This window comes from Chenopodium quinoa, unplaced genomic scaffold (assembly GCF_001683475.1).
Source record: "Chenopodium quinoa cultivar QQ74 unplaced genomic scaffold, ASM168347v1, whole genome shotgun sequence".
Lineage (NCBI taxonomy): Eukaryota > Viridiplantae > Streptophyta > Magnoliopsida > Caryophyllales > Amaranthaceae > Chenopodium > Chenopodium quinoa.
Window position 1 is genome coordinate 890,425 of NW_018745068.1, and position 72,089 is coordinate 962,513.

Below are 72,089 nucleotides of genomic sequence, written 5' to 3' on the forward strand. Positions count from 1 at the left end.
ACATCCGGCTGTTCAGCGGATTTTAGATGGGTATGATTTGGGGTTATGGCAGTTAGCCCCCAACTCTTGGGTAAACGTACTCGGCTATGTGGCCGGGTGCGAAATGTACGGGGTGGAGCCAAGTTTTGAGGCTTTCGCCCACATGAACTATCTCAGCCGGACCCCTAAGTCGGGAGGTACCGGCTGGTATCAATTAACGAGCCATAGGGGTTACCTCATGACGAGAGGTAAAGCGAACAAATGGAAGGATTGGCGGAACACCTTCCTTATCATAGAGGGTTCAGACACGGAGCTGAACCAACGTTTTAACAAGTGGAATAGGGATCCGCCTCTCCTCGCAGGCGGCCGCAGCATGCCGCCTGTTCCCCCAAAGGCTAAAAGAGAGATCCTAGACAAAGGACTCTTCAAAGTAGAGACTAGGGTGAACTCTACTTCAGGGGTACGAGAGCAAGTACCCCTAAACTGCGTCCCGAGCTTCAAGTGGCTCTATGACGAGTACTTTTTGGCCGCCTGTGGCCTCAGCAGTCGGTGCTCTAGAGGTAGCCGGCCTGACAATTACTCTGTTTTTTCACGCCTTGTTTACTTGGGATTTTTACTAACTTTGCTGTTTATTTCTTGCAGCTGACGCCATGAGTAAAATAACAGCATCCAAGACAGCGGCGGCCATGTTGCGGGCCTCGCTCATGAAACAGTCTTATGCCGACTCCCCCAACAAGGGGGCACCCTTGGTAAGCTTCGAAAACTCTTCCTCTTTTAGTTGTGTTATGCATATACTAACTCTTTTTGTTTTCAGTCTGGCACTCCAAGGGCTTCTTCCTCGCAACAGCCGGACCCCAAGGCCCGGAGGACGACTGTTGCAAGCTCTCCTGGGTCTTCCAGGAAAACGGTGGCGGCTGAGAAGCAGCCGGCCACTTCTTCAAAAACCCCGGCGGGGCCGCCTAGTAGTATGGACCCTCACTTGTAAACACTCACTCTTGCTTCCTTCTTGACTAGGTCTAAATTGTTTTTCCTTTCGCTTAATGCAGCCGGCCCTCAGGGGCTTGACTTGGTTGAGGTAGCCAAGTCCATGGTTAAAGTAGTTCCTCCATCTGACAGGGAGGCGGTCAGGGGTGCCGGCACCCTTGACCTTGATGGGATTTCAGGGATCCTTGCTGAGGTATACTTAGCATATTTTTGAGTTTTTGAGTTCCAGGACGCCTGTTATCTTTTTGTTTGGAAGCTGACGCCTGTTTTTCTTTGTACTTAGGCCCTGCTCCGAGTCAACAGCCTTCGCAAGCCGATTGATCGGAAAAACAAAGAGGTAAAGGCCGCAAAAGCTATGGCCGCCTCCAGCTGTGATAAGGCAATGTTTCAAATTGCCCAAAATGAAGTACTGACCATTGATCTTCTTTATTATCAGGCGCAGGCTACCGCCGCTGTTCGGGCTCAGTTAGAGGCGGCCCAAAAGAAGGTTGACGAGCTGGAGGCGACCGTCACAAACCTTAAGGCCGAGCTGAAGCCTCTTCGCCAAAAAATGCACTCTTACGAAGCCATGGAGAAATCTTTGGCCAACGTAAAAGAACGCCTGGTGAACCAAGAGAAGAGTCTTACCCAAGAGCTCTCGGAAAAGGCCGAGCAAGAGAAGAAAGAGCTCGTCCGAGAGATGGTGGAAGACTCCGCTCAAATCCAGCGCATGACCTGGGAACGACTGTTCCCTAGTGCCGACTTTGCCTCCTGGGAAAGAACGTACCGCCAGTGTTCAGAAACATATAATCAACAGATCCTGGCGGCTGCTGAAGACGAGGCATTGGAAGGTGCGTTGGAGGAGGAAGAGCCGGTTGTGGCGCTTGTGCCACTTGGGGGTAAGGCATCAAAAGAGGGTGCAGCTAAAGCCGAGTCCAGCAAGAAGAGTGCTGACCAGGCGGCAGCTGCTGATACTGAACTGCCCCCTTCTTAAGCTTTAAGTATTTTTTCCACGGCCTGCGTGCCGTTTGCTTTGTAATTACCCGGCCAGGGGGCCGGGGTTTTGAATATTCTGCTGGTCCTTAATGACCGGCTCATTTTTAATCAAATTTTTGTTTTGGTTCAAATTTGTCTAAGTATTCCATATCTAATATCCCTTTGTTCACAAGACCGACTGTTGTGTATGGCCGAACGTTAAGACAGGTACAAATAGTAAGTACGCCGCCTATGCCCCTGGACGACTGGTTGTCTGTTTCCAGGATAGACGATCAGTCGGCCACTTAATCAATCGGTATTCGAACTATTTATTCAATTGGTCTGACCAAGTAAATAGTATTACCTAGTCGTCAATGAATTAAGTAGGATAACAAGCGGCGGGCGCCGGTTGTTTCCCTTTATAGCCAATGTTGGCTTTTAACTCGTAATTTGTTAACCTAGCAAGAGTAGTGGTTGAGTGCCCCTGATTGTTAAAAGCAGGCGGACGACTCATACCTTTTAGGCTCCATACTAAGTTTGAGTGACTATTAATTTAACATAAGAGTTACTTAGTCTTCGTCACAATCTAGATTGAGTAGTAGAGGTACCAGGCGACGGGGGCCGGCTGATCCTCTTGATTTGCCAATGTTTGTTGGCTATTAACTCAATAGGTTACCTAGTAGGAATGGGGTTTGAGTGCCCTTGTTTGTTTAAAACAGGCGGACGACTCAAACTATTTAGGTTCCATACCAAGTTTGAAGGAGTGACTATGAGTTAACGTTGGAGTTACTCAGTCGCCGCCACTTATGTTTGAGAAGTAGAGGTACCAGGCAGCGTAGGCCGGCTAGTCCCCTTGATTCGCCAATGTTTGTTGGCTATTAACTCAATAGGTACCCCCTGCATTTATCCCAAGTAATACAGGCGGTTATCTGACTCAGATGTCAACTGCTACCACTGGTTTGGTTAGTGATAGAGTTATCCTTGTCTCAAAAACGGCTACGTGGTTGCCCTTGGGGACAGTCGTATAGGTGCCGTGTAGTTAGTTTATAGAACAATGTTCCACCCAAAAGGGAGCTGCTCTCTGCGACGAATTTCATCCGGAGGGATGCCGTCGGACGCCTGCTATGATGTTGGGACAGGTCGTATAAGATTTGTAAATTGATCAGGTGGCTTGGCGCCTGGTCTGATCATTCGGCCGGTGGCCTTGGTAAGTTCTTGGTGAACGTAGGTGCTAAGTAAAAGAAGGGTAGCCGCCTGTTAGGCACAGGGTCGGCCAGGCCCTAATTTTTTTTTTTTAGCTAAATATTGTGAGTAAAACTCAATGGAGAGTAGCCGACTGTAAAGGAACAGACGGCATGCCCCTCTGAAGATAGAGTGAAAAAACTCAATGGAGAGTAGCCGACTGTAAAGGTACAGACGGCATGCCCCTCTGAAGATAGAGTGAAAAAACTCAATGGAGAGTAGCCGACTGTAAAGGTACAGACGGCATGCCCCTCGTAATACAAAATTGAATAGTAAGTGCTAACTTTATTAAGTAGCTCTTTACTTTACATCCTTCAGAAGAAATATTTTTTGAGGTTATCTACATTCCAAGTTCGAGGCAACGGTTGTCCGTCTGGTGTTTCCAGACGGTAGGTACCGTCCCTGACTTCCTCATAGATTCGGTAGGGTCCTTCCCAGTTGGGAGTTAGTTTGCCAGACTCATTAGCCCTACCAACTGCTTCCATTTTTCTAAGTACAAAGTCCCCTACTTTGAGTGGACGCCTGTGTACTTTTTTGTTGTATGATCTAGTCATTCTCAGGCGATAGATCTCATGGCGCAAAACAGCATTGCCCCTCTTTTCAGGAAGTGAGTCTAATGCCAGGCGCATGGCTTCCCAGTTTGCCTCTTCGTCATATAACATTACTCGAAGAGTCGGCTCGTAGTGTTCTATTGGAAGAACAGCTTCCGCACCATAAGTTAGGAGGAATGGAGTTTCTCCAGTCGCCCCTTTATCAGTCGTCCTAATGGCCCAGAGAACATGTGGTAATTCATCCGCCCATAGGCCGCCTGCTCGTTCAATCTTTTTCTTGAGACCGTCTGAGATGATTTTATTAAAGGCTTCTACCTGGCCGTTTGCTTGCGGACGGCCGACAGATGCAAAGTAGTTTGCAATTCCTTGGTCACCCAACCAGGTTTTGAGAACAGGCGTCTCAAATTGGGGACCATTATCAAAAACCATAGACATGGGAACCCCGAACCGAGTGATGATGTTTTTCCAAATGAATGAAATTACATCTTTCGTCTTGATTCCCTTTACAGCCTCCGCCTCTACCCATTTAGTGAAGTAGTCAACGGCAACAAGTATATACCTTCTGCCGCCTGTAGCAGGCGTATATGGACCCAGAATGTCCATGCCCCACTTAGCAAACGGTAGTGGGCTGTGAATGGTAGTGAGGTCAGTAGCCGGACGGTGAATTAATTTGCCAAACCTTTGGCACTTGTCACATTTTTTCACCATCTCCATTGCATCTGCTTCCAAAGTAGGCCAAAAGTAGCCCTGCCGCCTTGCCCGTTGAGCAAGCGTCCTTCCACCTATATGTGAAGCACAGTAACCAGAGTGGAGATCGTCTAGTATCTCTCGCCCCTTTTCAGGAGTAACACACTTTAAGAAGGGTTGTAGGTACCCCCTTTTGTGAAGTTCTCCCTTTATAATTTCAAAATTGGTGGCTCGTCTTTTCAGTGCTGCCGCCTGTTGAGGATCATCCGGCACTGTACCGTTTGTCAGATATGCCCTGATTGAATCCATCCAGGTTGAGCTTCTGTCTAGGACTCCAATAGGGTTTTCCTCGATGCTTCTCTTCTCCATTACTTCCCAAAAAACAGTTCGAGGAGTATCGGAGGAGGCGGATGATGCTAATTTTGACAGTGCATCCGCCTGGTTGTTTTCTGATCTCGGCACTTGGATCAGATTGAAATCCTCAAGGGAGCCGACTGCTTGTCGGACCGCCTGTAAATACTTGATCATGGCCGGATGGGTTGCTTCGTATTCGCCATTGTACTGACTCACTATCAATTGTGAATCTGAACAGGCGTCTATTTTTCTTGCCCCTGCCGCCTTGCACATGCGGATCCCGGCTAATAAAGCTTCATATTCTGCCTCATTGTTTGAAGCCTGAAAACTGAAGCGTAGAGCATACTCAAACCTGTCGCCCTCTGGAGATTGACATACGACGCCTGCTCCACAACCATTTGAAGTAGAGCTTCCGTCCACATATACCTTCCAGACTTGGTCTGGAACTTGAGAGTCAGGAGGACGAGTCATCTCTACAATAAAGTCAGCAAAGGCTTGCCCCTTCACTGCTTTTCTAGGCTCGAAAGTAACTTCGAGGCTCTGAATTTCTATGGCCCATTTGATCATTCGTCCTGACGACTCCATGACGGTTAGGGGCCGCTTGATAGGTTGGTCTGTATACACGACGACTGTATGTGCCAAAAAGTAGGGCTTCAATTTCGTAACAGCCATGAAGAGTGCAAGACCAAATTTCTCCACTAGGGGATACCTCAACTCGGCATTTTTCAGTACGTGACTGACAAAGTAGACCGGGAGCTGACAGCCGTCTCTTTCAGCAAGGAGCACAGCGCTTAACGCATGATCAGAGACGGCCAAATACATGTAAAGTACTTCTTTGGGCAAAGGGCTGACCAGCCTCGGCAAGGAATGCAAATGAACTTTTAATTTCTGGAAGGCGGCCTCAGCATCCGGCCCCCATTCAAACCTTGCCTTTTTCTTAATTGCCTGGAAAAAGTATAGGCATTTGTCGCCTGATCGGCTTAGGAATCTCCCCAAGGCCGCCAGACAACCTGTTAATTTCTGAACCTCTCGGACGGTACGGGGCGACTGCATGTCGATGACCGCCTGCACCTTCTCAGGGTTCGCCTCTATCCCTCTCTGATTGATAAGGAATCCGAGAAATTTCCCAGACTCAACTCCAAAAACACATTTCTTGGGATTGAGCATGACATGGTGCCGCCTGAGTGTGGCGAAAGTTTCTCGGAGGTCCGACAGATGATCTGTCTGAAGTTTAGACTTGACAATCATATCATCGATATATGCCTCGACATTTCTCCCAAGTTGATCAAAGAACACAGTGTTTATCATACGTTGGAAGGTGGCCGGGGCATTCTTAAGACCAAACGGCATGACCGTGTAACAGTATAACCCCTGATCAGTGACGAAGGCCGTCTTCTCCTGATCTTTCTTCCACAAAGGAATTTGATGGAAACCAGAGTAGGCGTCCATAAAGCTCATCAAGGCATGGCCGGCTGTTGAGTCGACCAGGCTATCAATTTTAGGCAGAGGGTAACTGTCTTTGGGGCACGCCTTATTCAAGTCTGTGTAGTCTACACACATTCGCCAGGTACCATTCGGCTTTTTAACAAGAACCACATTTGCAACCCAGTCTGGGAAGTAACATTGCCGAATGAACCCTGCATCAAGTAATTTTTTAACTTCGGCGGCTGCCGCCTGACTTCTTTCTTCGCCATGGTTCCGCTTCTTTTGCCGTACCGGCTTCTTTTTCGGATCCACAGCGAGTTTATGTACTGCCAGATCAGGACTAATGCCTGGCATTTCATGGACTTCAAATGCAAAGATGTCCTTGTATTCTTTTAACAGGTTGTGAAGGTCGTCACCAAGGTTTCTCAGAGCAGTCGTCCCAACTTTGACTGTTCGGTCAGGACGTGTGTCGTCTAATATCAGGTCCGCATTCTCACCAGCCGGCTGAGGGCGGAACTCGTCCGGCCGCTCCTCTGCCAATGATTGCTATTTTCTTGCTTTTCTTGCGGACTCTATCTGGGACACCTTTCTCTTTTTGTCGCCTGTTTCTTGAACAGGCGCACTCTCCTTGACATTGTCAAGGTCTGTTTTTCCTCCACTTGACCCAGTGGCCATAACAGTGGGCTTGACATCCGAGAGATAACACTCTCGGGCCATCCTCTGATCTCCCCTTAGGGAGCCGACTGTCCCATTATCCCTCTCAAACTTAAGCAGCATAAGAGACGGGATTATAACAGCCTTGGAATTATTCAGGGTTGGTCGACCCAGAATCATGTTGTAGGCCGAGAGTTCCTCTACTACTAGGAACCGGACTACCATGTGTCGTCCTTCCCCTTTTTCGCCCAGGCGAATGGGTAAATCTACTCGTCCCAGTGGGTGGACGACTCCTCCTCCAAACCCTATTAAAGGGTGAGAGGCCGGATGTATGCAGTCCGTCTGATATTTCAGTTTTGACAGACATTTGCTGCTGATGAGATCTGAGGAGCTCCCAGTATCTATGAGGATTCGGCCAACTCTCTGGTTGGCCACTTTACATTCAATAACGAGAGGGTCGTCATGCGGCCCCCTTACCCCTCCTAGATCCTCTTCAGTGATGACAATCTCAGGAAATGTATATTTGGACGGCCGTTCTTGGTGAACGGAATTTACATCTAACCGCCTTATATTATCTTTGTTGCCCCTAATAGTGGGGCCGCCTCCTGAGAAGCCGCCTGCAATGGTGTAGACGACTGCATCATCTGTATCAGAGCTGTCGGTATGTTGATTCTTTTTGGCCGACTGCTTTTTGGAGGAAGTGTTCCCCGTAGATTTCTTGACATAAGTGTCAAGATCACCTTGCTCAGCCAAGCGGTCTAGGTACCGCATGAGACTGATGCAGTCATTGGTGTGATGGCCAACGTCATCATGATAAGCACAAATTTTGTCTTGGTTCCGGTTGCTTGCAGAACCCTTCATGGGGAGCGGCTTCTCAATTGAGAACCGTCCCTTTATTTCTTTTAGGATAAACTGGTTATCCTTGTTAAACACATACTTTGGGGAGTATGGTTTGAATTCTTTTTTGTTTTTCCGAGCCGGCTGTTTAGAGGAATCAGCCGCCCAGACCTCTTTTCTTTTCTCCTCTTTGTTAGACGACTGTTTCTGTCGTCCTTCTCTTTTGTCGAACCTTTTCCCGTCCGACTGTTTTATCGTACACAGATCAGTCGCCTGTATATAGGCTTCTGCTTCAATCAAGGCCTCTTGAAGAGTCGCCACCCTTTTTCGAACTAAGTCAAATTTGAAGGTAGACCCGTCTTTGAGACCTCTAAAAAAGTCAGTATAAGCTACCTCATCCGGTAACCCTTGAATCTGTATTCTCATCAGGTTGAACCGCCTGATGTAAGAACGAAGCCCCTCCTTTTTGCCCTGCTGAATTGTTCCCAAATCAAGGGTCGTTTTCTTCGCAGGGATGTTCATGGCGAAGTTGGAGGCAAACAAGTAAGCAAGCGTCCTGAAGCTGTTTACACAACCAGTCGGCAGGTTGCCGAACCATTGCTGTGCGATTCCCTTAAGAGTCGCTGGGAAACACTTGCACCAAGTGGGATCATCCAACCCTTGAAGGTACATCAGGTTGGTGAATGCCATCAGATGGTCTTCTGGGTTAGTAGTGCCGTCATAGGCGCCTACTAGAACATTTTTTACTTTGGCCGGTTGAGCGGCTTCAGTAATTTCCTTGGAGAAGGCCGACGGCTGTTCACCAAGTCTAAGCAACCGTAGCTGCCAGTCCATAGGTTGGACGTTTTTTGCTGCAGGTCCACCAAATGGAGGTGGCTGCATAAAATACTGTTGTTGCGGCACAAATGGTAAGTTTGGTACCGCCTGGGCACTATGAAAGCCGGACTGACGGGAGGTACCGCCTAACTGACTCTCATGGTACGACTGAGTATGCCTCATCGAGGTATTTTGTAAACTTTCTTGGAAATTTGAAGTAGAGGCCGACTCTGACAGTCGGTCACTCTTCTTCTGTTCTAACAACAGACGAGCGTCTGTGTATGTTTTCTTCGACCCATCCGCCTGAATGTGACGAACAGGTTTCCTATTTCCCATCGGATGACGGAATTTTGTGAAATCAAGAGCAAGCGGCTCCCGCTTCTTGGATTTAGGATGAGGGGTCGCCTCTCGCCCTTGAACTGGCTTCCTCTTCAGTGAAGTGGAAGATTTTTTGGCCGACTGCTCTTTGACTGCAGCAGGCGGCTTTTTGTTGATCAATTCTTGAATCTCTCCCTTGAAGCCCCTCATGAAGGTCATGAGTTCGTTCCTTGTGATGGGAGCAGACCCATCAGTCGGCTGTTGCCGAGCAGGCTGGGCGCCTGCTGGCTCGCTTCCTGTTTGAAGATGCTCCCGTTCCCTCCTTTCGGTATGACGGGTACGTCGGGCCCTTAGGGTCCCGTCTGGAGCTGTATGAGTTTCCACTTCAAATTCACTTTCGGTGTCATGGTCCGACTGAACTTGAGGGTCGTTTAGGGGACGCCTTTCTTCAGGAGTCGGTACAGACTTGGATGCCATCTCAGAAGTACTCTCCCCACAGACGGCGCCAAATGTTTCGGGGTTTCCTGATGTCCTGCGGGAGAGTTACAATTCCGAGACTGGAACCGGACGCCTGTACCTGCAAAATAACGGAGACTCCTGAGAGCTCCGCCTCCAACGGTCAAGTTAGTACCTGATTAAGGAGTAATTAATACGGAAATTAAAGTGATTAGGTCTCTCTAGGTGAGAGTGCTTAGTGCTGGTAATCTGCTTTGTTAGCGAGATCAGCCGGTTATTACTGTGTGTAATCAATGTATTTTTTGTAATCTTCTCTCTCTTTCTGTCTTGTCTCTGCCTCTTAATGAGGATTAAGAGGAGTATTTATAGTCTTGAGAAGCGTGCCACTCTCTAGGTTTAGGGTAAACCTAGGGCTGACCGGGCTTCTAAACAGGATTGGGCCTTGGTGGCCGGTTTTCCCATTTGGCATGGGTGGACACATGGCGTGTCTCAATTGGTCCGCAGAGGACGTATCTGTGATTGACACGTGGCAGGCTCCTATTGGCCTACGTGAAGGACACGTGGCGGAACCTGGTTGGTCCACTTGTCAGACGGTGATTGGAGGATAAAAATCCCCTAATCATGTGCCAGTCTAGGTTTACGGAAAACCTAGGCTGACTAGGCTTCCTTGGAGTATGGGCCTCGGAAGGCTGCTTGTCCAAGTTGGCAATCTGTCTACCACGTGTCATGCCCTGATTGGTCCACTTTGGACTCTTCACTGAGTGACACGTGGAGGACTCTAGTTGGTCCACGTGGATGACACGTGGAGGGTCATGACTGGTCCATATGGAAGACACGTGGCGGAACCGGATTGGTCCATGTGGCGAGGTAAAAATCCCCTAATCAAGAGTGGTAACAGACTTCATCCCTCCCTCATCCATGAGCTTCAGCCTGTCGATGGTACATTTGTCACTAGTTCCTACTCATGGGGCTCTGCTACTTTAGCGTTTTTGTACCGTCAGCTGGGGCAAGCTTCGCGGGCAGATTGTGATTCCATCTCTGGTTGTCTCACGCTTCTTCAAGCATGGATTTATGAGTATTTTCCATGCTTTCGCCCTCAGCAGGGCATGCACTCTGACCAGGGAGCCTGGACGTGTGCGTCCATTGCTATGGGATGTTGGTTTGCCACCGAAGACCTCGGGTCAACTTTTTGCTTTCCGTGCTCGACTTGACGTGTTGACTGACATTGAGGTAAATATGAAATTCATTAATTTATTGTGTTTTGTATCGTCTTACTCTTATGTGACTAATATATTGTTTGATTATTCAGGTTAACTGGCTGCCTTACGGACCTGACCCAACCAGTGTTGTCCCTATGACTTTGTTCTCGAGATTTATACGGTACCGCAGCATCATCGAGCCGTACATGCCCGATCGAGTTGTCAGACAACTTGGGTTCGTACAGGGTATACCTAGGTACCCCATTAGGCCTAAAAAGGCCAAGAGACCGAAGAAGGTCAAGATGTATAGTGTTGAGTTCCCGACTGAGACGTCCGTACACATGTGGGAGAGCTTTATTCCATTTGCTGCGTATTGTCTACCAGTTGCTCGCTACACTAGACTCAGTCGCGACATTCCTACATACACGAACGATTACATTACATGGTTGGTGAGATACTCTCACCCTCGTGTATCACACCCTGATGTACCTCAGGTCAGCGGTCTCCCCGAGAGGACCAACACTGATTATGTAAGTATATTTTCCTTTAGTTTTGTATTTATTTTTTGGAAATTTTATTGATTTTTTAACATTCTATAATGTTTGCAGTGGGTTGGTCGCTTCATTGAGTTCACATAGCGTGCACTTGCCGAGTCGCATGAGCCCATGTCCCGTGAAACTAAGGCCATGGCTGCACAGGCCCTTCATGATTGGGATGCTATGTGAGGGTTATGATTTGTGTTTAGCTAGACACCTTTATTCTTAGTTGAACACTTTAATTATTGGCTGGACACTTTTATTATTTTGTTTTTCTAATTGTAATTGGACACTTTTATTATTCGTATGGACATGAGCACTTTGATTTTATATGGCATTTTTAATAATAATAATAATAATAATAATAATAATAATAATAATAATAAAACAAAGTTCAAACATCATTATTTAAGTTTTGAACAACGCATTACATCTATCATGACGCAACTAATCTTTCCCACAAACTAATTCTACCTCGGTATCGTTGCTCCCATCCAATAACGCTAGGTTTACGAGCCCGGTACCAAACATCTGTAATCGGGGGAATCGGATGATCTTGATCAAGCTGCAAAAGAATAAAATGCGACCCACGCACAGTACCTATAACAAACTCTCAAGCTGGTCCAGTAACATTGTCGGGGGCCCGCAACGGTAACACAGTAATGTAAGGATAGTAGCTCGTCGGTGTCAAACCAATGCCATAACAAATCACAGTTGCATTGTACAAGGTAGCAATTACATACAAATCCTAAAAGGTTACCATCCAATTTCCTTCCCCACATGGGCCACCGCTCTAACGAATATGTTGTATCTCAAAATCCAAACCACCTGGCTCGTAATAAATCCTCATGTATAAGTGTGGATAACCGGTGATCTCTAGCCATGAATTGTCGAGCTAATCTCCATTGCGCTTGATCACCCATGGAGAAGGCGGCAACACAACGAAAGCTGCAATTACCATCACCAATGACATCATTCCACCCGGTTATGTAAGGCAATATAGGTCTGAGGAGCAAGTGAGCGTACCTACATTGTTCGATGTTAAATCCATTTCCTCCTAAAAAAATACACATTCGAAATTGTAGAAAATAAATCATCAATTAATAGATATGTATGTTATAAAAAAAAATTATTACAAAAAAACAACATACCGGATTCAATTTGATGGTTTTGCCTTGAACCATGTTGGCTCGACCTTCTCCCTCCACGACCGCTAGTGTTACGCTCAACATTCTCGAAATGGCTACGATCACGCTTAGTAGAACGATCCCGCGATCGACCTCGTGTTGAGTGATTCACTTCCAGCTCCTCAAGATCTGAATGATTCGGATGCAGCTCATCTTCAATGATGCGAGAATGTTGAGCGTAACATCAACCCCTTCAAAAATGGATGAATTTGGCTGCAATACAACCCCTTCTTATCACGCATCATAAATCTGGCAAGCACATGGTATCCCATGGGTGATCCGTAGAGCACAACCGCAACGCACATGCACCTCGTAACTCAACTCTCTCATTCTTTCCGTCTCATCGTAAAGAACAGACAGACAATGATGAGAAACTTTTCCATTAAGATGCTGCAACGGCATGTGCCTGTACTTCTCACCCGCTTTAGATCTACTAGCCTCTAAAGCATTACGTATTCCAACGCTCTAACTTCCAATCTAGCAATGCACTCGGGCCCATACCGTATCCAAAGAACCAGTCGATGATTCCATCCAACACTTGACCGCTGAGTGCTGACTCTCAACCCTACATGTAGAAACATTACCATAGTGCATAACTTTGTTCGTCCAACACGTCACAAATTTCTCTTTCTGGGGGAGTCAAGTAGTCTCAACGTAATCCACAACTTTCGGATACCGACCCCAACTTGTTTTCAATCTCTGCAAGGCTAACTCATATTCCGGCTCAAATGCAGCATCCATGACTCATTTCCATCTACCATTTTTGAACTTTGCACCCACCGTCTTGTCCTTAAACAATCCAGTCACATAAGCTTCGACATCCTTAGTAATGTGCCACCTACAAAGTAAATGCGTAGTGTGAGGAAACTTGGCTTTCAATGCTACACAAAGTCCAAGCTCACGGTCAGTTAAGAACACTGATGGCTCCCGTTGGTTTTCAATCAAATTCCTCAATCTCTGAAGCACCCATCAATAACTAGCCTGTGTCTCGTTTCTCATGAACACATATCCAATAAGGAAATTCTGATTGGTCGGTGTAACCCCAACTATCTCAAAGAATGGCATGTCGTATCTGTTTGTCTTGTACATAGAGTTCATACCAATCACGTACGGATATGTGCGTAATAAGTTGCACATGATCGGATGCACCATGAATGCATGATGTAAACACACCGATGTCATCAGCCATAACCCAGTAAATGTAGTGACTCTCTCTAGCCAAATGCAGAAATTGTTGAACCATTCCTCTTCCTTCAAAATCCTCCATTCTGATGTCACTTCTACAATTGTATATATGCCTGATGTTTGGATGATCTTCAGGAAATTGCTCTATAATGGTTGCCATGATATTACGAGGCGCAACCTTTGACCTCGTCAAGTTACACACAAACTGTTTCGCAGCTGGACTAAGACCGCTGATTTGTCGATGACCTTCAGGATACACAATGAATGGATGATTGTGAGTGCCAGTTACATCATTTTTAGCACAGATCCTCCAACCATCGGTGCTTCTCTCGTAATAAATCTTGATGTAGAAAGGACACCCAGCGCACTTGGTTTTAGTGTCCTTGCGAATCACATTCTCCAAATCTCTTGGCCTTTTCTTCCGACCACGATCGCAGGCCAAATATCGATACGGCTGACCACCGGTGGTTTTTTTGTATGATGATGAGACGAATATAAATCCAATTGGCCGGGCAATTTCTTTCGCCCATTCAACAACTGCATCATAACTAGGAAACACTGTGTCGGTTTGAAAATGGCCACTGTAATTCACACCATCACCACCGTTTTCTGATTTCGAATCCTATATAAAAAACCACAAAACAAACTACTTAAGAACCCATATAATAATAATAATAATAATAATAATAATTTAATATTAATAATAATAATAATTACATAATATAATAATAATTACATAATATAATAATAATAAATGACATGAATACGATAATAATAATAATAATAATAATAATAATAATAATAATAATAATAATAATAATAAGTAGAAACGCCTATATTTGAACGTACCATGGAAGGAACGCCTGAAAATTTAGAATCTACCATGGAACATTCTAAAATTTCAGGCGTTCCTACCATGGTTCACCAGAAATTTTAGAATGTCCCATGGTAGATTCTAAATTTTCAGGCGTTCCCATGAACGTTTGAAAATACAATGTGAGGAACGCCTGCTATTTTTGAATCTACCATGGGACATTCTAAAATGTGGCGTTCCTACCATGGTAGATTCTAAATTTTCAGGCGTTTCTCTGGCGATTACGAAATTAAAAAAAAAGGACAAAAAATCATCGTACGCACAGGAGACCTCCCGGTGGCGTCGTTGATTCTGCAAAGTCGTCCATTCACCGCTTGTGTAAATCGTTTTGAATAAAGGTTTTTTATTTTTTTTTTTTTTTTTTTTTTTTAATAATGGTGGCTTGTGGTTGTCTGGTGGCGGTGGCTGGTGGGGTAAAAATAAAATAAGGTAAATTTATAAGGGGTAAGAGTAAATTAGGGTAAAATTAAAAGAGGGCATGTTTGTAATGTCGTGTTAAGATACGGGCGTTACCCGGTAAATACTGAACACGATTTAGCAATTCACAAAAATAATTAAAATAACTACCTCCGTTAACAGTTATTTGCAACAATTGTACCTTTTGCGGAGGCCAATGCAAAACTTTTAAAGCATGGTTATTGAAATATAAGGGCATGTAATTAAGTATTAATCCTACATATAAAAAATAAAAAAAAAAATATAATAATAATTAAACAAAACCAGCACCACCACTGAAACCCAAAACCAGAACCACCACCGATAACCACCAGAACCACCAAACCCGTCGACACTCAGAACCCAAAACACCACCAAAACCACCGAAACCAACCCACGAACCCAACCACGAACCCAACCTTCACCACCGAAACCCAACCACGAACCCAACAAACCACCCACGAACCCAGCTAACCACTAAGAACACAGCAAACCACCACGAATACAAAAAACCCAGAAAACCACCACACACCCAAAACCACCACACACCCAGAACCACCACGAACCCAGCAAACCACCACGAAACCCAATTAAATCGAAACCACCACGAATTGAATTACTCCCAATTAAGCCACCACCACGAAACCAGAATCCCCTACAACTACCCCACGAAACTCAGGCCACCTCCACGAACCGGATCTGAAACCCATCCCCACGAAACTCACGCCACCCCCACGAACCCAAAACCACCACCTTTCGAACCCAAAACCACCACCGACGCCACCCTAAACCACCCACCTTTCGAACCCGAAACCACCTAACCCACCACCCACAAACCAACGAAACCGAGGCCCCTTTCTCCAAATCTGAAATTGAGTGTCTTTCTTCTTCAATTCATGAAAAGTGGTTGAAGGAGGAGAGAGAAAGTTAATGTTGAAGAGGATGAAGATGGATAAAATAGATTATGAGGGAAGCGGAAGAAGATGATGAAGGAGGAGAGAGAAAGATAATGGGGAAGATGAAGAGATGATGAAGGATTGATGATTATTGAAAGATATAAAATAAGTTTAATTAGATTAGATTGGTTTTTAATCAATTATGTTTTAAGTATGTAATTGATGTTATAAAGTTTTAAGTAAGGGTGTTTTTGTAATTTCATTTAAAAAATTACTAAAAATGGAAAGATTTGGAAATGTTGCAAATAATAGTTAGCACACCTTTTGGGTAAATGTTGCAAATAACTGTTAACGGAGGATATTTCGACTCTACCTCCGTCGAGTATTTTGCGGGTCGTCGGGATATCGGGACGGGACAACCAGGTCGGGATTTTTTTGAACACCCCTAGCGGTGGCTGGTGGGGTAAAAATAAAATAAGGTAAATTTATAAGGGTAAGAGTAAATTAGGATAAAATTAAAAGAGGGCATGTTTGTAATGTCGTGTTAAAATACGGGCGTTATCCGATAAATACTGAACGCGATTTAGCAATTCACAAAAAGAATTAAAATTATTTCGACTCTACCTTCGTTGGTTTTCATTTTTTTTTTGGAAAAAACCTTCCTTGGTATTTAAACTATTTATTATACTTGGTAATTATATATCCTCTCCTTTCACCACCTTCCTTTCTTCCCTCTTCTGTAAACCCCACGAACACCACCACCACCACCACAATCCATCCATCCATCTTTATTTCACCTCCCACAATTAAAACCTAGAATTTCAAACTCAATTACTTTTTCTACTTTCACTTCACCAAAAACCTCTCTTCTCTACAATCCGCTGAATCTAAAATTGCTCTCCAAATCGCTGTGCTAGGGGTTTTGTGCTACTCGACAACGCCAAAAAGGGAACAATTTTTGCGACAATCAACTTCTACTAGTTGCTTCAATTGTTGCGTGACATTTTTTTGTTGCGACGGCTCGGGTTTTGTTGTTGGTGGCCGGAGCTGGAACAAGGTTTTTAATTTTCGGTGTCGCGGCCGGGGTTTTGTTTTGTTAATGTGAAGGTGGCAACATGAGTAATGATGTGTTTGATGGTAAGGTATTATCTGAGAAGTTGTCTAAACTTAACAATTCTCAACAAAGTATTGAATGTATCCTTTTGCAAAATTCCCTTTTATTTATTTTATTTTATGCAAATTAATTATATAGTTTAGATTTGTCTGAGTTATTATTTTATTTGTGTCTCAATTTTGTTGATATTCTGGTGTTTCTGTTAATTTTGGTGTTTTTTTTGTACTTGAACTTTGCAAGGGTTCTGAAGGGTTTTAGGTTAGTTAATTCGGTCCGAGACGTGTTCGTTGACATAAAATTATTCTTGAACTTTGCCAAGACATTTGTTTCAGGATAACTGTTGATGTGACTAATTTTCCATGTCTACGCTTTTTAGTGGAGTTGAGTTTTGGCTGTCTAAGGCTTTTGGGTTGCTATTTAGCTCTGTTGCTTTTTCAAATTACTAAAAGTGTAGAGTGGACTTTGAGGTTGTAGTCTTGCAGATTTAATTTTTATTTCGAAATAATCGTTGTATATCTCAAAACATGTTGATAGGCTTTAACAAAGATTCGAATCTTTTGGTGACAGTTTTTTTAGTGTCTGGAGGGTGGATAAGATGATTTCTATTGCTAGTTCAAAACTTCAAATGAGTTACACGTTCCCGAGTGCTAACAAGCAATAAATGAAGGGACTTTCTTATTGGTTTTTTTGGTATTTACAGTCTTTCAATCACTTAGCTTAGGTTATCTTTAGAGGTTATTTGTAGGTGATATGCTATTTGAGATCTAGTTATTGAGGTTCACCAATTGGACAATAGATTGGTGGGATGAAAGAGGGATTATTATACCCTTTTTCTCTTTTTTGAGATCTACACTGAACATTACTGTCTTTAGAGCATTCCCATATATTTGTGTTCCTTTTTTTAACTTTAAAACAGATATGTAGGAGAGATAGGAGAATTACTTAAGCTGATAAGAGAGAATATTCTGCATTATGTGTCAAGTTATACTTATGACCACCTGGTTTCAGTCTTTGAACTTGCAGCTTCTCATTTGCTCAGAAGCTATTCTTTTTAATTTTTTCCGTCAGTAAATGATTCTACTACTCCATTATACCATTAGGGTGTTCTCTTCTACTGTTATATAAAAATGTGCCAAACTTATTCTAGCTGGCAGCTTAGTGTTTGAGGAAGCTGAGAACTGTTGGTAATATGATTAGCCTTTTTGAATGTGTAGTTTAGGAGATTAGCATTTGGAAGTGGGTTGTTTAGGGTTAGATTAAGGGTTTATGGTGGATATGTATATTGGAAAATAGGGAGCTTAGTGCTGCAGATTGAACTAGCTCATATAATATGTTTGGATATTGTTTCCAACATAAGTTGTTCAGTAGAGTTGGCTTTGTTTAGCTATTATTTTAGGCTCATTTACCTAGGGTGTTAACGTCTATTCACACTTCCAAAATCCAAGTTGCTTTAAGAAGGTAGTTATCTTACACAGTGCTAGAAGAGTACTTGGGTATTCAGCTAAAGTCAAATGTGTGGAATTAACTGATATTCAAGTAGTTTGCATGCTCAGGGGTATGTAATTATTAGTTCTAGTTCCATTATGTTCTAGGAGTACCTTTTTTGCTTGTTTTAAATGCAAGTACTTTCTTTTGATTAATGTTAAGAGTTGGAAAGGAACTTTAGAGCCTAATCTTCAATAACAGTGAAGCATGATTTGGAGTTTGCCTTATTTTTGGCTTAATTGAAGCAGATCATTTCAGTCTAAAGAGCATATCAAAAAGCTTCATCTTGATCGAAAATCTATATCATCCATTGTGGAATAAGAAATTCTTGATGCTGTGAAATTGGAAATGAAATTTAGTTTTGTTAATTTTGATGAGTGTTATTGTGCGTACGGTAGAAGGCTTCAATGTTGTGTTGAGGTGATCACAAGTTAATGTTCTTTTATGAGACTGCTAATGTGAAGAGAAGAGTGGAATACAACCAGGGTATATTCATGATAGAGAAATCAGTGAACTCACCTTGTTTTTTGAGGTTCTACTACCATTATTATTGAAAGTAGAGGTATCTAGGAGGTCGATGGGGGATCCAAAGGGCACTTACTCTTGGAAGTCATTTTTGGTTTGTTCATCTTTGCCAATGAGGAGCTCCTTTTCCCAATTCACAATACATTTGGAAGGCTAGAATTCTACAAAGATGAGACTATATGAGTTTTTGCGTGGACCTTGGGGTTGTGCAGAACTACTACTGTTATGGTCCAAAGGAGAAGACCAAAGATAGCTATTTCATCAACTATGTGCATCTTGCCATTAGTTAATCTTGCTCTCATCCCTTTTGTCATTGTGAGAAGACAAGTAAATTTTCCTTATCCTTTACTGTTTTGCATTTGCTACAACTTCTGCTACAAGTTCACTTTGTGGGCTTGGAAGGGAAAAGGTAAAAATTATATATTGGTGTAATGCTTTTAAGGTGATCTTGTGGTGCATTAATACAAAATGCAATCATCTCATAAATTGGTCAATTGATTTGTTATGGGATAGCAATCATAGCATTGTACTTTTTAGCTTCTTTGTGTATCAAAGTCAGCAGGGGCTTTTAAGGTGTGTTCTATTCACCTAATTTTCACTTATTAGAACATATCTGATCTGAACTTATTAAAACATATTTTAGCTGTGATTTGAACTTGGTTAACCCTTATCAAAACTTTTCCTTAACTGAACTTATCTGAATGAATTGTACTTATTTATGCTTAACTCTGAAATACGTGAAAATAAGGTGAACATAACTAGCCCTTAGTAACACAACTAGCTAATATGCAATCTGTTTTTTACTGTTTGAGGACAACTCGTCATCTATTCTTGTATTCTTGCTGCCAAATTTTGTGCTTTATCAAAAGTAAATAAACTAATTCTCATCCAAATTTAAGGTGTAGACTAATGATTATGAGTCTTGTGATGCTTTATTGACCATACACATAGCCTTGTAGGAGATTTTCTTCTCTAAATGCTAGATTATTTCAAGTGGGGATTAATAAAGGTGTTATTAAGACCCATTGTGGAGACATTCTTTGGAATCTTAGCTAGAGTAGAAGTAAGATAGAGTATTCGGACTTTTGGAGTGTAATTTAAATAAAGTTAGAAGCAAGAAGGCAAGGTGATCTTTCAAGGTGTTGATTTCTTCGGCTAATCTAATATCCGAAAAAGACAGGGAATTTGATGAAGATGTTGCTCATTGAAACAAAGCAAGATGGCTGAAGTGAAAGAGTGCTACATAGTTTTTGTAGTTTATATGTTATCCTAACATGCCTCTGTAGGTTAAGGGAAAACTTTAGGGTAAGACAATTAAACCTTCAACTGTGAGATATTGTCATATTTATGTTGTGTTGGATGTATGGTGACTATGGTCATACTCATATCAATTGGTTATTTGGTTATGGAATGAGGTAATTAGGAGCATAGTCGGGGTTGCGCTTAATAAGTATAAGATGAGCGAGAATCGCTTAAGATGTTTTGGTCATGTAAGATAGAGATCTATTGAGGTTAAGAGCCTAAGAAAATCTGGATAAGGGAGATTAAAAGTAATATTGAGCTTATTGGGAATTTAGGAACACATGATGTTGGATAGAGTGGAGTGGAGGGAGATAAATAAAAGAATAAGTGTCAAGGATATGCCATGACTTTTATACGTATATATTCTCTCAAATTCATTTTCAATCTTTTTACGTTAATCTTTGTGTTTTGCAAGTTTTTCTTCCTTACACATGTCTTATTATTTTTCGCTCATTTTTTCCTCTTAACTTTTTCATTTGTTCTCTTAACATTTTATCATTTTTACTTGTATTATTATTATTATTATTTTTTTCACTTTTCTTACTTATTACTATTATTTTCATCCCCCCTTTTTTTCTCCACATTTGTTTTTCTCCTCTTTTTGTAAAACTTGAAAAAAATTTATTTATATCCTTCTGTTTTGAGTTTCCAAGTCATCCTCGTTTTTTTGCTCCATATGCCCACATTTTTGCTTTCCCTTTTACTTTGTTAACTTATACTTAACCTGTTTCACAATCCGCGGACAATTTTGAATGACGGTTCATGTTAGCCCACCCCAAATCATTTTGGGATTAAGGTTTTGCTGTTGTTGATGCTGTTGTACTAGTCTGTGTACCTCCTGTCTTCTCCATCAGCACATTACTTTCTTCTAATTGTGATCTATCGAGAATAACTACTTTCCTCTCATTTTAACTTGTAATTTTGTTACTTTAGAAAGAACTTGAAAACCTCTCTTCATATTTCCATGAAATCTTGAGTTGTTGCAACATTTTCCAAAATTCTGCTTTGATAATTACCTGATAATACTTGCAATACTGTTTGTGCTTCCAGTGATAGCTTAGTTAGTATACTTTTTATATTTTCCAGAAAACTTGACTGCTGCACATTTTCCTTTCTGCCTAGTTAGTTCCATGTCTATTTGCTACCATCTCTGTTAAACATGCTGCTCATTTCTTTATACAATAGTTAATTATCAAACATCAACTGGCTTTCAAGAGCAATTTTTTGTTAACTTGATCAATTATAGTGTTGCAATAGGCCTAAAGACATGGTTTCATTAGAGTTGTTTTGTACACCTTTCAGAGCTTGTTTTCTTTTGACAGACCCACTTGCTTTATCGTGTGGTTCTTGTTATTTTGGTTATTAATGTGCCTATATTAGATTCAAAGAGTACATCAAAATTGGTAAATAATCTAGGAAACAAGGAACATGGCCAAAAGTGAGCTCACAAGTATCGTTTGGCAGGTGGAAGGATTTGTACTTTATTGAAAAAATTGCTTGCGATTGATGAAGATTCAAGACCCATGTCTTAGATCTCATTATAGGGAAAAAAGTTGGAATAGGGAGCTTGAAAATTTGATGCTGGATTTTTAATTTAAGGACAAATAGTCGAGAAAGGTTTTATTTATTAGGTTATGTAGCCTTTTTATTTTAAAAAAAAGTATTTTTTTTAGTTTTAAGGACTACATCTTCTTTTGTTGTACTTCTCACTTTACCCCACTAATAAAATTGTCGTCTGAAAATATAAGTGGCTTCTGTTGTAATGCCAAGGACTTTATATACTGTTCTTTTCTTAGTAGTGCAAATGAAATTGCAACTGCATGTATTATGTGATAATAACTGATCAATAACAATGCTGCAGTTGAAGAATTGACTAAACATAGCAAACAAAGAAGGATTTCAAGATCATAAATTTCAGTTGAGAGAAAAGTGAAGAATTAGTCTGTGAAAGGCTTGTTTTTATTGCTTCAAATGGTTTTTACTTGTTTTTATTTTGTGTACAGAAATATTGGAACGTTTTTACTACTATTTTCTGGCAACGATGAACAAATGGCCAAGGAAAACTTTTGCTTTTACTCAAATCATATAGTTTTCAAAAGGTGATCTTTCTTTTTTTCCCTTCACTTAAATTGCAAGATGGACTGAAACCAACCATGAGTAATTTTTTTGGTTCAAGGCAAATAGAGATCTAGGGATTGCTTTACTAGTTTGGAATAAGGCTTGCAAATGTGTGTTGGTTTCATTTATGCAAAATTTGGTGTTTAGGAACTCAGCTCTACTGTGGTTTCCTTCATGGTTTCCCCTAGACTTGACTCTATGAAATAGGATTATCCAGGAAAACATAGAAGGGCTGGACGTTATTTAGCTAAGTTTTATTTGTCTGTGTAAAGAAGTTAGCTTCATTATTTTTTCGCTGTTTCTTCCTTGTTGAACAAAAAGTTGCATTATAAAGTTTGTTTTTTGGAGCTGTGGCTAGTTGACTTGCTGTCTTCGCTGGCCTATTCTCAGCTTGATCTTTTGTGTTTTACTGTTCCTGATTTTCTCTTCTAAGGGACCATTCTATCTATGGGAGTTTAATTACTGAAAAGAAGTATTTTATAACTGTTTTACCATGTTCTTCTTAACTTGAAACTCCATACTGACTTCAAGTAATTCAGATACTTTATTTCTAAACCCATTAGCATTGTTTGTTTAAAGAACAAGCATATGCCTTCCAAACTCAAAGCTGGAATACTGTATGACTTACTAGTACATTTCAAATTGGGTGCTGTAAAAGCAATTAGGTTTATTTATTTTTTATTTATAAAATATTACTTTATGGATTCTATTTTTACAAATAATTTATAGAAGTTTCTGAATTTCTCTATGAATTTATACAAATTCTGCAAGTTATGCTATTCTTGTTGCTGTGACTATCTATATGGCATCCTGTTTTCTTTAACATGAGATCAGCATTGTCTCGTTGGTGTATTTCCAACCGGAAGAAAGCAAGGCAAATTGTTGAAACATGGGAGAAAATGTTCAACTCTTCTCAAAAGGAAAAATGTGTTTCTTTTCTTTTTCTTGCAAATGATATATTGCAAAATAGCCGGAGAAAGGGCAACGAATTTGTGAACGAGTTCTGGAAAGTTCTTCCAGCTGCACTTAAGCATGTATATGACAATGGTGATGAAAGTGGAAAGAAAGCAGCAAACAGACTGGTTAGTACTAATTTTGACATCAATGCTATACATTTGTCATTTTCTACTCAAACTTGCACATAGCTAACATAGGCGAAGTATTTTGTGTTATTTTTTCAATTTTGTTCTCATGTATAAGCAATATTACTTTTTTTTTTTTTTTCATTCAACATGGTGCATCCCTCCTCACATGGTGCATCCCTCCTCCCCTCCCCCCCTCTTTTCCCCGCGGATTGATTTCTTTCTTTCTTTAAGCTCTGTATCTAATCATAAAGCTCTGTATCTATTAATTTCATTTACATGTAATAGCAATTTGACTTGCTTTCTGGACCCAATAGAACGTCTTCTGTTAGGTTACATTGTCTAATAACTTTCTATCTTTAAGTTCTGAACTCTTTCTTATGTCACTTAATGATAAATGATTAAAGTCGTGAAGTTTCATCCATAAACTCTGTAGTACTGAATTTCCAATAACTCGTGGAGTCATGGTAGGTATCAAATTAACAAGAAGCCTTATACAGCTTCTTAGAAGGTGAATATATCCCATTTTTGGATTGCTTCTTTCTTTTTTTTTTTTTTTTTTTCAATTCAAAGCAGGCAAATTTCCACCTGCCTACCTTTTTGTAATTATGGGATAAAACGAATGCATTCAAGTGTTCTATATCTAGTCTATTTGTTCTAAAGTAGCTCTTGTGTATGAAAAGTGTATGGTAAGATTTGTGGTGACTTAATTGCGTATGAGATGACTTTATTCGTCACTTATAAAAAAAATCAAAATATGGATTGCCATTTTCTTAGATTAGACTATTGAGTAATTTGAGTGTCCTAAACAATGCTTTCTCTTTGTTTTCCTTTGACATATAGAATGTGTAAACTTTACATACATATTCTCTAGTTTATTGTTTGTAAAAAAGTTATGAGGTAGTTGTTGGCTACTCTAAAGTTTAGTATTTGGTGATTTATAAATCAAACTGATGAGGGTTTTTTTTTTTTTTTTTTTTTTTTTTTTTTTTTTTTTTTTTTTCCGTCTCTGCACCACTTGTTGACGACTCTGATACTCAATTTATTTTTGTTGTGGGCTAATAGGATAAATAATTGAAATTTTGGTGAGCAAATTTGAACCACTTATTCATAGACAATAGTGAGATGGAGGGAGATGGTGTACATTAAATAAAGCTGATGGATGAAAGGAGTCGTTTTGGATTCTTCTGTGACAACATTTTATAGTCTTGTGCAATAAGAACTTACCCCTTAAATTCTAGGAAATTTATAATGTATATGGTTGTCAATCCATCTTTTCTGTATGACACTAAATGTTAGCCAATCAAGCAGATGCTAGATTTCAAGCTACTGGTGTTAAAAGGAGGATGCTTTGTTGGATCTGTTACCTCGTTAGAAAAGATAGGATAAAGAATGAAGTGAAAAGAAATCAAGTTGACTAATTCTGTTGTTGGTAGACAAGACAAGTGAGGCTTTGGTGCTTTTGGTGTGTGTGGAGAAACTACCTAGACGTCTAACCTAGGGTCAAAAGAAAAATTTGAAATTCAACATAGACATGTTAGTTTCAAAAGCTGATCCACTTGTCATATCTTCTGTCTTTCCATCAACCTTATATCTGATCCCGTCCATATATTAAAGTAAGCTGCTCACTTCTTTTAATCCTTGGTGGCACTAAAACCAACCAAGAACACCAATCAACTTGGTATTGTTGAACTTCCTTTGTTTCCTTTATCTCCAACACCAACCAAAGTTTTCAGCACCTCAAACTATCATGCTAACTTCGACGAAACTCAAGCTAATCTTTTCTTCAACTGGCTCCACATTGTTGTATTCATCATTAATCCAGTCGAAGCTCAATTTATATAGGTCTAGTGGTGATTTTGTTAAATTCGGATTTGTTTTTGAGAGCACTAAGACTGGAGTAGGCCATGGCCCTTAAGAAGTCTAGGACAATCAATTTGTAAGCCATGGATTCATCATGAAGTATCAACTGGAGGAAGTCAGTTCACTGTTTATAACTTAATAAATATTGCTCAAACTGTGGTTGATATCCAGGCAAATACCGTATAAAATGTGTATAGAAATAAAATCTATAAGGATTTTGTTTGCCTATATATTTTTGATTTTAAATTAAACTTTAAAGCTTTTTTTGGCTTTTTAAACAGATTTTATTTCTTATTTTACTAAATGAAATAGTATCCAGGATCAATTAGAATTTTTTTTTGAGAGAAGTTTGAATCGACTATGAATTTATTTATTAAGTTGAGTATACAGTAGAATTTGCAATTATAGTATCTTCATAACACATAGTTTGTAACTAAATTTCAATAATGCAATTCAAAGATTTGAATTCATTGGATTGAACCGTTGAAATGAAATCCAGCGATTCAAGCAGAACCTTATGGTATTTTGACCTTAAATGGGGCATGCACCTCTTTGACTATTCAAGCACAACCTTATGGTATTTTGATCTTAAATGGGGCATGCACCTCTTTGACTATCTTGTAGGTTGACATTTGGGAAGACAGAAAGGTTTTTGGATCTCGTGTTCAGAGTCTTAAAGAAGAACTGGCAGCTAACCAGATAAAAGATCCAGCTCCACAAGCTGTCAGCAATGGAAAGAGCCCCAATCCCATAAAAATTGTGAAGAAGGATGCTCAGTCGTTGAGAATTGTCAGTTTTTTTTTTTTTTTTTTTTTTTTTTTTTTTTTTTTTTTTTTGTTTCAACTGGTTTTTCCTGGCTATGTATATTTTGGTTTACCTTAGCTCAAAATCTCTGCTTATTTATCATATTTCAGAAATTGGCTGTTGGAGGATTTCCGGAAAAAATTGTTTCAGCATTTCATTGTCTCCATGATGAATGTTCAAATGAAGAATCTATGCTGGTCAATTGTAATGCAACTGTTAATTCTGTAGAAAGAATTCTGAAGGAAATAGAAGCTACCACAAGTCAAGGTATGTCATGTACCATTCTTGTTTTAGACCTTATTGTCTATCTTCCTACTAGATGGCAGATAAGAGATGCTTTACAACTTTCCATTTGGAAGTTGGAACATTTTATTTCCATTCTCCATTCAATGACTCGGGTTGTACTATCACTTCTATCATGTTATGTGGGCTGGGTAATTTTCAAGATTGTTATTTTAGGTACTAGTATCATGGTGAATGATTGGCTCATCTTTCCTTTTCATAGTCTAAAGATCCCTGTTTTGGTTAGCTCTTTCCACAACATGTGTGGCATAGAATAAGCCTGTCTTATAGCATATTCTTCAGTTCATTTGCAGCCATTGTTCTCTAATCCTAGCTACGGTTGTTGGACACTCTTTTCACAATCCATCTGCCTCCTCGTACAGTCCATGGACTTCCTAAGTTGTAACTTTGACAACTCTAAACTACATTACAACCTTTTGGCAAATCAAATTTTTGGAGTAGATTCGCATCTATATCCAGAATTTTGTCCAAACGTATGTTCACATAGTTTCAGAACCCTGTTATTGGCTTTATACTGATTTTAATACTAGGAATTAATAATACCCATTGAATCATAAATGGCTTCAATGAGAATGCAGAAATAACGGGTTAGCATTTCATTCGCCATCCGTGAACGTAGATCTGTATAACTAGAATTAGGTTTGTTCCAGTACTTGTCACATGTGCAATATTGTAATTTGCTAGTCAACATATCTAACTATACCTTAGAGAAGTGGTGTACGTTGATGATCCAGTATTGTTGTTCCATAATGGCTTTGCTTGGAGGTTGAGTGAATCAGGTAACACTGATATAGATCTCAAGCTTTGTGAAAGCTATAGTTGATTGCATGAAAATCTAAAGTCAAGCCGTAATTTGGGAAAACCAAGGTGCAAAAGGTCCTTGTGGCATAGGCACAAAAAAAGTTACTGGTCTTCTATGGTATTGGGAAAAAGATTCTTGAATGAAAAGAGCTTTGTTTAGACTGATATGTGTTGCTTTGGCTCCAAATGTATGGGCTATGCAAGTTTCAGAATTTTCTTGCCGAAGGGTTAATGCTGAACTAGGTTAAATTAATATTTCATTCTCTACTCATCTTTCGGAGGTCTACTTGAATATGAAAGTTCTATTCATAATCTTTTTCATGAGTGATTATTGAGCAAACACCTAATATTTCTTTGATGAAAGTAGGACCTTTAAAGCAAATCATTGCCATGAGTTAGGCATGGTGACTATCTCATCTACGGTGCTAGACATCTAAGTCCACTTCTAAAATTTTCCTCTATAATATAATTAGTCCACTTTTATATTAGATTTTGGGACTAATGTACCTTTTTGTCACAGATTCAGGATTGTGCTCTAGGGCTACGATTTTTTAATTTTTTAATTTTTTATATATTATTATTTTTTGCTTCTCATTTAATTGTGCTCACCACTACTCTCCTAAAGAATGTATTAGTTAATATTGATTTTTGATGATTTATTAGTTTGTTTAATTTTCTGAAATTGATTGTTTAGGACTTGTTCTCAAATGTATAAGAAAACACTATATTAGATAATTTTGATAGAGTCGGCTTAATGTGTATTTTTAATATTTTCATAATTATTATTATTATGCAACCTAAGATATATATAAAAGAGTAAACAAAAATAAGATTGGTCTAATTTCTTAATTTTTAAAAGCTCACCTTAGGCGCCCTTAGGTGCAAGGCACAATCAGGCGGGAGTGCTGGCGCCAAGCTAAGGCGCAAAGGCCTACTGAAGGGACGTCCCTATACACTTTTTCTAGGCTGTTTGCGTCTTATTTTGTAAGGCCTTAATAGCTAATGTTTAACATAATCTTTTTTAATTAACACTTGTCTTTGCAATGATTAGATTTATTTCAATATTAGGAGAGAGGGAGAAGCCCCATTTGAAGAACCTAGTCATTGATCACATGGCCTTTTTTTAGACTTATTTTATTGACATTAATTACTCTTTTAATGTAAGTAAAGTGCGCCTTACAAGTGGTGCACGCCTCTTCCGCCTTGCACCTAGGCTCCAAGGACTTTTGCACCTCGTGCCTTTAAAAACTAAGTCTAATTCTAACGAGATTAAGTAAAATATATTTGAAATAAGGTGAGTAAGAGTTCAGGTTCTTGGTGGTAAACTTTTGTGATTCAAACTCATTTTCTCTTCACAGTTCACACTACTTTCTTTTCCCTCTTGGCACCCCAATACTCACCACCTCCCTGCCATTTGACTAAAGCACCACCCCATCATGTCACTTCCTCAGTCACCAAATTAACCCCATCCCTATCATAATATTCATAAGTTCATAACCATATCCCAATTGTCAGCACCTTCATCACCAGATCTTATATGATTGTATTTTGCTATCGAGTTTTCTCTAGTAAAAAATTTAACGGTGCTTAATACCTTGCTGTGAATTTCTGCTATAAATGACTTCATTTTATGATGGAAGTTTGTGTTTAAGATTGGCCCATTTCCCATTCTGTTATCCCATCTCAAGCCCTTTCCCATCTGCAATTTGCTACATACAACTATGTAAACCACCTCTCCTTTTCTCTCTAATGTCATTATGCTCTAATTAACTGTTAATTGTTAAAATTGTTATTAATATCCAATTTTAGCCGTAACTAACCCTTTAGAAGAATTTTAGATCCTTAATAAGTAAAGCTATGTTACAGGGACTTGCCAGTTTTCACGCCATATCTGTGATAACATGACATGGTGTGGATATGTGTGAAATTCGTGTCAGACCCAGCAGTGTGCACTTGGAATAAACAACACAGAAGTAAGAGGGAGAAGTGAATTTAATCCAAATTGTATATAGGGACCAAACCATAAAGCCTAGATTGCAATTGGGTTATATAAGACATTTACAAAGCTCAGAAAGATTGGGATTTTGCTCGCCTGAGTTATGTGAGTCCACCGGTGAATTCACCGGCCTAAGGAGCATTTACTATTTCCTATTATCTTGGGGTAGGAAGTTTTTAATAATTACAAAAAAAAAAAAAAAAAAGAAGGGAGAAATACACTATGCATCTTGCTTGCCAGCTAGCTAATACTTAAATCTGAATCTTTAAATATAACCATCTCCACCATGAAATTGTCCCTTTGGCAGCGCCTTTTTTTTCTCCCCTTTTTAGCACCCATCCCCATTTTGTCTTCTATTGTTTTACCTTTTTTTTTTCCTTGCACTCCTCCTGCCTTATATTTTTTATATGTTACAATATAAATGTGTGGCCTTGTATCTGACTCCAGATCTCAGACAAAGTCCTCGTGTCCAGTGTATTAAAAAGCGCGCCTAGGCGCTGAGGCAAGGCAATGCGGGGTATGCACTTAATATGGTCTAGGCGAAGCGATTTTGGTCAGGCGCACCTGAGTCGCAGCTGAGGCGCACCTGAACCAAACTTCAGCCACTTTTTTTTAACTGGCCATACAGTGCGCCTCACTTCAAAGAGGCGCACCTAGGCGCTGCAGAACCCCTCTCGCTTCAATGCACCTTGAGCTTTTTTATACTTTGCTCGTGTCTTGATTATTTTGGAATTGTCACACCAGACCCTTTGATCCCCATACCTGACACGGCGAGTCCTGGTAACATAGAATTAATTTTTTTTTTCTTAACTTAAACAATTAAGAAGTCTTCCTCTCTCTCTCTCTCTCTCTCTCTCTCTATATATATATATATATATATATATATATATATATATATATAAACAACAACAAAGCCTTAGTCGGTTAGTCGCAATATGATTTGGGGTCGGCTAACATGAATTATCATAAGGAACTGTACGATATAAAAAGGGACATAGCAAGATAGTCAATTGAAGGTGTTTGCAAAAAGGTGAGTAAAGTGGGGAAAAGAAAGAGCATTTAAGAAAAATGAAGGGAATTTTCTAAGAGAACAAAAAAATGAAATACAAGAAAGTTTTAAAGAGGTGGTTAAAACGTTTAGAGTAAAAAAAACATAAAGGTTTGAGAAAACTTTAGCAAAGTTTACAATGTAACCTAAAAATTTTAATCTAGTTCCTCCGTTAACTATTATTTGCAACATTTACCAAAAAAAGGAAGCTAACTATTAATTGCAACAAACTTATTTCTTTCCTATTGTAGTAACTTTTTCCTTGTCAAAATGACTAAAATACCCTCATTTAAAAATCATTAGTACATAATACTACACATAATTACAAATCATAATAACCCTAATATGAATTAATTATCTAAACCTTCCCACCCAAATAATCAGATTATCTCTCAATTTCTTCTCCCCATTATCTTTCTCTCTCCTCATCTTTCATTTCATCTTCTTCATCTTTCATAATCAAATTCCAGACCATCCTTTAAGTAGGTTCTAGATATGGTTGTTCGTGGGTGGTTTGCATGATTCGTGGGTGAATTTGGTGGTTTTGCAGGTTCGTGGGGTTGGTTTGTGGGTGGGTTCGCATGTTCGTGGGGGTGGTTAGTGGGTGGGTTTGGTTATTGGGGTGGTTCGTGACTGGTGGTTAGTGGGATTTGGTGTTTTGTCGGTGATTTTGGTGGTTCGTGGGGATGTTTTTGGTTGTTCGTGGAAGGGTTTCGATGATTCGTCGGTGGTTTTGGGTTCGTGGTTAGTTTTCATTGGTTCTGAGTTTTGTGGTTTGGCAGTGGTTCTGGGTTTCGGTGGTTTTGGTGGTTTTTTTTCTAGTTGGATTAATACTCAAGTACATGCGCTTATGTTCTTTCCCCCCCCCCCCCAAAAAAAAAAAGTACATGCCCTTATGTTTCAATAATCATGCTTAAAAACTTTTTCCTACGAGTCTGCGTTGTCCCCCTTTGTTGCAAATAATAGTTAATGGAGGAAGTATTAGATTCAAGAATGGAGTTTGCTAGATTATTTTAGTTTTCGAAGAGCATATATGGGAATAATGTAATGTTAGGAAGATGACTAATAAAGATCATGAGATTATGCAGGTAGAAATCCTTGGCTTTTCGGTCAAAAGAAAAAGACAATTTAGAGAGAGAAAGGGATAAAGGTGGGAGAAGGGAAAGGAGGAAATTCCAAAACAAAAAAAAAAACACTAAAAAGAAAAATAATTAGGCAAACCAATGAGAATATGCCACATGGCACTAGATATGTTGATGAGGGTAATAAGACCATTTTGAGAAGACACATGAGTTTGTTCTATTTCTAGTTTATCAAAAGATTAGAGTAAGTATGCATAGTTGGGATTGGTCTTGGCTAATTCTCTGTTTTTTTTGTCTTATTATGTATGTGGAAGTCTTAGGCCTGCATAGTTCACCTTATTTTTATCTGATCTTAATATTTTTTGCTGATTTGACTATACTTTGATCTTATATCTATGCTAATCTATGAAGAAAAAAGTATCAAAGGGGTCTTTAGATTCGTAATAATGTGTATTTTATTATTCCCTTCGTATTTTATTACCTGCACCATTTCTCTTTGGCACATATGCCATTGTAAATCTTTGATTAGTATTAACTTTAATCATCAATAAGTATAAATTATAATAATTGAAAATTAATAATTTATTCATTGAGACGACTTTAACAAGTATCCATAAGATTATATTTTTACTTATGTATAAATCCCAAATATTAGTTAAAGGAGAGCAAATGAATAGTGCAAAAAGTGCAAATGGAGCAAGTAATAAAATACAGAGGGAGTAATGTGTAGTTTTTATAATTTTTTTCATTACGAAATTAAATATATATAACAATGAAAGTCCACACATAAAACGATTAAGTGTGTTATGAATTTATGTTTTTTTATTTGATTTGAACTTTTTCTTTTTTCTCTCGAAATAAGTAATGAGCTCCTGTAATAAGATGAACTAAACATGACCTTAGTCTATAAATGGTGATTTGCTTGATACTTGGAAAGGTAGATCGATATTCTTGATTTCTTCTTTTTGCACAATCACAAAATTCCTCATTGTCATTCGAAAATTTTCATGTTTTCCTATTAATGAAAGGATTTGGTAAAGTAGATGTTAAATGAGATAATGGGTATTATTGTATTGAAAAATTAGATGTGATATAAGATAATGGGTTTTCTTTATTCAATGCAAAAGTTAGTGGGACCCTAACTTTGTGGTTTTGGAAACAAAGATGTTTTAATAATGGGGTCCTCATAATACAAGTGTAAAAACTAGTTTGGATTTTGGTTTAGATGAAAAAGAAAATACTCCATCTATACTTATATACTAAAGTAATCCCCGTAATTATCCCTAAAGTACACATGTCATTACTTCATTAAAAAATTTCCAGCTAGAAAATTTGTTACCGTTTTTTTTTTGGTAAGTTATGGCCTTATATATATATTTAGGGAAGGAAATGATGCACACCAATAATAATTTAAATAAAATTAGAAAATATAGTGGTAAAGTATAAAAAATGTTATGTAATACTATAAAATACTACATAGGATATTTGTTTCAAAAAAAAAAAAAAAAAACTACGTAGGATATTACTATCTAAGTGTATTTTATTTTTTTGTTATCAACAAAAATAACATGAATAGTGAGTACTTTTTATTTGAGAATAAGGGTAAGCTTTCATATTACAAATACTAAAATATTCTTATTTCACCTTCCATCTCCCATTACTTGTACTATAAAATATCACAATGCTTATTATACTTTTTTTTTTATTATTTTTTTTTTATGTTTTTTTAAACCTACAATGATTCCGTTTTGTAAATTTTTTAATAAACGAATAATGAAATTTTATTGTACTGTAAAACTGTGCATAGCATGGGTTCTAAACTAGTTAAATATTATTTGCAACATTTACTAAAAATAAACACTAAACATTATTTGCAATATTTCCAAATCTTTCCATTTTTTGTAATGGAATCACAAAATCACCTTTACTTGTAACTTTATAACTTTAATTACATGCTGAAAGCATAATGAATTAAAAACTAATCTAATCTTATTAAACTCATCTAATCTTTAAAAAATCATCAAATTTCTCCACATTCATCTTCTTCGTCTTTCCCATTATCTTTCTTTCTCCTCCTTCATCATCAAATTTCTTTACCTTCATTTCCCCATTATCTTTCTCTCTCCTCCTTCAACCCTATTCTCATGAATTGAAGAAGAAGACCACCGTTTTAATTTTTTCGAATCCTGAGATAGGCACTCGTGTGTTTTCGTTGGGTCGGGTGGTTCGTGTGTCTAGTGGGTCGGGTGGTTCATGCGTCTCGTGGTTGGTTTGTGTGGGTGGCGTGGGTTTCTTGGGTGTTTGTGGGGGTGGCGTGGGTTTCGTGGGTCTGGGTTCGAACCAATTGGGTGGTGTGGGTGAGTAGTTCGAAGTGATGGGTTGGGTTAGTGAGTGGTGGTGAAGGCGGTATGGGTGGTTGTTGACGGGTCTTGGTGGTGACGGTGGGTTATATACTCTTTCTCCTCTTACTACTTAATTACCCTTACTTTTCATTAATCATCCTTAAGAAATTTAGCCTTGTATCCGTGCTCCCCCCTTTTGTTACAAATAATATTTAACGGAGGAAGTAGCAAAAAAACCAATTTCGGATAGAGGGAGTAAATTTTTAGGATTAATTGATCCTAACATTGATGAAAGCGTGAATCATCGTTAAGACTCATTTAACTAGTCACTTCTTGTCTTTCTACCTCCCTCTTACCCCCTGAAAATTGTACTTCCTCCACTCTCTGTTAAATTGTAACACTTTCCATTTAAGGATCTGCAAATTAATTGCAAGATTGTTTAATTTGGCTAGTAGTTCTCTTTAACTCTCCTTGCATGGTACTTTTTCTTCTTCTTCTTCTGTTTTTTATTTATTTATTTATTTATTTATTTTTTTTTTTTTAATAATCTCATTGCTCTTAAAAATTGTGCATCCTTCCTTTGTAGCAATTAAAAGGGGATGAAGTATAAAATAACTTCAACAATGGGTAGGATTTTAAGATTTTTTTTTGCTTGTGTAAATTGTTGTTATTCTTCCTGTCTCTTTCCCTTCCCTCTTGGAGTGTTTTTTATTGCTGGTAGGTAGGGGAATGGTGGCGGGGTAGGGTGAATATATACATCCAATGCTTCTTATTGAAGTTTGAAATCCCCAATATTGGAATTGTGCCAATGAAATATCATATGCATTGACAATTCTTCTTTTCTTTTGGATCAGGAATTCAACCAGGGACTGGTATAACAGATGAGATGGAGGAGCAGGAACACGCCCTTAAGCAATGTGTCGGACAACTTGAAGGTTTAGAAGCCATCCGGGTAACTCTAGTTTCGCTGCTTAAAGAGGCAGTTCAGGAACAAGTATGTTATCACTTACCTCTGATATCAATTTTTTTGTTGACTTTGTTAAATATAAGAGACTAATAGCAAGAGGTAGAAGTAGGAATATTCATATGTTTTATGTGTGTGACAGTCTTATCATAAAGGGACAGTCTTGCTTTCTGGCTACCTAAGTCTAGAATTGGTCATGATTCTTGTCATCATCAGTGTCCTAGAAAAGGTATTTACTTCAATAGTGACCTTAGAATTTGAGATACAATTAAAAGCAGGAGAGTTTTTTGATTGGGTAGGAGTTGGAGAGCATAAATGAATTGAAAGTAAATTTCATAGGAATACCGGCTACCAAAACCTTTGCACTAAGGGTAGTTGAAAGGATTCCAGGGTTTCCTGCATTTATTTGTTGTTTGTGTAGTTTATGGTTCTATGATACCCCTTCCTAATAGTTGTAATCTTTCAGGAATTGCAGCTGCAGACTCTACGGCGTCAATTACAGGTAAAGTTCTTCTTCCCTTCTGAGGGCACTTCTGTTATATCTCCCATGACTGTTAATTGCTAAAGGTTCTCTTCATGAGTATGAATTTATGATACATTTGTCTGTCACATCTTTTTTGCTCAACCTATCAAAACTCTTTAATGGTGGCAGTGGACCATGTGAGACTATATAACCTTTTTCATGTACCCACCCTTAGAGTTGGAATCCATTACAACAATAATGGCAACTTAAAACTTCACCTGTATAATTTTTTTTCTGGCCTTCTTAACAGAGTTAATTGTTGTTGAAGGATTCTTGTCCCGATTGACCAAATTTCAGTGACTATAACTGTCTATAGACCTCCTGTGCTGACATAGTATTGCTTGCTCATTAGACATACAAAACTGATCCAATCTTAAATGATCTGACATAGACCCAACCCGAACTAATCTGAGATCGGATAACTCAACTCTTACCCTCAAACTGATTTAATTATTAAAGTATCTTCTACTGTGAACCATTACACAATGGACCTTTAACTACTCATCATCATACCCTAACTTAATAACATGAACCAAACCTGATTCAGATGACTTGTTTCCTATCTTACCTGTGATGATGTGTTGTAAAGTGTGCCTAAATATAGCGTGTGTGCTTATTTCGATTGCATTATATGAGTTGAATTTTTTTTTTTCCAAGGTATAATATACTCCCTCCATCCCTTATTTTTTGCCCCTTTGCAAATTAATGGGTCAAACTTTCAAAACTTTGATCATTTATTGTCATTAATCTATAAGAGATTTAATAGTCATGTGGGATCTTGTTGGATTCGTCTCATTGTATACATTTAAATATTATTAAGTTTTTATATTTTTACCCGCATTGAAATAGAAATATATACGCTTTGAGACGCGGGTCTTTGATACCATTAAAAGTTAAATGGAGCAAAAAAAATAGGAACAGAGGGCGTAATATGTTATTCTTTGTACAATATAATGTTTCAGTCTTTTCTTATAATCTATATAAATGTCCATTATTGGTGGATGATAAACAATGTTTCTGTGGTCCCTAAATGGGTAAATAATACAACAATCCCTTTAATTTTACGCTTTCCTTTTTTTCATATATTCCAAATTAATTTTTACACTTGTACTTTGGAAAGCTTCCATCATTATTTAATCCTCGTTTTTTTTTTTTTTTTTTTTTTTTTTTTTTTTTTTATCTCATGTTTGGTATTTTATACTGTTTACACACGCTGTTTTGTCTGTCTTTTTTTATTTATTTATATGTTTGGAAAAATATAATTAAAGATATTAAGAAAATAAATTTTCATCAGCAAGTATGGAATCTGTAACATTGCATTATATAGAACAATGGAAGTACATCTCTATTTCCATTGTAAAAAGTTAAAGCCACTCAATCACACATAATATAAAGATTCATACTATCGTTTATCACATCTACATTTTTCATAAAATAATACTATATCCATTTTCACATCTACTTTTTCAATAATATAATGATTTATAACCAGACAAGCTATGAAAGGGGGATTATAACTATGTCTATAAATCCTTTGACTTTGCTTTCTACATGCCCAAAAATACTACTCCCAAATATATTTTATTCTCATCCTAAATAATAAGAGTACTGCTAAAACCTCGTTGATTATTTTTTTTATAGTAACAATAGTAATTACCTTAGAATAGTCGCACAATTAAACAATGCAAACAAAATCTACAATATTCAAATAAAACCAATTAGTACCCTAAGCACAAAATATCAAGAGGCTAATGAAACATCATAAAAGTTAATGTTTACATATATGGGTATCATATAATACATCATAAAATTCCAAAAGATAATGTTTTATTACCTTATAAATAAACTCCAAAACAAGGACGAGAAGAAAAGTGAATTGTCTGATGATAAACTGCTTACAGTGGCACTGCATGTTTAGATTTCATTTAAAATTCTAGTTTGCTTACAGGGGCACTGCATGTTTAGATTTTGATGCAAGATGAAATTTAATTATCTTATGGTATTTTTGGATGAGGATATCATTTAAAATTCTAAAATTGGATCAAATGAAGTGTTTGGCAAACAAAAAAATTTGTAATTAGATTTCATTCAAACACATGACACTTTAATACATTCTTTAGGTTTGCGAAGCACACCTTATCTCCTTACTTTCCACTCTTATTTTTCTCTTTCTTTTATCTGTGGCTAGGATACCAACCTCTATAGCTATACGAAACAAAATTTTATTTGTTTATCGATGGTGGTTATGGATTTATAAACTGATGGGTGAAATATGGAGCTTCAAGTTTAAAAGGAGGAAACTACCATGCTTGATTTATCATTTTTTTTACTGTAGTTGTAGGCTAAGGATTATTTTAAAGTTGCACCATTCCTCACTACTCCCTCTTTCTCTCTTCTATCTATAATTCATTTTCTTTCCTCTTCCTTTTAAGAGCAAAGCTAATGGTTGCCAATTTACTCTCTTCCATCTCATCTATGGCGAACTCTATACCCACTTATGACCATGATCTCCCATTAGTTATATGGACATAGTTTTTCTCTCTTACTTGGGCTTGTTCACTTCACCTATAGAAATAATAATCAGTAAAAATAATTTCAATTCCGTAAAAATAATTTCAGTTCAGTAATTTTAAAGAATAAATATAATAGAGAATAAGTAAAAATAATTTCAGTTCACCAAAAATAATTTCAATTCACTAGGTAAAAAAATTTTAGTTCAGCAAAAATAAGGTGAAGTGGACAGGGTCTTGTCTCTTATAAAGTTGTCAACAAAGAAAAATTTAAAAAAAAAAAAAAAGAAAAAAACCTCATCTTTCTACCAAGTGGCAAGATACCAATGCATACCCATTTTCTTATTGTGGTCATGACTCTTGAATCATCTCTTTTATTTATTATCTCTCTTCATGCCCATATAAATTGGGAACCAATGGCCTTACTTTAATTGAAACTTCAACTAATAGTGCCATAAGATTTCGCAATTGTGGAATTTATAACTTTTTGATCCAAAAACACAAAGTGAATTTGAAATTACTCAATTACGATTCTATAATTGAATTCCATTATTTCAAATGAAAGTTGAGTTCCCAAACGCACTCTTAGGGTAATAGGATTTGGATTTGATGTATATAGATGGAAGAATTATCAACTTTTTTGTAATGATTACCATAAGAATTATAATGTTTAATGTAATTATAGCAAATTTGATAACCGAGTGGAGTAAATAAGGGCATATTGTTATCATATGAACAACTCATATGATAAAGCTTTTAATTTAGTTCTTAATATGGGTATTATTGTTGGAGATAAGTCTTTTCTGTTGTAACGTAGAACCCTCATGCTTAAGACTTGGAGAAAACAAACGGATGCAATATTTTTCTAAATAAGCGGATATAATAGTTTTTTATAAGATGGGAATTAATTGTTTTATTGTATATAGATTAGGGTTTACATACTTGCCAAAATCATAAACGTAGATTAAGTAAAAAAGGAAAGTTGCTTAGGAATTAAAGATAACTTCATATGTACTACCCCCTCCTCTTTTTATTAATTTTGTTTGGGAATCTTTATTTTGAGGAGAGAAAAACTTGAACTATGAAGAACCTTTATTATTTATTGAAAATAACATATACATATGTAACATTATTAAATGCTTGTTTTTAAATATGAACTTAATGGTGGAAATTAGAGGACAGTCTTAGAAGGCAATGATTTTTAAATAGAAAGGCAATGGTTTTTAAATTTTATCTAAGGAGCAATGATCCTAATACCTTAGTTCAAAATTGGTTTAAACCTTAACAAAGTTTTCTTCAAAAAAATCTAAAATTTTATTTCAGTCTAACTAAAATAATTGACCCATGATAAAAATATGTAAGAAAAGCAAATGAAACCTATTTGTCTTGCAAGTAAACTAAAAAAAGCCCTAATAATTAATTAGTGAACCAAGATAGCTCATTAACTAGTTTATACAGTAAACTATATAAGCCCTAATAATTAATTAATGAACCACGATAGCTCGTTAACTAATTAATACAATAAACTAAATAAGCCCTAATAATTAATTAATGAACCACGATAGCTCATTAACTAATTAATACAACTCTAGAAGCCCAAGACCCCTATTTAGTATGATTAAATACTTCATAATCTAAAAACTCATTTGTAAAAACCCTATTTTAAGAGTAAGGCAAAATCAAGAGAGTACCTTCATAAAGCAATAAAGATAGTTATAAGAAGTATTGATTCTCATCTTTCGGTCCCTCTTAAAAATAAACTTTGCATTCAAGTTTCATCGGAGGACATGGAAATTTCCTTGGAAAGTACCATTCTTCTCCCTATGCAATCTTGAAAGGCCCTTTCTCAATTGGCTCATTTTTACCTCTTGGATCATTGAAGATTGTCTAAAAGCATTCAAAGACAAGAAAACAGTATATGAATATATTTAAGTTATACATCACAAACAATAAATTTAAATTTTAAGAGGATTATATTTGTCATTTGCTCATTTGGGGGGGCATGGTAATAAATCTTGGTAGTATCTTAGAATTGCGACCGAATTGTATTGTATATCGAGTTTACTATGACTCAGATATTGGGGGGCCGCAACAGCCACAAACCATAGTGGTTTTACGGCCATAATACATGTATGAGGGTGCTCCAAAGATAAATGACCAAATACTATTTGTAGAAGAATGTATCATTTGCATAGTACATCGAACATATAATGGACAACTCTTATGTTGGGGTGGTTGGGTTTGGGCATCATTTTCCCTTTTTTCTATTCTACGAAGGAATGAAGTATTGGTACATTTTTATTTTTTTTTTTTATAATATATATGTTTTAGTCCATTTTTCAACTAATTTGTTTTCTATAACTATTAGTGCATTATTGTTATTTCCTTTTATAAATTTCAATTTTATAGTAGGTTGTCAAAAAAAAAAAATTTATAGTAGGTTATTTGACAAAATTTTTTTAAAGAGAATTTAAGCCTTAAAGATCTATGTAGTATAGCTATAGCCATTCAAGTCCGACCAAAGAAAATAAAAATAAAAAATCTTTGTAGTTATTAAAAATTCATCTGACGACTTTTGTCCCATAAATAGGTCAGCTTATGTATAAATCCTTGCATGTATTACACTCTAGCCATTTTCTCTAAAACCATAGTACTTCTCACTGGGTTGCCTTATAGTCAATTGTGTCTCTAGCTTAGTTTTAGTAGTACCCTTTGTTGTTATTATCATTTGATCTAGGAAATTTTGCCCTTTGGTGCCGTGAGTTTTGCATAATTACATTTTGGTGCTTTATATTTCACTAATTCCATGCGTTTACGGAGGGCCTTGTAGTTTAATTGTATTAAGAGCTTCTTTGAGTATTTCCCTTGTTCCTGGTTCGTGTTTAAATTTTTTTGCTTGAGTTCCTTGTAATTAGCTAGCTGCTTCAAGTGCCTTGTTAACCTACTACAATGTGATCAAACTGATCAATTATTTAGATGTTTCAAAGTGCTGACAAATGTCTATATGACCTACCTGATCGATCCCATCAACATTTGCATCCAATAATTTGTTGCTATTGGACTCTGAAAAATCTCCCATCTCTCTTTATTAATTATTCTCTCCCCATTATCAAGTCCTTGCTTTTCCACCTTAATAAATCCTTTCTCCATCTATGTGAGGCCAATAAAAGACTAAGACATCTATGAGAGGCCAAGAGTATAACAGCTGCATATACTTGATGTGGTAATCTACTTGAGAAGAGCTTGATGTTTCTGTCTTGCATATCACCAACTATTTTGTTAGAACTTCCCTCTGCTTATGTATGCTAAAGGAGACATTTTGAGACTTCGTCTCAAAAGGGTGATTGGATGATGAGCTTTTGTTGAAGTAAAATAAAATAAAAGCTATACTTAGTATTTAAAAACTCAAATCGGGAAAGACATTTGTCCTCATCCTATCACACTTCCCTATCTTCTATTCCAATCCCATGTGCCACATGTCTTTTTACATTTTTGATTTTTATTACATTTTTTTCTCTTCACTCTTTCATTAAACTAATATTTTTGTTTTTCAGAATACTCACAACAATTCAAACCAATTGTACTTCATTTCCCACACACTTCATCTTCATTTCCCGTCTTTAGTTCAACCTTTTCCTTTTCTCTCTTTAATTTTTGTCCCCCACCTTTTTTTTAAGCCTCATTTTGAATTCAAGTCCCAAAAATTTGGTTTCTTTAATCATGTATACGGTTACACGTTACACACCATAATGATTAATTGGTAATTCCTCTCTATCTCTCAATACAATTTTCTATGAACAACCTAGCATTCCAAGAAAGCTGGTTATATTAGAAAGATCAACGGTATTACTTGACTTCGTTATTATAAGCCCCAAATTTTCTCTAGTGGGGTAGGTCATTGCAGGTCATTAGCAGGGCATGTAGCTAGCGGGTCAGGTCACGTCACGTCAGGGCCATGTGCAAAAGTATAGCGGGTTATTAGAAGGCTTAAACCATTTTGCAACCAATTTTCTCTCTCCTCTCTCTAAAAGTCTAAAACTCCGTCCTCCTTCACCTTATACTATGATTAGTCGATTACTATGGTTTTTATCGTATACAACTATACAAGTATATAAACATACAGAGTATAATTTTTCCCTTCATTTTTATTTACATTTAATTTACCTTTTTTGAAATTCAAAAAAAGGGCGTCCGTACAACAGCGAAACATGTCGTCGCACCACCAACACCACAACCATTAACGAGAACAGCCACAATAGCAACTCCAACACCAACCAAACTGGCTAATCTCTACATACCTCGGTGATGCTAGTGAAGCTAGTAAATTCTTAAACCTCCACTTGGTGGACACTCCAGCGGGGATGTCTATTATTATGACACAATCAGGTGAGTTGACTTACAATGAGGAGACCTGAAATCCGGATATTGGCAATGGCGGGATTTCCTTCAGCGGCCAAAATAGCAGCAGTGGTGGCGTGTTTGAGGATCGCAACTCGGTACAAAGTCGAAGAGGAGAGAGATAGCTATGATAATGGGCATTGTGTAGCCCTTTTTTTATTGAACTCAAATTAAGACCCTATAAAATCTTTATAAAATAAGATCCTATAAAAGCCATGTCCATTGAAATTAAAGTGCCAAAGCCCTGGCCTAAACCTTTTGCCATTTGGTAGCCCTGTCCAATAACCAGGTCTACCCTCAAATTTCTGTTAGATGGCAGACTTTATGCAGTTTGGGAACTATTTGTACATCTGAACGTTTAGATTGTGTATTTGTGTTATAGGAAGGAAGTTGGGAACCTTGTGCTCCTTGATGCTGTAGGGTCATTGCGTGTGGACTTTTATTCCCAGTACTGCAGGATTTGGAATATAGGCCCTGTTATAGCTCTCGTATATGTAAGATGCAGATCATGCAATTAGCTGTCTTTAGAAAGGCAATAGATTTTTTTTTCTTCAAAAATTAAAGTTTGTTCTACTTTTTTTTTTTTTTTTTTTTTTTTACATGTGATTTTTATGCATTTTGTCTAGGATTATTGCTTACTTTCTTTCAAATATTAGTTTGGCTAAGTTGGTTATATTCTTGGAGTTGCAGATTGGTCGTAGTCGAATCAATGAAGTGGGAATTCTGAGACCAAAGGTATTATCACATGATCATGGTGTATCAGCTGCACCAGTTCGTGTGTTGACTGATCCGCAGATGACAGGAGAGCTTAATAACTCTGCTTTGCAGCCAACAAGCAGTCTTCAGATCCCTTCAAGTCAACCAATTGGCAGTAACCAGATTCCTGTTCATCAAGTCCCTCAAACTCCCACTCAACACACAACTGCTTTTGCTGCACTTGCAGCAACTGATGAAGAGAGTAAAAAGGCTGCAGCTGCAGCTGTTGCTGCTAAGCTTGCTGCCTCCACATCTTCAGCACAGATGCTTACCTCAGTCCTTTCTTCCCTTGTGGCAGAAGAAGCTGCTTCAATGAATGATAGCTTGAGAAAGGTGGGGTTTCCTGCTAACTTGTCGATGTTCTCTCCTGAAAAACGTCAGAAATTGGAACAGCCATCATCAGGAGCGGATGCTGCAAACCTTGATTCAGGTAGCTCACCCTATTTTACCCCTGTCCAGCAACCGGTATCGAGCAATCCAACCTCCCAGTCCAGCATGCAGGCTTCATTGGGCCCACCTCCCCCACCACCACCTCCCCCAGCTCTGCTACCTGCTAATCCAGTTCTGAATCAGTATACTCAGTCTGCTGGTATGATGTTAAATATGATGCCTTATGGGTTTGGTAGCAACAGTCTACCACCACCTCCTCCTTTGCCATCCCATGTTGCCATGGGCCTTGCCCGGCCACCAGCCCCACAAAGCTCACAGCCACTCCAGCCTCTTCAACAACTGTCTCAGCAGCAGAATGCAAGTGGAGGATTCTACCGGCCCCCTGGCATTGGTCTCTATGGGTCAAGCAGTCAACCATCAACACCACCTGTGCAGCGGCAGTAGCTCTATGCTGAAACTTTTGGAGGGGAGTGGATGTTTTGATATTTCTCCCGTGCGCCTGTACATTATTAGGCTCTTGTTCACTTCTAGGCTATACACCTTTTGGCACCGTACTGTATGAACTCTGATGGATATTGTGTAGCATTAAGGGGTTATTTTAGTTGTTACAAAATAACTTACATCTGTAGCTTAGACATGTATCCTTTAAAAACAAGCAGTAGCTTTAAATCTTTTAGGTAACAATGAACATCTTAATTCTTATTTAGCCATGTGATGTTCACAGCACCGTGCCTCCGAAATCTGAGTTTAGAACCCTTATGGCTCATTTAATAATTAGTTTTGAAACAATGGCAATGGGAATAAATTTGTATGAAAATTTGGAAAGAAAATCAATGTTAATCCCATGATCACTCAAGATGACCACTAGGGCAGAAATTCGAGCTTCAATGTCGCTTTTTGAGCTTTTAATGCATCGTTTTTGTTAAGTAATTTAGTATTGGGTTCTTTGTTCGACTCCATTGCTTTCTATAATTCTATAGTGAAGATTGAAGATGGTAGATGAGAAAGAGGAGAGATTTACTTTGTATAAAACAATATCCATACAGATACTGCAAAATATAATTTAAATAATCAACTGTAAAAGTATCAATTTCAAATTTTAAAAAGACAAAATTTGATATTAGAATTTCAAAATCTGATATAAATAAAAAATATTTGATATAAAAATAATTTAAGTCTAATGTAAAAGATTCAAAATTCGATGTGAAAAAAACAAAATTTGATAAGTAAAAGTCAAAATCTAATATGAGTATAAGTTTATCAAAATATGATGTTTAAAAGTAAAAATTTCTATGTAAAAATAACAAATTATAATTTTAAATAGTCAAATTTTGATATTAGAATGTCAAAATCTAATATAAATAAAAAAAAAAAAAAGCTAAATCTGATGTAAAGGAGTCAAAAATATAATGCTAGCTCCATTAAGTATTATCTAATCTCTCTTTTCTCTCCTCTATGGTTTTTATTTTCTTGGATATTTAGGCCGAAAATAGTCTAATTTCTTCGAAAATTAAACTATTTTCGACCTTTTTTCTTTAATTTAATTCAGTTTTTTTTACTTGGTTTGCCTTTTGTTTTGTTTTTATTTGCTTTGTTCTCTTCATTTGTGAGAGTTTGTCCCAATTTTTTTGGGGTTTACCCAATTTTCTGGGATTTTGATTCTCATTTATAGATGAGAATTTTATTTTTAGGGTTTTGATAATTATTGGGAAGGTGATTTGGATGCATATGGATTTAGGATTTGTCATCAACTCTACGATCAAATCATCAGCGCGAGTTGCGAAGGTCTCTACTTGGAAAGATGCATAGACATCGAAAATCACTACTCGTGTCAAGGTTGAAGCAGTGGAGTATAATATGCAAATTAGTTTATGATTTTGATTGTAAAAGTTATGTTAATTTCTCTAAATTTGTGGTTTACAAGTCTTTATTATTATTATAGATGTCGTATGACTATTCATTAATGAAAGTACTTATTCCCGTAAAAAAAAAAAAGTATTATCTAATCCAACTTTTTCCAATGACGGACGCTTCACATTATGCGCAACATTTCCACATCTTTCCTTATTTAGTAAAAATTTTATATTGAAATTACAAAAATACCCTCACTTAAAATTTCATAACCTCAATTAAGTACTTCAAACAGAATTTTAGAGATTGCAGATCAATGGAGGAGGGTTTGTATTTAAGAATAATCTGATGAGAAGACGAACATTAGATGAATAGGTTAGGTTGAATTCAACGAATTATTTGGGAGAATGAATTATATTTGATGGGAATAGATATTCATTGAAGCGATTATCGATTTTCGCTTGGGTTAGGCGGATTTTGTATGTAGACAAAAATTTTATCCGATCAGAATATGATTATGCTTGCTTAAGATCTTGTGATTCAAAGAGAGAACCCAAATCCCCAAATTAAATCTTGTTGTTCGAAAAAAGAACCCAAACCTATTTTAAGTAGATGGTGAAGAGAAAGACGATCTTGGCTGGATTTTTTTAACAAGCAAGAAGGTGGCAAAAAACGTGATCTAGTCTCTTTTAATTGTGGATTGTGTGGATTCATTTTCGAAGAGGGTTAAGGTGGTTTTCCTTGGTTTTTCGAAGAGGCGAATTGTGATATAATCCGATTTGAAAGCAGTCTTACATCCATAGGTGATTTCTGGGGTGTATAGGGTGGTTGACCGGTGTTTGATGGCTAGGTGATGGTCACGTAGGTCGGGTGGTGGTGGTGGTGGGGTGGGTGTTTTTTTTTTTTTTACAACGGTAGGGCGGGTGTTGGTGGTGATACAACGGAGTAGTCTGTACGTTGGATTTAGATTTAATCATCTTGCTAATGACATGCCCTTTATTTTATTTTTTAATTTTTTTTTTAGAGGAGGAGATGCCCTTTATTTTCTTAACGTTTTTTTCCACCAAACTCTCCTGAGTTTAAACTTAATTCACCATATACACATGACATTTTTCAAATTCACTATATACCATTTAATTTCACGAATATATCACAACATGTCCTTAATGACTAACGCCGTTAGTCATTAAGGTTAATTGTGCCACGTGACAGTCACTTATTGGTTCTTACTAATATTATATAATTAATTATTAAAAAATTAATTATAAAAACTTATAAAAATGAAAACAACACCAACCTAGCTAACGCCGCCCCCAGCCCAGCATGACCCCCGCCACCCCTTACCAATGCGCTGTCGGCGCTTAACTTCGGCGCTGGTGCCACCCTGACCCCGACCCACCGTCGGTATGTACCTTGCTCGAAACTCACCCATATTTTCTCTTTCTCCTCTCTTTCTTTCTCTTCTTCTCTTTTCAACCATTGTAGCTTAACCCTAGAAATTCGACAATTTGTAGGTGCTTACACCATTACTCGAACCCACAACAATGGCAAAATCCTCCTTATCTGGTACTGCTATATCAAGCAACACTCTAATTGACACCAATTCCTGCTCAAGTCAAATCCCCACCTTGATTTTCGGCCTTAATTTTCTGGATCTTCCTTATTTTCGTCTTATGTGAATTGGGATTCTTTGATTCATTGTTGTGTTAATGATGCGATGAGGAGTTTGCTGCCAGTTGCAATTTAGGAGAGGGGTTTAGGGGAGGAATTCAGCGTGGTGGTTCAGGCGGGGAAAGGGGTGGAAATGGCAGGTGGAGGGGTGACAGGCTAAAGTCGTATCACCTAATCAACAATAATTCCTAAGTCCTCTAACTAAAGTAGATAGGGAAGTAGGGTCGAATCCACATGGAAACAATGTTCTTTTACTCCTAATTAATTATTATAATCTAAATTATAGAGTAACCAATTTATGTTGTGTGAATTATACTAATAATTAAACTAAGCAAAATTAAATAAGAGAATAATCAATAATAAAAGGTCTAGGGTATAGGTTCACCAATAAATAATACTCCAAGGTAAAAATAACAATCAACCATCAATGTATAAATTAATCAGATTATAAAGGGCTTTTGCTACGTATTATAATCACATAATTAATCTACCAGTATTAAATCGCATCTCTCGAATCTTGACTTAACCATTTATAAATTAACATGCCTATTGAAACTAAGCCTAAACATCAATTCTCATCTCTCGAATCACGAATCAATATTGCATAACTCATACAATTAAACCAGGCATAATCTAATTGCATATTATTAAATCAATCAATAGAAAATTAATCAATCATCAATAATCAACAATAATAAATTACCCCTTTGTATTATTCATGGATCCCCACAACCCTAGAAATAAAACTACTCGCACATTTTTAAATCTAAACTAAGCAAGACAATTAAAGAAAACATAATCAAAAGTAATAATTAAAATAAGAAGAATAATAGTATTGAAATAAACTAATGAATTTTTAATATATATGAAAAGAAAACTTAGTTTCAATAGGCATGTTAATTTATAAATGGTTAAGTCAAGATTCGATAGATGTGATTTAATACCGGTAGATTAATTATGTAATTATAATACGTAGCAAAAGCCCTTTATAATCTTATTAATTTATGCATTGATGGTTGATTATTTTTTTTACCCTGGAGTATTATTTATTGGTGAACCTATACCCTAGACCTTTTATTATTTATTATTATTTACTCCATCTGAGTCAATATAGGCTTATCCCTAGCTTCCTTGATTACAGCATTAAAAGTCTCACAAATGTTGTTGAGCAACATGTTTGACTTTGGGAATGTGCTGAATGCATGTCTAGACCAGTGCTTAGCTGGGATTTCAACAAGATACTCAAAGGCTTCCTCAGACAAGAACCTTATTGACTCCATAGCTACCTCAAAGTCAAACTACAACAAAAAGGGTAAACATTCTAACTTATTGAATCAAAACACACACATGGATTTTTTATGTAACAGACAACATTACAGAACACTGCATATATTAATCTTACCAGTGTTGTTGCCCTTGCTGCTGACCAGAACAACTCCTTGAAAGTGGATCCACTAAATTGCAGCTTGAAGTTAGCCCATATATGTCTGACACAGTACCTTGTGTCTGCATAAGGCACAACCTGCTGCAAAGCCTCTAGCAAGCTCTGTTCAAACATCAAATATCAAAAAACAGTGCACTAACTTCAAAATTAAATCATAACTCACAATAAATTTTTGGATATAAGTGTACCTTTTGTCTGTCAGATATAAAGGTATATCATCATCCTTTAAGGCTTTCATGAGGCTCTCAAGGAACCAAACCCATGTTTCTGTGTTTTCTATTTCTGCTGTAGCCCAAGCAATAGGAAAGATGTTATTGTTGCCATCCTTACCAACTGCAACTAGTATCTGACCAGGGTATGGACCTTTGAGATGGCATCCATCAACCCCAATTATTGGTCTACAACCAGACAAAAATCCTCTCCTCAAAGGTGCAAGGCATACAAACATCCTCAAGAATAATGAGGCCTCATTTTGCTGCAATCCATCAACCACAACATTACAATCACTCCCAGGGCTGTATTTCATAAGAGCCTTTCCATAGTCCCACACTCTAGCATATTGTTCTGCTGCTGAACCATAAATCATTATCTTAGCCCTTGCCCTTGCCATCCAAGCTTTGCTGTAAGTAATTTCTGTGCCAAAAAAACCCTCCTTTTGAAGCTTTTTATTTTCCACCCAGGCTCACTTCTCCAATCTTCAATGTATGTCTCTGCTAAGAATTCAGCAGTCAGGTTCAGGTTGCTTCTCACCCTTAAGCACTTGTGCTTTAAATTCAAACTCTTAATTTGCCAATGATCTTGGTTCACAGATCTCCTTGCAACAACCCTAAAGTGACATCTCCCCCCCCCCCAACACATGTACACTGAGGCAGCCTACACTTCTTTTTATTCCATTTGCACTGACACCTCTTTCTACACTGGATAGTTACTTTGCTGCTATCATTGTGCAAAAACCAATATTCATACCTATTCTCAATGGCATGAACCTTCAGAGCCTTCCTTAGAACTTTGTTGTTGAGGAACTTCAGTCCTTTCACCAACTGAATAGGCTTCTTAAAGTCTACTGAGGCATGGAACCATGTACAATCATCTTGCTCATCATCTGAATTTCTAGGGCTGTCCAACTCCTCTGAATCTGATGTGAACTCTCCCTGTACAGTAATTTCTTTGCTCAACAGCTCACTTTCAAGCAGCTCAACATTGTTCTCCACCTCATATTCAGTCCTATCTTCCCCACACTGTAAACTAGCATTCACTTCTTCAATTATCTTGCTTACCGTGTTGTCAACACCTTCATGTATGTCAGCATCCTCAAATCCCCCCTCTTCTTCCCCTGCTTCCCACTCTATGTCAGTGTCAAGATCTTCTGAACTTGAGGATTCAGATCCAGAAGCTGACTCCACCTCAACCTCTCTCTTTGTCTTCCTCTTCATTTTCTCTTTTGTTTTCCCCTTTCCCTTTCCCTTTCCCTTTCCCTTTACTATCCCCCTATTTCTCCCAGATGTGCCTTCCTCTTCACCTTGTTTTTTCTTCCCTTTCACACTCTCTGAGAACAAAAGCTTTCTTGCTGTTTTCTGATTGTCCTCACCAACCTTATGCCCCCCCTTTTTGTTCTTTTCTGTCTCATCATTCTCCTTGGGTAAGGGCTGCAGAAACCTTGGGCTTCTCCTTATTTCAGGTTTTCTTTTACTGTTTTGGGTGGGCTGAACTACCTTGGGTACTTGGTCAGTACAATACACAACAACAAACCCACCCTTACTCTTTGTCTCCAAAAGGCCCTTCACATCATCATCAATTACAATTTCCTTTTTACCATTTGACCAAGTCTTCCCCTCTTGTTTATACCAAATGTTCCACTTGCTTGGCACAAACAAATCAAATTTCACAAACCCTCAAATGCAAGCTTCCCTAAGGAAGTCCACTGACAACTCACTCACTCTGCACTTGTACCTCCAATACTCACAGCCACCCTCATACCCACACAAAGTCTTACCCCTTAGTTGTTTGGTCACAAACACACCCCCTAATCTATCCTTAACATCAACACATTCAACATCACCAGCAAGCTGTCCATATAATAAAATAAAGCAATATTTACCACAGCAGCAATAAACAAAGCAAAAGTAAAAAAAGTAATGACTTGTTGTACATAGCAGCAATAAACAAAACAAAAGTAAAAAAAGCAATGACTTGTTGTACATAGCAGCAATAAACAATTAACCCAATTGACTGTCCTACCAACATACTTACACAACTCAACAAGGACTACAGAATAAGTGACCTACATTTATTAATTCAATAAGGTACACAATGAACCCTAACTTTCTACATAATTGCAATTATACCATCAACAAACAACAACAGTCAAAATTAAAGTCATTCAACACAATTGCTTACCTGTTTCGACGCCATTGTTACGAACCTACGCCACTGCTCCACAGCAAAATCCCAAAAACTGTCGAATTTCCCCAATGTGCCTTCGCAAAAACCCAAGATTAAATGCTTACAGAATGAACACAAAATTAGGTTTTATTGAAAAAATTAGGGTTTGTTTTCTAAGCCTTGTTGATAAATTATGAACATAGAAGGAGGACAAAGTTGATTACTGGTTTTTTCTGAGAATTTCTGAGAATTTTTGAAGAATTTCATTCACAAACAGGGAGAAGTTGATCTTTGTTGTTTCAGAATAGAGTGAAATCGAGATAGAAGGGAAAAAAAAGGAGGGAAATAAATTTGGTGGGGTCCACAAACGTAAAAGTCACCGGAATTGCTAAATGGGTGGTAATCTGAGCAATAATTTAATTTAATGGGTGGTGATATAAAAAAAAAATTTTGGGTGGTTATATCAAAACTGGACTATTTTTTGGGTGGTAATTTACAAAAAATCCAATTATTTTTGATTAGGTGATACAACTTTAGCCTGTCAAAAAAAATTTTGACAGGCTAAAGTCGTATCACCTAATAAAAAATAATTCATACAAAATAATACCAACTCTACAAAAAGCCTAGAAAACGTATATTAGTAATAAAAATAGCTTCGCATAGCTCAAATAAGCACAAATATGACCATGAGACGGGGAATAAAAATTATATATATAAAAGACTCTTCAAGGGGCGAATTGGGTTCGCCGGCGCGGGGGAGGGGGGTTTAGGCAACGACAAGTGGGGAGGGAGGGTTTTTCGAGAGAGTGAGGGGGTTTTAGGGTGGGGGGAAGGTGTTTCAGGGGAAGGAAAGGGTCGCCGACTAGGGTTCGAGGTCGGGACTGCTTCAGCGCGGGGGTTCTATGCAGACACCGCGCCACGAGGTGGTGGGGTTAGGGGCAAGGCGGGTGGCTGGCTAGGATGTGGTGGTGGGTAATTTTTTTTTTTAATTTGTATTTTTTTGATAATTAATTAAATAATTATTTTAAAATCTTTTATATAATTTAAGAGTCGTTTTTCAACTTCTCACCACAACACTTCAATCCTTGAATGGAGCAATTTTATGCAATTTTTTTTATAACAAATAATAACTTCCACTACTCTTACCACATCAATTGAAACTCTAATATTTTATTTTATTTTTTGGATTGAATAACTTCCACTTCAAAAAAAATAAATCTATAACTTAACTCAACTTTTTTTCTTTTTAATATACATAATTCACATATACGTATAATCGTATATTCCGTGCGTTAGCACAGATACACTCTAGTTAAAATAATTAAAAGAGAATCAATCATATAATGCTACATGACATAATTAGCCTTAATGACTAACAGATGTTAATGACTAACGGAGTTAACATCCGTTAGTCATTAATGACATGTTGTGACATTTTTGAAAACTGTATGGTATATGATGAATTTGAAAAATGTCGTGGGTATTAAGTGAATTAAGTTAAAACTCAGGGGTGTTTGGTGGTGGTATGGTTGGTGGTGGTGGCGGTGGTGGTTGATTGGGTTCGAGGCTTGATGGACTAGGAGAGAGAAAGCTATGTGGGGTTAAGTAAGGGTAATTTTATGAGAGTGGGGGATAACTCAAGTGGTTAGAGCTTTCCTCTCGATTTCAGAAAATCCTGGGATCGATTCTCACCCCCGCCCTCGTGGCTCTCTAAACACTAAAAAATAAGTAAGGGTAATTTTGTTCCTTCGTGACTTTTGTTATAAACTTGGTTTTTCTACGGAACACCTTTCATAAGCCCGCTACTCCGCTAGTCCAAGCATAACTAGTGCACATAAAACGAGCTCTTTCCCAAAATAATGTCAAGAAAAACCTCAATTCCCAAATTACAGCCACTTCTTTACATTTTCCCAATCTACCGTCCGCGTAAGCATTGGGTAAAAAAACCGGGTTTTTTTTTTCCGGTCCAGGGAAAACCGTTACTTCAAGTAGCGGTTTCTAAAAACAAAACCGCTACTTCAAGTAGCGGTTTTTGTTGTGAATTGTTTTCACTTAATAAACCGCCACTTGAAGTAGCGGTTTTTATTGAGTATACCGCTACTTCAAGTAGCGGTTTTCTTCAATACATCGCTACTTGAAGTAGCGGTTTTGTAAAAAAAACTGGTCAAAAAAAATTCCAACTGAACCGGTGACGTGGACGGTAAAGTGGGAATATATAAAAGAGTGGCTGCATTTAGGGAATTACGCGAATTCCTAACCTTGTTTAGGGAAAGCGCTCACATAAAACTCTTTTGTATCTTGCTTGCTCAAGTCGTTCTGTTTATGTTTCTTCTTTTTTAAAGACCAGTCAGCTCTGAAACAACACTTACAATCAAAACTCAACAATCCAATTTTTAATCAAGACAAGAATTTCAATTGTTAAACTCCAATTTTAATATTACAACAATTTAAACAATAACGTCAATTGCCCAATTGCAATTCAAAATCCCCAAATTCCAAACCCTCTGATTTTTTCAAAGACCTAATAATTAAATCACACTCTCCTATCCTCTTTGCTTGCTTCCTAAGATTTTCAAATTATTCCCTTATTTAAAGAAACCTGCGAATCAAGCGAAGAAAGGTATACGATACTGTTCCAAAAATTCAATTTTTGTTGCGATTTCTGTATTTTTGAGGTAATTGTTCTTGTTGAAATTTATATTTGATGTTTTTCTGATGATGGGGTTTTAGAATTTCTGTCTTTGATCATTCAATTTTTCAATATTAATGCTAATTAGTGTTCAAATTGATGCAATTTAGGTGAATTTGATTGTAAGAGGGGGAATTTGAAGCTGAATTGGTGATGTCACCTTCGGCTACTTTAAGGAGAAGGCTTCATCACGGTGATGTTGATGGGAGAAGACGTGAGCATTATGATTCGTCGGATTCTGGGAGTTTAGCGGAGCCATTGCTTGGAAATGATCGCGAGTATGGTGATAGAAATCGGGAGGTGAATTGATTTTACTTGTATAATATCATTCGTATCGCCTTTGTGGGATTGTTTCAGTGTTTGTGAATGATGATTGTGGTTTGATCCTTTGATTTTCGGTTAATTTCAGCAATATTCTTTGGATGAGCTTTTGGATGATCCAGGAAAGAAGGTCAATCTCCATTGGTCTTTTATATTTTCTCAGTTGCTCGCGCAGTGGGCTCAGTGGCTAGGTACTATATGTGGAACTCATTGAAATTCTTGTTTAGTATTTGGAACTTGAATTGAATAAACTAGTTTGTTTTAAATTGTACTTTGTGTTTGTTACTGCATTGAACTGATTGTGGAATCTGCCTATTGTGATTTCAATCGCATGTAGTGATGAGCTAGAACCGATTGTGGAATCTGCCTTAGGTAGTTTTAATCACATGCTAGTAGTTAGAATCTGATATGCAGAGAAAAGCCGGCACTATGTAGGAGGTAGCCCAAGAAATTTCTTTTTCGGGGGATGAGAGTGGTGAGAACTGACAGGCTTGATAATCTACATGTTATACCTTGAATATGTATGCTATATGGATAAATGAACCTAGTTGAGTATTTACTTTATTGAGTAGATTGAGCTTTAATCCTACATTGATCTCTGATAGAATACTGGATGGAATACAGACTAGAACCTTTATGTTTAACACTTGGCTACCCATTGAAATTCTTCTTGAAATGTGTAGGAAAGTGGAATGTGTCTAGGCGTCTAGCCAATGAAATTTTTCTTGAAATGTGTAGGAAAGTAGAATGTAGGTTGAAAAGAATTTTTAAGTGAAGGAGAAAGTAAGAAATAATTTCTATGTTTACCCGGTCAGAAACCGAGGCAATGAAATAAAACAGATAAATCCTACCCCAAGTTACTTATATCCAGTAAACCAAACTATAGAATTATCTGGTTTGGGTTATTCACAAAACTCTCCTGGATGTACTATATTAGATATTTCCAAACATTTTTGGTTACTTATTCAGTATTTTATTTATTTTGTGATTCATTTTTTTATGGGGAGTAATTTTCAAAAGCTTTAACAAGGCTTTAGTACCAACAGCATAGTAAACAATGTTCTCTGAAGTGTTAGATATAAAGGTGGTAAAATTGCTTGGTAAGGCAAGCTTGATAAAATTGCATTTGGTATTGGGTAGTTCTAGTTTATATCTATGCCATACCATATCAGGCTCAATATTTACTAAGGATGTATTGCATTCAATTGACTTTAAACTATATGAATTTGTCTTGATTTAATTGAAATTATGTGAACTTATTGAAACTTGTTGTAATAGTGAAATGAACATTTTCAAACTTTTCCTATCTGAATGAACTCTTGAACCTACATGAAGCAATCAACTAAGTTGAACATTACAGACCCTAAGACTCAGCTGTGCAAGATCATGTGTAATTATTTTACTTCTTGTTTAGCTGAGGATTATGCCCAGTCAACCTAGGAATATGGTGTGCAGGCCAGGATTTAATTTTTTTGATTTTTCTTTTTTTTTTTTTCTTTTTTTTTGGGGCCTAATCCTGCGTTTTTTTAACTGGCAACATCGTTTTGTTCGTTTCATACAAGTAACAATCAGGTAATTTTGTTTTGCACTGTTAAGCTAAGATTAATAGATGATTCACAGTAGCTTATTGTCAAAACGTGGGACTACTACCTCAACACTGGTGACATAATATAGTATTTAGTCTTTTTAGTGTCATCATAAACACTTAAACATCCTCGTTGCATCTTAGCTGTTATTGTGCATTGCCTGCCTGAGAATTAGCTCTGACCTTTCAGTGAAAGAAGAAACCCATACCACTTTCTGCTTCTTGCAATCTTCCTTGGTTTGAAGGTTGATATTCTCATAAATTTATTTTCTACTTAAGGCAGTGTTGGTCTGGTATTACTAGCCCGTGGCCCTGTTAAAATCCATGACATCTTCATAGACGATCTAGGCATGAAAATTGTGAATAGCATGCTTCATTGACATCGTAGCTTCCATCTGTGGCTCTAACAGCCTGGCAGCTGGCTCGATTCATCATCAATTTTGTTTGATCCCTCAATTATTGATTTTATGTTTCATGACCAATCCTTTCACATTGATCGAGTCTCTTCTTTTGACAGTTCGTTAAGAAGTCTGAAAACAAGTTATAAGTGAGAAATTTGGATGTTGACCTTCATATCACTCTTCCCTGAGACTGATTTATTTCTTGGATAGTCTCTTCTGTTGTGTACTACTGTACTTATTATCTTGTTCTATAAAACTTGTGGTCTTATGCTTTTATTTCACCTTAATTATTATACTAGAGATACTTATCCGCTTTTGGCAAGGTTTGGGAATTGTGAGAATTCTGGGAGGTACAGTTGTTCTCAACTTTGCACTTAATCTGTCTGCATGATGGAAAGAAAACAATCTAGGTATAATGTACACTCTTTATTACGTTCTTTTGTTTTGAACTCAAAGAGTCATGATTTGGTTGATGTCTGTTATAATTTTTTTTGAAGTGATAATTATTCCTTAATTGAAATAACAGTTAATTAAAAACTTGACAGTAATAAATATTGTTTCAATAGGAACTTGAGGAAAGTAGGATCTGTTATTCAATTTTTATCACGTGATAATTATCCCTTCCCTATGTCTAATTAATTTTTTAAATCTTGATATTTCTGTCCAGCAAATATTGTTCTTGGCTCAAGGTCACTTTTTGGGCGTCTTGTGGGTCCCGCATTCTCATCGCAAACACCTTTCCTTGCACCAGCTCTTACTTCATTACAGGTATAGTCGGTGTTAGGAATCAGGATGCTTTATTCTTCCTCAGTTGGCAATCTATGTTTTCTTGTTTTAGTATATGTAAATATTATGTTTGTTTGGACCATAATGTTAGATATTCAAAAGTGATGCTCTGTCATGTTGCTATTGTAGGAAGAAAGACTCAGACACCTTCAAAGCAGGCTGAAAGTTCCATTTGATGGAAGCCGATTAGAACATCAGGTTGATTTTCTTTCATGGTCGTTTGGACTTTAGAATGTTTTTAATGTATGTGTTACGATATTTTTTATATTAAGTAGAATTATTTAGTAAATATATAATAATCCTACTTGTTATTACATATACTAACAGTAAGGACAATGAAACTTGACAGTTTTGTGTAAATTGCTTGAGCAGCATTAGCAATGCAGTAAAGTTTCTGTTGGCAGATTATTCCTTCAAACATTGAGAATAAAACATGAGAATATTATTTGCTGCTCTTTGGATAAACCAAATGAATTTATTAGGGTTCTGACAAGCTATACATTAGGAGTTTTCTAGGTTTAATTACTGAATGAATCAAATTTGCTCTAACATTTTTTTTTTCTAATGCAGCTCACCTGTTCAGCGTATTGTCTTGCTGCCTTCTTGTTGATTATGTTTGTCAGCTATGCTTTGCTTTTAAATTCTATGTACACATCCCCCCATCTCACCCCCAAACTATCTGAAACTACTTATGATCTTTGAATGGCCTCTTTAATCCTTTCAAAATTCAAGTATTATGTCATGTCTATTCCTGATTGTCTATTGTGGATATATTCTTGATTTTTATGTTCTGAAATAGTTAAGGCTTGCTTCTCTTTGGGTGGATTAATACTTGCTCTTGTCCTGTTGTATATATGCAATTGTCTGATATTTGCATAATTTGCAAGCAATTTAACATATTTAAAGTATATCGGCACGGATTTTATACACCAAATGAAGATAAATAAAATCAATAAATGTTCTGATAAGGCAGCTTAATAATCAGAATCTACTACTTAATTCTCGCTACGCGTAGTCCATTCATTCATTTTCTCTGCATGTCATCACGTGACATGATTCAGAGCTCAAAAATCCAGCATTCATTTTCACTTATAATTGTTACCTGTCTAATGTCAATATGGACTATCATATTCCCATTGTGCATTTTTATTTTACATATTTGTTTATTTATTTTGTCAAAAAAGGGAACTTATTCATGTATATTGATGCATATTTGATAGTATCACATTAACAAAAACAACTTTTTGCTTCTAGGATGCTCTTAAGCAGCTGTGGAGGTTGGCTTTTCCCAACAGGGAGCTCCCACCTCTTAAATCAGAGCTTTGGAAGGAAATGGGCTGGCAAGGCACTGATCCCTCAACAGATTTTAGGTATGCTTACTGTTCGATGCTAGACTTTAAAATAAAAGCCATCTTACTATTTACCAGAATCTGATTTTAGATGTGATTATCTTCTTATACTAGGGGTGGAGGATACATTTCACTTGAAAATCTCATATATTTTGCCGAGAAATATCCGGTACGTATCCAACTATTCAGTCTTTAGATCTTTTTTATTGTTTACCATTTTGCATTCAGATTTTAATGTAGTTTTGAATGTTCTCAATCTCTTGTATTAGTGTTCCAATAAATTTTCCTGATTATGAAATCCACATGATGTTGACACTAGGAGAACAATCTTTAGAGTATAACGGTGATGTGTAATAATCCTAGATCGGATAACCATTGTCATCACCAAAAACCCTTTTTTCAGTAATGTTTACTGCTTAACTTGGTACTCACATCTGCACTACAGACCATTTGTGCAGTCTTGCTGCATTTAAGGCACAGCTGCCAACTCCTTCGCATCTCCTTACATAATCCTAGCAGCTCCATGTCCACTGCCTATCCTGATCCATCCCATCAAACTTTTCGAGCTCCCATTTGTAATTCTTATTCCCTGCGTTTAAAGTTAAAGATAATCCATAATATTTTTACTGTTGCAAGCTTCCATCTGGATCCTTCTTGATCATGTCTAGTATAATAGTTTCACCTGCACCTCATTTCACTTTCTTTGCCTATAATGGTACTAACTCAACTCTATTACACATCATTTTGTATAGGACACTTTTATTTTTTCTCAGCATGTCCCTGTCTTCTTTTAACTATGGCTTTTGTAAAAGTGAGACAAAATGTCAAGGATATTGATTTTATATTCTATTTTAGATATTATAAACTCTTCTGTAAAATTTTGTTGATGTGGAATATTTCAGGTTAGATTGGAAGGGGAAACTTACTTTATTAATGAACCTTCTCATTCTTCCAGGGCTCTTTCCAGTGTTTGTTGCACAAGAAAGATGGACAGAGGGCTGAGTGGGAATATCCCTTTGCTGTAGCTGGCATCAATATTTCATTTATGTTAGCACAAATGCTGGATCTCCAATCTGGTAAGTCTCGTTTACATGTCTCATAACTGGCTAAGTTTGGAAATATGATAACTCTCTTTAACTAGTCTTGTGAAAGATATGCATTAAGGCTGTGGGCAATGCCTGCATTCCCTTCAACAGGAGGAAGGGGGAAGGTTGATGTTTTCTTTCCCTGAAGATAAATGTTTGCTTTTTTGTCTACCCTCTATTTCTTTAAATGGAAGAAGCAAGGCTTATGGTGGAAATTGTGTTATTTTCTTAGAAAAAATTTCTTAAAATTATTAGAATTCCTCGTTTAAAGTTTACAAGGAATGGATTTTAAGCAGTAGGATCGAAAATTTCTTGCAGGAAAGCCAACTTCCAAAGCCGGGGTACATTTTCTAGAGTTACTTGCCCAGGATGAGATGGCATTTGACAATCTGTATTGTATAGCCTTTTTAATGATGGATGCGCAATGGCTTGCAAAACGTGCATCGTATATGGAGTTTAATGTAAGTCCTTTGTCTTTCCCCATCCTATCGCCTTGACATTCATTTTAGTGATATTTATGTGATTATTATCCAGGATGTTCTGAAATCAACAAGAGCTCAATTAGAACGGGAGCTTGAGTTAGAAGATATCTGCAGCGTAAAAGACTTGCCTGCGTACAACTTATTGAGGAGATAAGCCTTGACCCAATTGTATTTCACCAGCGAAAATTTGGGTTTCGATCAATTGTGAACAATGTAGTCATGCTTAAAGATGTAAAATGTTAAGTTAGATTTTATTCCTTTTTTTTTTTTTTATGCGATAGTGATTGTGATCAATATGCGTACACGTAGTTCAAAAATTCATACTTGTATAATGAAATAATGTTCTGCGCTTCCTTGCTTGTATACAAAATTTATATTATACAATAATTAGTATTTTTAATTTTTGTTCATACTATGGTAGAACCGTGAAATTTTTATGGTGGAGGCGTATGTACCAAGCATGGTACATCCAGTCTTAAAGTATTTTATTTTTTTTAAAAAAAAAAGTAGAAAAAACATATAGTTGTTTTGTAAAGAACATGTAGCTATTTTGTAAAGAACATTCAGCTTTATGTTCTTTTTGCATATCTAAAAAACATCCTTAATATTAATTAAAAAGCATGATAATATAATGTACTCCTTCCTTTTCGTATTAATCGCAACACTTTCCTTTTACATTTGTTTCATATTAATTGCAACACTTTTATATTTGAAAAGGATCACCCATTATTTTATAATTTTTCTCTCCTACTAACCCCAACTTTCACAAATATTTTATTATTTCTCTTTTCTATCAACCCCACTCATACTACTTTTTTTTTATTATTTCTCTCTCCTACTAACAATACTTTATATATTAAAAAAAAAATCCTCTTTTGGGCTCCACCTTATAAATTTTCTTAAACTCTGTGAACACCCTAGTGTGTTGCGATTAATACTAAACAGAGGGAGTAATGAACATTATTTATATTTACCCACCATAATTTAACGACAAAATTCAAAGAACATTTCACAATCAGCAATGAACTTGTCACAAATAAAAATACATTACACTGACAATTTAGTTTATCAATATATTTAATAAAGATTATTATCTGATATAATTGGGATTTTTTGTACGTACCCAAGAGGGGGGGGGGGTGTACTTCCCGCGGGAGACAGATCCGCAATGCAACACTCAAACGGCCTAGTAACCTACAAAACAACGAACCTCCGGTGTGCCGGAGATTCACAGTGACCGAAAAAAGAGAGAGAAAGTAGAGAGAGGAGAGAGTATTTTTGGGATTCATTGCACTTGGAGGATATTGATTATATCCCAACTGAGTATAAATGATCAGTATTTATAGCGCATCAGGACATGTACCTTTTAGGTCATTTAACCTAAGTAAATAGGCTTCTAACGGTTTAAGGTTTCCAAGGATATGGGCTTTTAGCCCGTTTTACCCTTTTATCATTGAGTGACACGTGTTATGCTCTGATTGACTCTTTGAGTGTTGATCTTATGGACACGTGTCACAGTGGTATTGCTCCACATTTCAAGGGTATTTTTACCCTAAACATTAGCCCCTCAGAAGGAATAATTTATCGCATTTTAGGTTAGTTAACCTAAGTAAATAAGCTTCCCACCGTTTTACGGTTTTTAGGGGTATGGGCTTTTAGCCCGTTTTTACCCTTTTATCACTGAGTGACACATGTCATGCTCTGATTGACTCTTTGAGTGCTGAGCTAGCTTATGGATACGTGTCGCAGTGACATTGGTCCACATTTCAAGGGTATTTTTACCCTAAACATTAGCCCCTAGTAAGGAGTAATTTCTCTTTTAAGACTTTATTTGCTGCCATTCAAAATCTCTTTGGTCGACATTTGTCTACTTCAAATAAAAGAGAGATTTGATTAACATGGAAAATTTTGATACCTTAAATGGTATGACATTTTCTAAGTTAATCAATCATAATAATGATTGCCCCTAAACTAAACATATGTCGACTCTCATTTCTTTTAGCCCCACTTTGACGATCATATGACCTTTGGGCGGCTTAGAATCTTTTTGAGACATTTGCTTGGCTATTAAGCTTTTTGCAAATTGTTTAGGGTAAAAATTACCCTAGACACGTGGCCTAGTAAAAGATTGCCACGTGTCAACATATCAACGGTTAGTAAACAGGCTAATCAGCCTGTGACACGTGTCCACCCCTTACTGGGCAAACAGAGGCTCAATCCCTCTGTGACACGTGTCCTTGTACCCTAATTGAGGTAGAGTTCTCCCCTACTATAAATAGCAGGGGTAGACCTCATTTATGGGGATCGACAAAAAAAATTCCAACAACCAACCAAACACAAAACCCATTGCAAACGATCTCCAATCGAGAAGCATTTATTGTTCTTATTTCCTCTTCAGAAAGATTCTAACTTAATCTTCGGAGGCGGAACTCCAACCCCCCAGCCAGAGTCTCCGTTATTTGTGCAGGTACAGGCGAAGGAAGGAGCATACTAGGACATTGTAACTCTCCCGTAGGACACATAAAAAACCCCCAAACATCTGGCGCCGTCTGTGGGGAGAGTACTTTCTAGATGACTTCAGAACCTGTACTGCCGGGTAAAGGTAGCCAACCTGCTGGTGAGGCTGAGGTCCACTCGGACCAAGATACAGCCGACAACTATGAGGTTGAAACTTACACAGCTGCCGATGGTTCTTTTAGAACCAAGCATACTCGTTCCAAAGACAAAAGGGAACGGGCAGAGCAGCAGGCAGGCCCAAGCCATCCCATCAGGGGACCGCTTGGGTTAACTCCTGCTTCAGAAGGGGCCACCTCAGTCTCCAGGGATGAACTCATGAGCATGATGATGAGTTTTAAAGGGGAAATCAAAGGGCTTCTGGATAACACAGCCGGCCCCCGTAAAGGTCAGGCGGAAGAAAGGCGTCTTGGATAAAAGATGGCCAAGACAGTGAAAGGTAGAGCATCTACCCCACACCCGAAGTCAAAGGTGCCGGCTAGGCCCATTGATTTCTCAAAAATTCACACTCCCATGGATGGAGCCAGAAAACCCGTCCGGCACATACAGCTGGATAGAACAAAGAAAGTCTATTCTGATGCTCGGACGCTCATTCAGGATAAAAAAAACTCAGCAGCGCTCCGAGTCGGCATCAACGTCGACCTTTCGAGACAGCTTCCATGTCACATAAGGGAGGCACTCGAGAACAAACAATGACAGCCGGACGAGCGAGGTTTCCGCTCGATCCGGCCCTCATATCATCCAACCGGCATTGCATGAAACACCATACACGCCTTTTGGATCTCCTTATTCTCAGCCGGGTCTTTTCGGGGGGCAGCAGCAGCCGCCTGTCCAGCCTATGGACTGGCAGCTCCGGCTGCTCAACCTTGGGGAACAGCCAACAGCGTTTTCCAGGGAAATCACCGAGATGGCCCAGCCGTAAAAAATAAAAAAGTGTTGGTTGGTGCCTATGACGGTACCACCAACCCGGAAGATCATCTCATGGCATACACCAACCTGATGTATTTGCAGGGTTTGGATGATGCCTCATGGTGTAGGTGCTTCCCGGCAACGTTGAAAGGGATTGCTCAACGTTGGTTTGGTAACTTACCTGTCGGATGCATCAATAACTTTAGAACATTGGCTTACTGGTTCACGTCCAACTTCTCTATGAATATCCCCGCTAAGAAAACAAGCCTTGATCTGGGGACAATACAACAGGGAGATAAGGTAGGACTCCGGTCATATGTCAGGCGGTTTAACTTGATGAGGATCCAAATCCAAGGGTTGTCTGATGAGGTTGCCTATACTGACTTCTTCAAAGGCCTAAAAAACGGGTCAACTTTTAAGTTAGACTTGGTTAGGAAGAGGGTCTCTACTCTTCACGAGGCATTAATGAAGGCGGAGGCCTACATCCAAGCAATGGAACTTTGCGCTGTTAAAATTCCAACGTATTACAAAAGATCCGATAAAAGAGAGAGCCGGCCTACACAGCCGGCCAAAAGGGAGGAAAAGAAGCGGAAAGAGGTCTAGTCGGCAGAGCCACCCGGACAACAATTCCAAAAGAGAAAGAGGTCAGATCCGTATGTTCCAAAATACGAATTCACCAAGGATTGTGCATCCATTCTCAAGGAAGTTAAAAACCGGTTGAATCTTGAATAACCGGCACCAATGAAGAGTCCTGGGAGCAGTCGGGATAAGAGAAAATATTGCCTGTTCCATGAAGAAATAGGCCATGATACTGAGGGCTGTTTTAGCCTCAGGCGGCTCTTTGACCGTCTTGCTGATGAAGGGGCTCTAAAATCCTACTTATCCAAATCAAAGGGTGCTCCCAACCAGGCCAAAGGGCCACCTCCTAAGACACCGGAAAATCAATCAGATACGGATGAGGATACCATCCTAACTATAGCCAGTGGATTTGTAGGCGGCGGGCCTACCATCCGGGGCACTAAGGATAACATTAGGAAGCTGGTCAACTCAGTGGATGAGGACCGGTCGTCTAAAAATTCATTCCCGAAGGTCCATATCTCCGAAAGGGATAGAGGAGAGGTCAGGCGGCCCCACGATGACCCAATAGTCATCGAATGTAAAATCGCCAATCAACAAGTTGCCCGGATCTTAATTGATACCGGGAGCTCGTCCGACCTCATAAGCTACCAATGCTTGGAAAAACTCAAATATAAGCCAAGTAGCATGCATCCGGCCCCATATCCTCTTGTTGGTTTTAGGGGAGGAGTAGTACATCCGGTGGGCATGGCTGACCTACCCATCCGGTTTGGAGAGCAAGGGGAGGCCCGGCACATGGTTGTCAAGTTTCTTGTTGTAGGGGAACTGACGACCTACAATCTGATCAATGGCCGCCCAACCCTTAACGTTTCAAAGGCTGTGATCATCCCGTCTCTAATGTTGATTAAATTTGAGAGGGATGATGGCACAGTCGGCTACTTGAGTGGGAACCAAAAGACGGCGAGAGAGTGTTACCTCTCGGACATCAAACCCACATTGGTCACAGACGGTTAAGACAAGGAAGTAGTTGAACTTGACGAGTGTGATCAAGAGTTACCGGCTACTAAGGCAGCCGGTAAAAAGAGAAAGGCGGACCAGCTACTGGCCCCTGTCAAAGGGAAACAATAGCAATCATTGTCAGGGGAGAGGTCAGACGACCTCCGCCCCTAGCCGGCAGGGGAAATCATTGACATTATCCTAGAAGACAGCCAGCCAGACAGAACCGTCAAAGTTGGGACGGTTGCATTTGACAACTTGGGAATCGATCTGCTCCGATTGCTGAGAGAATTCAAAGATGTGTTTGCCTTTGAAGTAGAAGAAATGCCGGGAGTGTGTCCGGATCTTGCTGTTCATAAACTCGTTGTGGATCATAAGAAGAAGCCAGTCAGGCAAAAGAAAAGGAACCATGGCGAGGAAAGGTCCCAGGCGGCAGCAGCTGAGGTCAAGAAACTCTTAGATGTCGGGTTCATTCGGCAATGCTTCTACCCGGATTGGGTAGCCAATGTTGTCCTTGTGAAAAAGCCGAATGGTACCTGGCGGATGTGTGTAGATTACACGGACTTAAACAAAGCTTGTCCGAAAGATAGTTACCCGCTTCCAAAGATCGACCACCTGGTCGACTCTACAGCCGGTCACGCTCTGATGAGTTTTATGGATGCCTATTCCGGCTTCCATCAGATACCCTTGTGGAAGAAAGATCAAGAAAAGACGACTTTCGTCACAGATCAAGGGTTATATTGTTACACGGTGATGCCGTTTGGGTTGAAGAATGCGCCTGCTACCTTCCAACGAATGATAAACTTGGTCTTTTATGATCAGATTGGGAGAAATGTTGAGGCATATATTGTTAACATGATAGTCAAGTCCAAGTGGTAGGCGGATCATCTAGCTGACCTCCGAGAAACCTTCACCACCCTCAGGCGGCATAAAGTCATGCTTAACCCTAAAAAAGTGCGTCTTTGGTGTTGAGTCTGGGAAGTTTCTCGGATTTTTGATTGACCAGAGAGGCATAGAGGCCAATCCGGGAAAAGTACAGGAGGTGATTGACATGCAGTCACCTTGTACCGTCAGGGAGGCTCAAAAGCTTACCGGTTGCCTGGCGGCATTGGGAAGCTTCCTCAGCCGGTTAGGTGTCAAGTGCCTCTACTTTTTCCAAGCAATCAAAAAGAGGTCAAGATTTGAATGGGGTGAAGAGGCTGAGGCGACATTTCAGAGGCTGAAACAACACTTGCATTATTTGCCAAGATTAGTGAGTCCCCTACCCCAGGAGGCTCTCTATATGTACTTAGCCGTCTCAGATCATTCCCTAAGTGCCGTTCTCCTTGCTGAGAGAGACGGCAACCATCTCCCGGTCTACTTCATAAGCCATGTCCTCCGGAACGCTGAACTTCGCTATCCTATGATTGAAAAATTTGGTCTAGCCTTGTACAAAGCAGTCAAGCGGCTGAAACCTTTTTTCCTGGCTCATCCGGTGACCATCTATACTGATCAGCCGCTCAAACGGCCTATGACCACTTTAAAGTCATCTGGCAGAATGATTAAATGGGCCGTAGAGATTCAAAGCCTGGAAATCACTTTCGAACCTAGGCGGGCAGTGAAGGGTCAGGCATTTGCCGACTTCATTGTTGAAATGACAAGGCCGGTACAGCCGGATAATATTGATCAAGTTTGGAAAGTGTACGTAGACGGGAGCTCTACTATGAACGGTTGTGGGGCAGGTGTAATTTGTCATTCCCCAGAAGGGGACAAATACGAGTATGCAATACGATTCAAGTTTCAAGCTTCAAATAATGAAGCAGAGTACGAGGCCCTGCTAGCCGGTATCCGCATGTGTAAGGCAGCCGGGGCAAGGAAGGTGAACACCCGTTCTGATTCTCAGCTCATCGTTAGCCAATACCATGGTGACTATGAAGCCACCCATCCGGTCATGATTAAGTATCTTCAGGTGGTTAAGGAAGAAGCCGGGGCATTTGACGAATTTAATTTAAGTCAAGTACCCAGGTCTGAGAATAATCAGGCGGATGCATTATCTAAACTAGCGTCATCCGCCACTTGTGATACGCCTAGGTCAGTCTTCTGGGAAGTCATGGAAAAGAAAAGCATTGAACATGATCCCATTGGAATTCTATATCGAAGCTCTACCTGGATGGATCCCATCCGGGACTACTTGGTGGACGGCACTTTGCCGGGTGTCTCTTTAGAAGCGGCTGCTCTCAAGAGACGAGCATCAAGTTTTGTCATGCATAAGGGTGAACTCTTCCGAAAGGGTTACCTACAGCCGTTATTCAAGTGTGTAACCCTAGAAAGGGGAAAGGAAGTGCTAGAAGACCTTCATGCCGGCTTCTGTGGATCACACATAGGCGGCAAGATTCTTGCAAAGAGGGCCAGGCGGTAAGGATACTTTTGGCCAACTCTTGAGGCAGATGCACTAGATCTGGTAAAGAGATGTGACAAATGCCAGAGGTTTGGCCGGCTAATTCGTCAGCCGGCTACTGATCTAACGGCCATCTACAACCCTATTCCGTTTGCCAAATGGGGCATGGATATTTTGGGGCCATACACACCTGCCCTAGGCGGCAAAAGATACATTTTAGTAGTCGTTGATTACTTCACAAAGTGGGTTGAGGCAGAAGCGGTAAAGGGCATCAAAACTAAGGATGTCATCTCCTTCATCTGGAAAAATGTCATCACCCGGTTCGGTGTTCCGGGTCAATGGTCTTTGATAATGGTCCGCAGTTCAAAACGTCTGTCCTCAAAACTTGGTTGCAAGACCAAGGAATTTCACATTATTTTGCATCCGTAGGCCGTCCCCAGGCAAACGGTCAAGTAGAAGCTTTTAACAAGCTCATCTCAGGCGGAATCAAGAAAAAGATTGAAAAAGCAGGCGGTCTTTGGGCAGAGGAGTTGACCCATGTTCTTTGGTCTATCAGAACGACTGAGAAGGGGTCAACCGGTGAAACCCCATTTCTTATGGCATACGGCACAGAGGCAGTGCTTCCCATTAAATTGTATGAACCAACACTTCGAATCATGCTATATGACGAAGACGCAAATTGGGAGGCCATGCGTCTGGCTTTAGATTCTCTTCCTGAAAAAAGGGGCAATGCTGCCTTACGTCACGAAATCTACCGTCTGAGAATGACGAGAGCTTACAACAAAAGGGTGCGCAAAAGATCCCTTAAACACTACTAGTAAAGAGGCCATTTCCGACGGCAAAATTCCGTCGAAAACACCCTAAATTCCGTCGGAAAACACTGTTCCGACGGAAATTCCGTCGGAAAACACTGTTCCGACGGAAATTCCGTCGGAACTGGTTGTCGGAACACCCTTTGTAGGTAAAATGGCCAATTCCGTCGAAACCAACTTTTCCGTCGGAACAGTTTTTTCTGACGGAATTTCCGACGGAATTTTTTCGCCGGAAAAGGAATTCCGATCACCGGAAAGTCTGTCGGAAGTTTCCGACGGAATACAAATCCGCCGGAAACTTCCGACGGAAATTCCGTCGGAAATCGCATTAAAAAAAATAAAAAAAAAAACCCCGGCACCACCCCAACTACCCTACCCAACCACCACCTTACTAGGCCAGCCACACCTGCACCCACACCACACCACTCACCAAACCAGCCCACAACACCCACACCACACCACCCACCTAACCAGCCCACACCACACCACACCACACCACACAGCAAACCACCCACCAAACCATCCCACAACACCCACACCACCCACCCACCAAACCAGCCCACACCACAACACACCACCCACCAAACCAGCCCACAACAACCCACACCCACGCCCCTAACCCACTGCCGGCCCACCCCAACCACCACCCAGAACCCCCCCCCCCCAACCAAGACCACCACCAAGAACCCACCCACCACCCTCATCCTAACCCGAAAAACATAAAATCAACCCAAATTTGTAAAAAAAATCAACAAAATTCAACCCAAATTTGAAAAAAAAATCAACAAAATAATCAACCAAAATTCGAACAAAAAAAAATCAAACTAAATTCGTACAACACATCAACAACAAAACCAAACCAAATTCGTACATAAAATCAAACAAAAAAAATATTAATAACACAAAAACATACCTTAAAATCCAAATTGAATTTGAATTTGGTTTATTAAGGCCAAATTTGACCATGAAAAACTCTAGATCTAGACTTTTTCATGGTCAAATTTGACCAAAAAACCCATTCATACCTTCACCAAGACCACTCACCGTCACACCATCCGCCGAAAAACGCCGGAATACGCCGGAAAAGCCATAGGCGTATAGAGGAAGGAGAAAGAGAAGGAAGGAGAAGAGAGAGAAAGGGGAGAGGAAGGAGAATGGCCGAGGAAGGAAAAAGAAAAGAGAAGGAAGGAGAAAGAGAAGGAAGGAGAGGAGAAAGAAAGGGGCGAGGAAGGAGAAAGAGAAGGAAGCAGAAAGAGAAGGAAGGAGAGGAGAAAGAGAAGGAAGGAGAAAGAGAGGCGTGGAGGAGAGGAGAGAGAAAACTAAAATGTTAGGGGTGGGAGGGGAAACCGGGTTTTGTAGGGTTTTTTAGGTTTGTTTTTTTATTATTATTTAATTGAATTCCGACGGAATTTTCCGTCGGAAACGTAATTTTCTGACGGAAAATCCGTCGGAATGTTCCGACGGAATTTATTTCCGTAGGAAACATAATGTTCCGACGGATAATTCCCTCGGAACGTTCCGACGGATAATTCTCTCGGAACGTTCTGACGGATTTTATTTCCGTCGCATGATTAAGTTTTCGACGGAAAATTCCGTCGGAATACCCGTAAATTCCAACGAATTTGTATTCCGTAGAAATTCCGTCGGAAATTTCCGACAGATTTTAATTCCGTCGGAAATTTCCGACGGATTTCATGTCCGTCGGAGCTAGTCCGTCATAAATTGACCTATTTCTAGTAGTGAAAGTAGGAGATTTTGTACTACGTAAGCTTGAAGCAACCGATAGGGCGAATGAGCAAGGGAAGTTAACTCCCAATTGGGAAGGACCCTACCGGATTTTTGAAGAAGTTAGAAATGGCACTTACCGCCTGGAAACCCCAGACGGAATGCAACTACCTCGCACCTGGAACGTAGATAACTTGAAAAAGTACTACTTCTAAGGAATTTGTAATTTTCGTAAATAGTATTGAAATGTGAAAGCATATAATTTCCATTCATCTAATTGTATTAGCACCTGTCTTGTGCAAAAACACAGACGGGAGAACACTTATCAAAAATCACTGCTCCAAAAAGAGCAGTCATCCGGCGACACCCATCCGGGTGAAATCGTCAAAGAGGACAGCTCCCTTCCGGGTGGTACATTGTCCTGGTGGTCATAAAACTCAAACGGCATTACTAACACATCATTGAAAGTAACAAACAGCCGTTCGAAATGATCCATTGCATCTAGGATTCAGCCGGCATAGACCCAAAAGTGGTCCATGCGGCAAAAATCAAAATCCTAGTAAAAAACACCAACTGGTTTTTGCTGCAAGGCATTGCACACGGTTAGGTATTCCGGATAAACACATTTAAAAAGAATGATGTTACTCCAAGTATAATATGGGTAGGACAACCGGGCCTTATCCAAAGGATACCCAGACGGTTATACCACCCATCCGGTTACCTATGAAACGGTTGCTTGTTTACCAGTGAAGTAAACAAACAACCATTTCAGGGGCATTTTTATCGTAGCAGCCGGTATATTGTAGATCAATAATCGTTAGCCATCTGGCTGCCTATGAACCGGTCGCCTATGAAATGGTTGCTTATCTACTGTTGGAGTAAATAAACAACCATTTCAGGGGCATCTTATCATACCATCCGGTATATTGCAAAATCTACAATCATACCATCCGGTGTATTGTAGATCAAACAATCATTACCCATCCGGTGTATTGCTTATCTAGTGTTGGAGTAAACAACCAACCATTTCAGAGGCATCTAATTGTATCAGCCGGTATGAGTAGAGGATACTTGTAATACTTGTAAAAATTGCAAAAAAGTTTAAATTTGCAAGTAAAAGATAAATATAAATAGCAAAACCGACTGAGTCGGCTAGTAGATTAAAAATTTTAAATGTTAACTGGACCCATGTCCGGGGAAAGTACATAGAAATTACACGGCTCGCAGGCCGGTAAAAGAAGAATAATGTTCATGTTAAAAGGAGATTGTTTATGATTGCTGTTGCTGCTGAGATTGCTGAGTTTGTTCCGGCTGCTGAGTTTGCTCTGTTGGGACTTCGGCCGACTGCACAACGGTTGTTTCCGGCTGGTTTTCAGTCTGGGTCTCCTGATGCACCTCATCCGGCTGGCTCTCCGTATTCCGTTCGACCCACTCCTCAAAAGGGGGAGGAGGGTCAGAACCGAGTACCCTAGCCTCGTATACTTCAAAAGCATACAGGTACCGGAGATTGAAGTACTCGAACTCATAGTCTGGATGAATGAGACTCCAAGCCAGCTTCATGCGCTCTTCGCAGTCGGCCTCATTCTCTTCTATCAGGCGGACTTGTTCCTTTTCCAAATTTCTTTATGAGCCGCCTGATTCGAAGCAAGCTCATCCTTCAGCCGGCTGACGTCCTTGCAAAGATCAGCATTTTCTGTATCAGCATTTTCCAGAGCTTTAAGATCAGTTTGAAGGTCTTTGACCTTCAACTCAAGCTCATCAACTCTCTTCATTGCAGCCTCCCCAGCCGCAACTGCTTGCCTCAACGCTTCCTCCTGTTCTAACGCCTTTTGTTTTGATTCCAAGTCAAATGAAAGAGCATTGAATTGGCAGACATCAATCAGCTCAGATGCGCGTCTCTAAGCGTCTCTTACCTCCTCCTACTTTTTACGCAAGGGGACATTGAGCCCATCCACTCTCAGCATCACCTGTGATATCAACCGGGAAGAATGTCAGAAAAATCAAGATAAAACATTTGCATCCGGTAAATAAAGATCATTGCTCAAGCATAGGTCATCCGGTTTAATTACCTCAGCAAGGAGAGAAGTGATTCGGTCAATATTGACCGTGTGCACAGCTGGCACAACCTACTTTTCAGACCGGGTAAGTGCCCGGACCATCCTCTTAGCATATTGTTGATAATTGGGACGACTAGAGGAGATATCTGCAATCATAGAATCATCTGTAAGATGCTGGGCATACGCTCCGCCTACACTCAGGCGGCATCCAGAAGAATCCCCAGATTGGCTTGCTTGGGTTTTGACTCTCATGTGCCCAAGTGGCCAAGGGGGATCAAAGGCAGAGGTTTTACCTTTTTTGGACTGTGGGGTCAAAGCCCCCCCCCCCAGCCGCATTTGAGTCCGTACCCGTCTGGGTACGAACAACTGGTCTTATTTCTTCCACCACCATTTCGAAGTGGGGAATGGATTGCAGGCTCTTCCCTGCTGTAGTAGGTTTCCTTGTCAGGCATTTTCTTAGAACCAGAAGCAGCTGGGGCAGCCACTTTTGGTGCCTTAGAAGCCGGCTGAGGTATGTTTCCAGCCGGTCTTTTGTGCATACTCGCTAAAGAGCGAGGAATGACTTGGCTACCAGCCTGAAAGCAGTCAAGTATAATACATCCAGTTAAAAATCATTTAACAAGTATAATACATCCGGCAAAGAAAGTAACAATGCAAAGAAAAATAGCTAAGGAAAGGCAGACTACCCCGGCATTCTTGGCGGCCAATGCCGCCTTCTTTTCTTTAATCTGCTTTTTCCTTAGAAGAAGGGCAGATGTAGCAGTTGTCTTCTCCGGAGGCACCATTCCTTTAGCTACTTCTGCAAAGAGGAAAAATAAAGGGTTAAAAATCTAATAAACATATGCATCTGGTAAATATTCGGTCATGCGGCAACCTACCCTTGGTAAACATAGTGCTAAGATTACAAAGAGACAAGAAGCACTCGTCCTTAAACCACTCCGGATGGGGAACCCAGAATTGGGGGACTATAATTTCACTCCCATCATCCAGTCGGGTTGTTGTCTTAAGAAAGAGGCCTTTTTCCATTATCTGGTCCCAAGCCTCAGCCGACACTTTTGGGAGAGCACATTTCCTACCCAGCAAAGCCGGGTGCTTATTGTAT

The 72,089-nt window shown here is 38.7% G+C and overlaps 2 protein-coding genes across 3 annotated transcripts; both read left to right on the plus strand.

Moving 5' to 3' along the window:
- The first annotated feature begins 16,250 nt into the window (after positions 1-16,250).
- On the plus strand, positions 16,251-43,741 carry LOC110709459 (regulation of nuclear pre-mRNA domain-containing protein 1B-like). Its single transcript, XM_021887670.1, has 7 exons — positions 16,251-16,763; positions 22,948-23,195; positions 25,683-25,847; positions 25,973-26,129; positions 34,289-34,428; positions 34,865-34,900; positions 42,520-43,741. Exons 1-7 carry the CDS (start codon positions 16,685-16,687, stop codon positions 43,417-43,419), a joined length of 1,725 nt encoding a protein of 574 aa, XP_021743362.1. The 5' UTR covers positions 16,251-16,684; the 3' UTR covers positions 43,420-43,741.
- Positions 43,742-52,483: 8,742 nt separating this feature from the next.
- Positions 52,484-59,431, plus strand: LOC110709460 (ELMO domain-containing protein B-like). Of its 2 annotated transcripts, none has more exons than XM_021887672.1 (10): positions 52,484-52,998; positions 53,123-53,312; positions 53,422-53,524; positions 55,987-56,087; positions 56,235-56,303; positions 57,360-57,475; positions 57,569-57,623; positions 58,410-58,530; positions 58,858-59,000; positions 59,074-59,431. In XM_021887672.1, the coding sequence occupies exons 2-10, from the start codon at positions 53,166-53,168 to the stop codon at positions 59,173-59,175; spliced, it is 957 nt and encodes a 318-aa protein (XP_021743364.1). In that variant the 5' UTR covers positions 52,484-52,998; positions 53,123-53,165; the 3' UTR covers positions 59,176-59,431. The 2 variants fall into 2 exon arrangements, with proteins under 2 accessions (XP_021743364.1, XP_021743365.1); XM_021887673.1 differs by having other exon boundaries at positions 52,484-52,943.
- The last annotated feature ends 12,658 nt before the right edge of the window (positions 59,432-72,089 follow it).

What these genes read in the sequence shown, in the direction of transcription:
- LOC110709459 (XM_021887670.1), top strand. Translation starts at nt 16,685, where the DNA reads ATGAGTAATGATGTGTTTGATGGTAAGGTATTATCTGAGAAGTTGTCT. An exon ending in TTCTCAACAAAGTATTGAAT is followed by an intron (nt 16,764 to 22,947) that starts GTATCCTTTTGC and finishes ACATGAGATCAG; the next exon opens with CATTGTCTCGTTGGTGTATT. An exon ending in ATGCTCAGTCGTTGAGAATT is followed by an intron (nt 25,848 to 25,972) that starts GTCAGTTTTTTT and finishes ATCATATTTCAG; the next exon opens with AAATTGGCTGTTGGAGGATT.
- LOC110709460 (XM_021887672.1), top strand. Translation starts at nt 53,166, where the DNA reads ATGTCACCTTCGGCTACTTTAAGGAGAAGGCTTCATCACGGTGATGTT. An exon ending in ATTTTGCCGAGAAATATCCG is followed by an intron (nt 57,624 to 58,409) that starts GTACGTATCCAA and finishes TCATTCTTCCAG; the next exon opens with GGCTCTTTCCAGTGTTTGTT. An exon ending in CATCGTATATGGAGTTTAAT is followed by an intron (nt 59,001 to 59,073) that starts GTAAGTCCTTTG and finishes ATTATTATCCAG; the next exon opens with GATGTTCTGAAATCAACAAG.